Source organism: Tenrec ecaudatus, chromosome 6, assembly GCF_050624435.1.
Source record: "Tenrec ecaudatus isolate mTenEca1 chromosome 6, mTenEca1.hap1, whole genome shotgun sequence".
Classification (NCBI taxonomy): domain Eukaryota; kingdom Metazoa; phylum Chordata; class Mammalia; order Afrosoricida; family Tenrecidae; genus Tenrec; species Tenrec ecaudatus.
Window position 1 is genome coordinate 163,744,956 of NC_134535.1, and position 59,267 is coordinate 163,804,222.

The 59,267-nt window shown below is 42.7% G+C and overlaps 1 protein-coding gene across 1 annotated transcript; it reads right to left on the reverse strand.

The window, feature by feature from the left end:
• Nucleotides 1-32,525: 32,525 nt before the first annotated feature.
• HACD1 (3-hydroxyacyl-CoA dehydratase 1) lies at nucleotides 32,526-58,971 on the reverse strand. The gene is made up of 7 exons (XM_075552455.1): nucleotides 58,620-58,971; nucleotides 44,556-44,673; nucleotides 44,383-44,401; nucleotides 44,216-44,304; nucleotides 40,609-40,730; nucleotides 35,777-35,955; nucleotides 32,526-32,702 (listed from the first exon to the last, which is right to left on the reverse strand). The coding sequence occupies exons 1-7, from the start codon at nucleotides 58,889-58,891 to the stop codon at nucleotides 32,620-32,622; spliced, it is 882 nt and encodes a 293-aa protein (XP_075408570.1). The 5' UTR covers nucleotides 58,892-58,971; the 3' UTR covers nucleotides 32,526-32,619.
• Nucleotides 58,972-59,267: the final 296 nt, after the last annotated feature.

The following is a 59,267-nucleotide window of genomic DNA, read 5'->3' on the forward strand; positions in this document are numbered from 1 at the left end:
TGACTGATTTGGGGAAGTAGATAGCCAGGCCTTTATTCCTAGTCTTTCTTGGTGTGGAAGATCCATGTGTGGCAGTTGCATAATCTCCTGTCAACTTGAGTGAAAAGGTAGATTCTAACCTGTCAATCAAGTCTTAGCCAATGATGCCTCAGTGTGGGCATGGCCTTCTCCTGAGGATTCTGGGAACTCCTGTCTTCCCAGGGGGCAGGACAGACCCTCTCTCTGCTGCACATTCTGTTGACAAGCCAACTAAAGTTATGCTATGGAAGCCAGAGCCCTGGAGCTGGAGAAGCCACATGGAGAGCCTTGCCAGAGCTGAGATGCTTCCACAAGATTTTCACCCACTGGCTTACAATCTTCCTGCTTCCAGCATCACTGCATGTGCTGTGTGAGTCTGTAGAAGAATTTATGCACTAGTATTGGACATATGGGTTAATATTTTTAATATGGGCTAATATTGAACTTATGGATTGAGCTGAACTAGGTTGGGGTGTTTTCTTAATTCACAATTACTCTTGTATGTAAGACACATATGAGTGTTTCTGTATTTGTTTCTCTAGTTCACCTGGTCTAACACACCATGAAATTCATCAACATAGCAACATGTAACTCTCCACTGACAGACAGTAGTAACATGCAAGTCTCCACTGAGAGTTATTGGTATTACCCCAAAGTGCAGTGACCACCAATCAAAACCAAGTTCCATGCAGAGAAGATGAGAATTCTACCACTGAACCAACAGTGCTTACATGTGTCATGACACCGTAACTCCCTTCCCTCCTAGCTGTCCTGCTGACCAACCTATCCTCAGATGTCACTTTCTTAATGGAATTCCTCCTCAGAACTACTGTCAATACCCTAGTCTAAATTCTTTAGCTTGGATCCAAGACTCCAGAATAATAGTGATTAAAAACAAAACCAAAAAGAACCCCTCACTGCTTTCAAGTCGATGCTGGCTAATCGCAACCCTATAGGCAAAGTAGAATTGTCTAGGTGAGTTTAGGAGACAGTAACTCTTTACGGGAGTAGAAAGCCCCATCTTTCTCCCTTGGACTGCTTGGTAGCTGCCAACTGCAAACCATGTGGGTGGCAGCCCATGGCATAAGCACCACATCAACAGGCTCCCATAAATCCCTATACACTGGCAGCAAATGGAGGTCAGTGGATTTTTTTGTTTTGTTTTGTTTTGCGGTTTTCTTTGGTTGGGGTTTGGGTTTGAGTATACTGGGGTGAAGGAACAATTGGGATGCTATCCACAAAACGGGGGGTTCAAACCTGCCAGCCCTCCTAAGGGGAAAGATAAGATTGTTCCCATAATGATTTACGGTCTTTGGAAACCCAAGGAGCAGTTGTATTCTCTCCTAGAAGGTTACCATGAGTCAGAATCGACTTCTTGGCTGTAGTAGTAGGCCACAACTGCTAACCAAAAGGTCAGGAGTTCCAACCTACCTGCCCTGGGGAAAATATTATGGTAGTCTGCTTCTGAAAGATTTTCCACCTTTGAAATAGGACTTTGAGCCAGGGAACCAGTTCCTACTCATTCTACCCTCTGCTGGCGATGTTCATTTCCACCGCAGAGATGCTGTAGATTCTAAATCAGCATATATGGGGTAGAAAGGGAAATGGTCAGAATGGGATCGAACCACAATGAATTTATCCAGCCCCCTGCTTGGAAGCCCTATGAGGCAGTTCTGCTCTGTGTCACTGAGTTACCAGGAGTTAGAATTGACTGGCTGGCAATGGCTTTGGATTGTTGGTTGTTTTTGTTTGCTTGTTTGTTGTGTGTGTTAAAATGTTCTGCCTCTGTTTGAGAGCTAAATCTTTTCCTAACAGACCCTCTATCCCTCCTGCCTTCTTAGCCCCCACTCGTCAACTCACCAGATTTTCCCCACATTCAGACTCTTCTTCACATATGAATAATTTGAATCTGGAAGCTCAGCCCATTGGAATCTTACACTTTTTTTTTTTCAGGGGAAAAAATCCCCAAAACTAGACGAAACATTTCCTTACCCTTTCAGCCTATAATGTATTTGCTGTTCTTTAAATGCCTGTCCATATACTTGCATTAGGACACAGGGTTTTAATTGACTGCAAGGTGCAAATGAATATGCAATATGACAACAGCACAGGCTTTTCGGTGGAGAATGATACTACATTTTACCAAGTGGTTCATGGCATGAGATGCCTGGCCTTCCCGTCAGACATATGGAGGGTCTTTAATAAGGAAAGCTGTAAAATGGTCCTAGGGAGAGAAAACAACTTATTTTGATAGAATGTAGTTATCATCCTCTAGAAGCGAGACCTTGAGCAGAAACGGGAGAGGTAGATCCTCCCGCTGATGGCCCTTCTGCTTCATTCTTCCTGTTCTCCAGCTTACATCTGAGCTGTGGACTTGAACCAGACAGGACTTACGTATTTCTACAACAGTGTAAGCCATTTCTTGCTATAAATATCTTTGTTTATACATACACATACATGTTTCTTGCTTTGTGATGGTCACACCAGGGTGCAGCTGCCTTAGCCAGTTCCCTGCTTTAGCTGGCAAGGCTCACTTCCTGCAAGACATCCCCAAGGAGAAGCCACATGGACCTACCCTGATTCAGCACTGGGTGCTGGAGCAGTCGTGTGGAGACCCCTGTCAGCACTGAGATGCTTACACGTTCACTGACTTGGCTTTCCTCCTGCAGTTGGCGTCATAGTGAGTGTTTTGTGAGATGGAGGAGGACTTTGTGGATTGGTGTCAAACATATGGTGTTAGACTTGTGGGTTTGGACAGCACTGGGTTGGGATGTTTTCTTGATGCGCACTTAACCTTTACATAAAACTCTCTCTTATACATATGAGTTTCTGCGGATTTGTTTCTCTAACGTACCCAGACAAACACACAGCCACTGCATCTATCCATCTCTTTGTGGGGCTTCCTCTGTTTTGCGGACCCTTTATTTCCCAAGAATGATGATCTTTTCAGCAAGCGGTCTTTCCTATTCCTAAAGGATATGATGCCAGGTCTCACCATCATCACTCATTCAGGATGTACTCCTTCCAAGATTTCTTTGTTTTTTTTCTTTCTAATCTTCATCAATGCCACCATTCAAAGGCATCAGGTCTTCTTTGATATTCCTTGTTTACTGTCCAGCTTTCACATAAATATGAGATGATTGAAAACACCATGGTTTGGATTAGTTGAACTTTGTCTTCAAGGTGATACATTTGCCTTTTAATACTATTGCAGCAGAAAGTTCCGATACCATATGTCATAACATGCCAACACCTCCTCCAGCACAAGTAAACAAAGAGTCAATCAAACAAACTCACCGCCATCAAGTTGATGCTAACGCAAGGCAACCCTGTAGGACAGGCTAGAACAGCCCTTGCGGGTTTCCAAGTTACAGGGTTAACTCTTTACATGGGCAGAAAGCCTCATCTTTCTCCCAAGGAGTAGCTGATGGCTTTGAACTGCTGACCTTGCAGACTGCAGCCATTGCATAACCACGACCCTACTAGGCCTCCTTCTACTATAAGGAGCCTTTCTTAAAGGTATAGTCTGAGGCTAAGAGAAATGATGAGATTGGGACTTTCATGCTTGCTGGAAACACCTCTATTTAAGGTCAAAGAATGTGCACCAAAGAAATTAAGACTGATACCACCAGCTGCAAAAATGTGCAACACCCCAAATTCTTCACTGTGGACAGAAATGCAGGCATGCTTCAGGAGAGGTAGCCAATGACTAGGGGACCCAGCAGGGACTTCATCTACCCAAGCTGAATTTATGGGCATTTATTTAGACCAGTGGTTTTTGACTGACAGAAAGGGGACAGAAATCTCACCAAAGTAGGGTTGTTCATATAGGGAAATGACAAAAAAGGGGACACAGAGTTCTCTACTGACAGCCACACTAGAAAAGGCATTTTATTCTTCACTTTCCGCTCTCTGCACTGACAGATTAACAAGCCATTTCCCATCGCCTCCATAATTGCTGGAAGCTGGGTCTACCCCGTGAAAGGAAACTTTAGAAGAGAATACTAGATTGGGGTTTAAAATGGAAAGAATTATACTAACAAATAATTGTTGCCACAACTAAAAAAGACAGAAATTGACAACATCAACGTAAAATGTCATTAGGGGGACTGACCCAGAGCCTCAGCAGCACAGTTGGTAACAATTACTAGAAAGATCAAATCAGCTTATGTTTAGAGCTCAACGAATCAGGAATTTCTAAATCAAACCAGTTTCACACAACTGCTAAAAAGGCAAAAACAAACAAATGACAAGTTAATAAAGCTACAGAGGCCACCGTCCAGAAAGAAGTCTTACCCTATGAGCCACTGATCAGAACATACGTAGGCTAGAGTTTTCCATCAGAATTTAAGATGAAAACAACCACCACCTTAATGCTGTTCAAGGAAGTACAGTGCACAAGTGTCTAAAAATTATATCCTGGAGGATCTTTCAAGAAATTGGTTATCTTTAATCTGAAAGTACCTGTCTTCAATTAATTGATGGGATACAATCTGGGAGCATCAGACTTGCTCTATGAGGTTTCGGAAGACAAACAGGAGTGCATGTAGGGCAGTTATCGGGGTGAAAGCTTTGTCTCAATCGTGGGAGTGGAAGAATGTTCTGTCAACTCAGCACTATCCCCAATGGATGGTGCTTACACTTGACGTGTCCATGTAGAGCCGAGGGGTTAATCACCATGGCGAGAATCCACCAGTCACAGTTTTGCCCTGTCACCAACCCCCAGTGAATGCGTAAATAGTGTCTCGTCATTTAAGAGTTTAATCTGTGAAAGTCAACAATTCAGGTGTGGCAATTTGAAGCTGGCCTGTACTTGTATCATTTGCTTTTCTCAACAGTGTCTTAAATTCTATTCTATTGGTCAAATTAATGACACCATCAGTGGAATTACTTTATGCCCCAGGGAGATGATTGGTATGGTAGTCACCTAATCTGGTGTCAATTTAAGGAGTAAGAGTGTAGGGGTGGAGTCTAGGCTGTCAATCTGGAGATAGCCAATGAGACTTCTGTGTGGGGATGGCATCCTGAGAATTCTGGGAAATCTGGTAATTCCTCCTTGGAGGCAGAAGACACCTCTCTCTGCCACTCCCTAGGAGACATTGCAGAAGACAAGCCACGTGGATGCAGCCAAACCTTTGAAGCCAGAGAAGCCACAGAGAGACCCCTGCCAGCACTGAGATGCTTACAACGCCACTGGACCCAAAGACTTTCTACCCACTGGCTTGTGATCGTCCTGCATATGGCTTCATTGCATGTGTTTCATGATTCTGAAGAGGACTTTATAGATTAGTATCGGACATATGGGCTCATATCAGACTTATGGACTTGATCTGGATGGGGCTGGGATGTTTTCTCAATGTTCAATTGCTCTTGTATGTAAATTTCTTTCTTATACACATATGTGTGTCCATGGATTTGTTTCTCTAGTCTACTCAAACTGACACAATTGGTAATGTTCTCTATAATAAAATGATAGAGATGTAGTCTAAAGTGTACCAGGGACGTATATAAACTCTAGATATATAAATGAATTTGGGGTTCACACGTAATTCTAGCTCCAAATCGAAAACAATTAGTTCTTATGACATGGTCCCACTTGACACTCGCCCGCCTAAGGAGAGTTCTAAAGATATGAGTGCTATAGCTAAGTGTGGTGAAGAAACCCAATGGTGTCTGGCTATCAGAAAGAATAGGTGTGGCTTCTTAAACTCTTGTCTTCAGACAAGTAGTCATCTAAGTGAGGCATCAACCAAGTCCACAAGGAAGAAGCACACCAGCTTCTGTGATCCAAGGACTGTAAAGAATATAATCCAAATCCAAAGGAAGGAATGATATCCGAGCTCAAATTGTGAACACCTGGTTTTCAGAAGGCTATGGATGACAGTGGAAGCCCAAGTTCCATTTGCAGGGTCCCCACATGGATTAACCCTCTGGTGACTCTCCTCTGACCTTGTTCCAAGCATGTGAATAGTCCTTCTGAGAGCATTTTAAGGTCAGCTATTGCAAATACCGTTAAGTTCAAATGTAATACCTTATCATTTCATTTCCCTTTCGACTCATTTTACAGTTGTTTCAGTTATAAATATGTTATGCTATCTTTCTGGTTGTCTTTCTGAGCTGTTGTCTAGTCATTTTTATTGGGTGTTGTTTGCTTACTCTTTCTGCTTTGCATGATTTTCTGTATTGAACTGATCATTGCCGAGGGGAATGGCAGACAAGGATGGAAGATAATGGGACGCTATCCACAACAAAAAAGAGAAGAAAATGCCCTAGGTCCTTTGTAGTGATGATTGCATAAATATTCTTAATATGATTGAATAATTAAATTGTATGACATGTGATGTAGATGCCAAAAGATGAGATCTGCTCATCTCTCCTAATATTTAAACCTTCTTTACAATATTCTACCTTACGATCTCCATTTGACTATTATCATTGATGGTGAAATCATTACCACACAAGGCTTGTTCTACAATATTTGCAGGGAGCTTTAACGACAAGAACGTTCATTATCACCATATCTTCTTTCTATAAATAATGAACCACACCCTAAATTAATGTCTCAATATAACTTAATATCATTATATTTATTTCTATGAATTCGCAAGTCAATTCCTTCACAGGTTTGGTCTGGATTCAATACTGTGGTTGCTTTCAGCTGGAGAATTGCCTGGACTGGCTGGTCTCTGATGGTCTTACTCACATGGCTAGCCGTTGGTGGTGGGTGTGGGCTCAAGAACTGTGGTTTTCTACCACATGACTTCTCATCCTCGTCTATACTGGACGGGCATGACCAAATGATCCAGGACTGCGCTCAAAGGAATGCAGGCAAACGGACAAACTTCTCAAATCCTAGGATCCCAAACTCACATAATATCACTTCTGCTACACTGTTTTGGTTAGAGCAAGCCATAAGCCCAGTCCTGATGTAAGGAGGTCAAGAAATAGACTCCTCTTCTGAAAGGAAGAAAGTCAGACTAAACAGGGACTTGATACTAGATGGATGACATTTGTCGCTGTGAAACAATCTTCCACATTCAAGAAAATGTCCAAGAATGGTTTCTTCTTGTAATTCTTCCTACTGGTCTTTGACCTTTATTCAAGAATCACGTAAAATAAGGCAATCCCATGCCTCCATAACAGCTTTCCAGCTGTTGAAAGAGAAAACTGGGAAATTCCTGAGCAAATTATGGACAGTTGGATCTCCTAGACACGAGAGATAATTATATTTACTATACTTTTATTTGTTGCAATAAACACCATGGGGTGGGGGACATGTCTGAGCCCCTCTGGCTTTCCTGCTGCCAAAGGGCAGGGGCTAGACTTGCTTCCAAGCTCCGTGCATCTTGACCTACTCAGACGCCAAACATTCCTCCCACGCTACTCTACTTCTATGCTGAGTTTACTGGATTGGCCATCTAGAACTCTCAGATGACACCCACAAGTATGAGGACTTATAGGGAGCCTTGGTGGTGTAGTAGTTACTACCTGGACTGCTAACTGCAAGTTTAACTGTTCAAAACCACCAGCCGCTCCTTGGGAGAAAGAGGTGGCTTTCTACTTCTGTTAAGCATGACAGTCTTGGAAACCCACCTGGACAGTTCTACCTTGTCCTGTATGGTCACTATGAGTTGGCATGGACAATGGCAGTGAGGGTTTTTTGTTTGTTTGATTTTTAATTAAAGAAGTTACAGATGACCACAAGGAAAGGTCAGTGAAGAGCAAGGATACAGTCATTGATCCAAAGTATCACCTCCCCTGAGCCAGCAACCAAGTCTCTCTCTGGTCCTCAGCCTCTCCACCATGTAGTCCCTTGACTTCTGCCTCTCAGGGCCAAGAAGCAGGACTGTTGGTTTGTCTTACCCTCCCATAGTCTCCGTGATGCTCCTCTTGCTCTGTCCCATAGCCTCTGTCTGCAGTTTGTGGTGTGCTAGTCTTGGCCTCAGCCAATTCACACAGTGTTCTGGAACGCACTCTTCCAAAGGTCTTGAGCTCTCTCTCTCTCCTATTGTTCCTTATAGCCGGGGAGTGGGATGGGGTGGGGGTAGGTGGGGTGTCATGTAGGTGATAACAAAAGTGACCCATCCCCTCTATTATGGTTACACATGTCATATTTGAATAGTCCTGCTCAATCATTTGGTGGGAGTTTGAGAGAAATTGGGTCGAAGATCCATATTAAGAAATTTTACTCCACCATAATTTTATCCTTGGAGATAAGATGCAGATTGTCACTACAAGAGAGGAGTTTAAAGCAGATGGACATTGGACCTTCATTCAAGTACTTACTCAATGTAAGAACACTTTGTTCTGTTAAATTGGCATTTCATGATGCACACCTTCCCGACACGATTGCTAAAGACAAATGTGTGCATAAGCAAATGTGGAGAAAGCTGATGGTGCCTGGCTATCAAAAGATATAGCTTCTGGGGTATTAAAGGCTTGAAGGTAAACAAGCAGCCATCTAGCTCAGAAGCAACAAAGCCCACATGGAAGAAGCATACCAGCCTGTGTGACCACGAGGTGTTGAAGGGATTAGGTATCAGACATCAAAGAACAAAAAAAATCATATCATTTTAAATGAGGGTGAGTGCAGAGTGGAGACCCAAAGCCCATCTGTAGGCAACTGGACACCCCCTTACAGAAGTGTCGTGGGGAGGAGATATGCCAGTCAGGGTGCAGGGCAGCAATGATGAAACATACAACTTTCCTCTAGTTCCTAAATGCTCCCCCCCTCCCCCACTATCATGATCCCAATTCTACCTTACAAATCTGGCTGTAGCAGAGGATGTACATTGGTACATATAGGAAATGGAAACACAGGGAATCCAGGACAGATGATTCCTTCAGGACCACTGGTGAGAGAGGTGATACCTGGAAGGAAGGTGGAGTAGAAAGGGGGAACTGATTACAAGGATCTACATATAACCTCCTCCCTGTGGAACAGACAACAGAGAAGCGGGTGAAGGGAGACGTTGGATAGTGTAAGATATGGCAAAATAATAATATTTATAAATTATCAAGGGTTCATGAGGAAGGGGGAGCGGGGAGGGAGGGGAAAAATGAGGAGCTGATATCAAGGGCTCAGGTAGAAAGAAAATGTTTTGAGAAGAATGATGGCAACAAATGTACAAATGTGCTTGACACAATGTATGTATGGATTGTGAGAAGAATTGTATGAGCCCCCAATAAAATGATTTTTTTTTTACTTTAAGAGAAACAAAAAAGAGAGAGAGAGCTTAGAATTTTTATGATGTGATTTTTCTCACCAGATTTTTGCTTCATGTCATTTTACCAAAGTCTTTGGAAAGGTAATTCATTCAATACTCACCCCATCATATCTGCCCCTTCTGTTTCAAAGTCACTTACACAGTTGTAAAATAGACTAACCCATCCAGTACCCCTAGTAACCAAATTCTCGGAAACTCAAAAGGGCAGTCCTACTGTGCTATAGGTTGCCACGGGTTGGAATCAACTCCCTATCCGTGAGCTTCTAGGTAGCACCCACTGACAGTGAGTGGGTTTAGAGGGACCTCTACAGGGCATCCAAGGTTGTAAATCTTCACAAGACCAGCTAGCTTTAGGATGAGTGGTTGGAAGATTTGCAAGGCTGCTTCTGGTTAGCAGTTCAACACTTACCTGAAAGTGCCACCGCGCCTCCAAACTAAGGAGGATATTCATCTAAACCCATTTATCAAAATGATGAATGTGGGGGGAACGTGCTTGAAACACATCATTAGCAGTTTTCTGGGAACGTATTGGGCAAGTTCAATTCCTTAGAAGTAATGAACTAAGAATGAACAAAACAAATGTGATACTAATCATCTTCATTTACATAATGCTTCATAAAATGTACTTCCCAAACGCCTGGAGAAATGTTTGTGAAGCAGACAGAAGATGCAGAAGCTGCACCACTGGTTAAATTGGAGGTTAAGGAATATAATTACAATTCTTATTCCGTTAGCCCGTCTGGCTTAACCTGTGTGTGCGTGTGTGTGTGTGTGTGTGTGTGTGTCTTTCACTGTTAAAAAGTAATCATGGTAATGACCTATTACATTTGGCCGCTGTGAAGAAAACTATCTACTGTAATCACAGGATGAATATAAATTATGATCTCATTAATAATGAATGACTTTCAGTCAGGTGCCTCTCCCTCGCTGGACATCTGAGGTTTATCGAATTCTCTTGGAGGAGCTTTAGGTACCTTAAAAAAAAGTAACATAACTCAAAAGTATGATGTTCTAAAGCCTATTTGTTGAAGAGCATGATCCTGATAGAGAAGAACGCAAAATAAATCCTCACTTTTCTTTCTCTGTGACACAGCTCTCTGCTTCGCTTTGACCAGAGCTGTTAATTTAGTCTTTGACTACTTAAATTCCAGCTGAGCACAAGAAACTGCGGTTCATTAAAATCCATTTCTCATTCAAACAACTGCCAGCCATACAAGCTGTCCTTGCAATTAGGAAATGTAAAGTGATCCCCCACAGAGTGGAATGAAGTCAAGTCAGAAGTGAGGCCAGCACATCATTTTCTCCGTACAGCTTCCCAGAAAAGCTTTGGCAGCGGACATGACCAGACCATGAACTATAATAAATAGACGGGGGTTTGTTTGTATCGTGCCTAGATCTATTCACTGCACGGAAGAATTCTTTCTCGCAGACTGTAGTAGAGTCTGGATTCTGTCCAATGCTGCTACTTCAAGCCTATTTTTATATTATCAAAAAATCTGGAGTCTTAAAAGGGATCACAACATTGATGATATCAACTCTGCACTGTTTCCCTCCTGAATCCCCTTCATTTTAAATTCAAATAAGCTCCGGGCAGCTGTAATTCTACTTTCCAACACAGTCTTATAACAGAACTATATATTTCTTGGCACTTGGAATAAGTCTTTTCATCTTTTAGCCTAAGGAAATACAAATTCTGCACACAATGATTGCAGTCTTTATTCAGAAAGTCAATTATCTCATGTTTTCCTGGAAAATAAAATTACTTTATTCAATACCACATTGTTACCCTCCTGAGAGCATTTCAACGTCTTCGATCTTGATGCCTCTCTAGGGTGTTTAAGGAGCCCTGCTGGCATAGTGGCTACTATTGGGTTGCTGACCTAAGGTCTGAAGTTTGAAACCCCCAGCGGACCATCAGGAGAAAGATGAGGCTTTCTACTCCCATAATTACACCTTGGAAATCCACACAGCAGTTCTAACCTGTCCTATAGCATCACTACTAACTGGCATCTACTCTCTGGCAATGAGCGAGTGAGTACGTCCCTTCAGGGCAGGAAGATTTGTTTTTGCATGTCCAAAGCTGGGCTGTTATATAAAGATATATATAGTAAATTAGTAAACCCTGTGGCTTAGAGCTATTTGAAAAAAATTATTCCAAGCACACTTGCTAATGCGTCCCCCACATCTCAAAATTCTCACTTTTGTTAGAATGAAGTAGCAAACTGTCCTAAAAATAACATTAATCAATACTAGAGAATTGCTCCTCTTTACACATTTGATATTTATATGTATCATATACTTAAAGTATTTAGTTAGTTGCTAATGAAATTCATTTGATTATTCTTTCATTGAGTGTGTTAGTCTGGGTATTTTAGAGAAACAAACCCACAGAAACTTATGTATAAGAGAGAGTTTTATGTAAAGGTTAAGTGCACATTAAGAAAATATCCCAACCCAGTGCTGCCCAAGCCCACAAGTCCGACATTAACCCATTAACCCATATGTCCAACACCAATCCACAAAGTCCTCCTCCATCTCACAAAACACACGCAGTGATGTCGACTGCAGGAGGAAAGCCGAGTCAGTGAATGTGTAAGCATCTCAGCGCTGGCAGGGGTCTCTACACAGCTGATCCAGCACCCAGGGCTGCATCGGGGTAGGTCTATGAGGCGTCTCCTTGGAGGTGTCTTTTTGTACTTTAAATGGGCTGAGTTGTCCCAGGTATTGGGAATGCAGCAATGAAAGGTGGAGAGGGGAGATCAATATGCCTGCCCTCATTGAGTGTATGTGCTATATAGAGAAGAAACAAACACTGTAGATAATGGGTTTTTGTTAAATGTCATGGAGAAAAATCAAGTGGAGAAAGGTGGCTATGGAATGTAGTAGTGGGAAGAGAAAAGCCGCTCTGACAAAGTGATACTTTGAGCAGCCATCTAAAGGGAAGAGCCGTCCAAGCAGAGAGGACAGCTAATGCAAAGGCCCTAAGGCGGGGGCATAACTGGCATTTCCAGAAGAGCAGGGCATCCAGCTAACGAAAGGTAGCAAAGGACATCGAGGTAGAAGTTGTAGATTATGTTGAACTGGAGGGGGTACTGTTAGAACCTTGGCCGTTTACTTAGAGCACTGGGGTGGCCCTTTCATACAGTTCTTCATGTGGTGGTGACCCCCAGCCATAAAATTATTTTCATTGCTACTTCATCACTGTCATTTTGCTACTATGATGAATCGGGTGACCCCTGTGAAAGGGTCATTTGACCTCTAAGGGGGTCGTGACCCACAGGTTGAGAACCGCTGACTTAGAGCAGTGGGGACTACTCTAACGTCTTTAGAATAAGAGCGATATCATTTTCATTTCATTCAAGGAATCCCTACGTGTTTCCAACAGGCAAATGCTCAACTACGCACCCGAGGCTTGGATGGTCGAGCTGATCCAGAGCCACCTGAGCAGGAAATCCTAGGGATCTACGAAAGAAATTTGGAAATCCATTAAAAACCCTATGACGGCAGTTCACTTACAAACGTGTCACGGTCATCGGGAGCTCACGCCGACTCTGTAGTAACTGGTAGCCAGCAAGTCTCCTTTTCAAAAGACGGCTTTGAGGGCTGTGGTTTAGAAGGAGGTCAGACGTAAATTGGGGAAACTGGCTAGATAGGAGACAAAGAGGAGCACTGGTTGCACAGTGGCTTAAGCACTCCACTGACAGCCCAAAGTCAGCAGTTCAAGTCCACAAGACCCTTCCGGGGAGAAAGGTGGAGTGGTCTGCTTCCCCAGAGCTTTGCAACCTTGGAACCAAATAGAACAATTCTATTCAGCCCTCAAGTGTTAGAAGTTAGAATGGGCTTTGTGGAGATGGGTTTGGGTTTGGTTTCCAGACGACTATATTAATACAGACCCAAGAAAAATGGTGCCCAGAATGGCATCAGCCACCGAGACCTGCAATGTGTGAATTCTGGGTCCATTTTGAAGGTAAAATAAAAAAGTGTGGGCAGGAGGGAAAATGAGAATCAAGTGATGACTGCAAGGTCAGAGGCATAGGAGATTTTTCAGATACCGAGATGTGGGATTCCAATACTGCATATGTCTTGGGGAAATATAAAAACAATGACTTCTCTATTTTCCTGTTCTCTGAGATGATAAAGTCTTACTTGATATATGTATGCTTAAAAATTCTGTGGATTGTCTTCCTGTGCACCTTTAAAATTCCATTTCTGCCTACTCTGAAGCTTCTTTCTGAACATTATCTCAAATGCTATTGGCGTTTACCTTTCCCTCACGTTCCCTGCCTTTGGGCTCTCAGGATTCTGCTCTTAGAACAAAGCAGCCACTTCCTAATTGGCCTATGGCTCCTCCAGTCTCCGCTATGCTGATGAAAAGCAAAGGTGGATTTGTCACTACTGCTCTCAAAGCCCCTTGATGGCTTTGATCCACTGGTCACATAAAGACCCATGTCTCTCAGGGTGCCAAGGATTCACATCCTGTCATTTGAACCTAATTATCTAGCTTTTCATCTAGTTACATGGTCCACCATGTGCTGCTTGCTTGTCTCTTACATGCTCCTTGCCTCCACTTGAGTTGGTTTGCACCGTGCTTCACACACATGTCCCAAGCCGCAGTCATTTCCTATTGTGCATGTGGAACTGTTACTACCGCTTTGAAGTTCATTGTTCTATGAAGCTTTCTGAACTGCATCCCAGCTGAAGGTCTCTCTTTGGGCCCCACATATGCACCTCTTTTTAGGCCTTCCATTAGCACTCTGCACTGGTTATTTCCACCACCACCCATCTGTCAGCGTGTCACACTGTGATAGCTTGTGTGCTGTTACGATGCTGGAAGTCATGCCGCAGGTCGTCCAAACATTGCTGGGGTCACCCATAGTGGACAGGTTTCAATGGTGCTTCCAGACTAAGGCTAGAAAGAACGGTCTGACAAGCTATGTTAGAAAATTAGCCAATGGAAAACCCATGGATCACAGAATATTGTCTGATACCGTGCTGGAAGATGCGCCCCAAGCACGGACTTGAGCAAACCAATGGTGTAGGGCTGGGAAATGCCTCTTTCAGCTTGGTGTCACCATGAGGCAGAACTGCCTCAACATGAGTGGGTGAGCATTGGCTATGCAGTTTATGTCCTTGTGCACTTCATTTTAAACACTAGCCTACTTGAGAAGATAGAATTTGTTTTATTGCCCACACTTGAACCAATTTCAGCAAACAACTCTCCAATAACTAGCCATCATCGGCTTTAATAAGGAGTCCTGGTGCTACTGTGGGGGAGGTCTGGGCTACAGTTCAAACATACCACTTGCTCCAAGGGAAAATTAGAATCTATCTAAATCTTATTTACACCCTCAGAAACTGTACGTAGGATGGCTTTGAGTCAGAATCAATTCAATGGCACTAGGTGAGTGATTAGCTTTAAATAATAAATTGCTACCACAATGAGAGTGGTCTTACTACTGAGAAAAATATTTGCAGAATTGGGGGTTGGTCCTCACACATAAATAGTCCACAAGCATTATTTTAACTTCATTTTCTCTTATAGAGTATCATCATATAGATACATTCTAAAGAAGAAAACTACCAAACCAGTGCAAGTATTTTTGAAGTCCTATTTAGATGCGGTCCATAAATGCAAGTCTTCTGGAATAATTCTTAGAAAGCATTGCAAAATAAATGAGATGGTTTGCTCCTCTGAGGCCAACTGGGTTTTCATTTTCTTGTGCAAATAAAGAAATTGATTTTTCTTTTCCTTAAGTTATAAAAAACAACCAACCAGACTAGACAAACTGCTTATGTGCTGCAGAAAGTCAGCTGTCCAAGGACACAGCAATAAAAAATCAGTGCTGGCTCCGTAACTCAGGAAGATCTTCAGGGAAAACTGAAGAAGTCTATGATTTGGAAACTTGAGGCTAGCTCAAAATATTCTGCTTCCTTTCAGGAGAGCCACCAGGACTCACTACTTCACTGCTTTTATTAATGTTACTGATGCAAATGTTCTGACTAGATGGCTACCCCAGTGCACTGTACTCTGGTGTATTAAAACTCTTGGAATAAATGTTTCCTCATTCGATTAACAATCCCTTGGGGATGATACTCTGTACAACCATCCGTAAATATAAATGTACTGTTCCTCACAAGATGTTAAGTTACTTGAGAACAGGAACGTTATTTTTCTGTCGCTTTCGCTGTAGACCTTGTGCAAAGCGGTCACTAGACAAATGGTCACATACACCTTTCTCCTTGACGACTACTTGCACTCCCTACCAGAAAACCAAACAAGTCTGTGTCGGAAAGATAGCCAGAATGCTCCTTAGATTAGACGGGCGAATGGCAAGACTTCTCACATACGGTGTGGTGGAGGGGACGGTCGGGGAGAATGAGGAAGACTCTCACAGAGATGAGTGGACACAGGGGCTGCAACAGTGGGCTCAAACAATTGTGAAGATGGCCCCCCGGGTCTCGTTGCATTTGAACCGATTCGATGGTACCTCACAACTGCTTCTTTTGACTTCCTCGACTTTGTCAAAGTATCGCTAAAACTCAAGTCACTATCCCGGCCTTTGAAGCTTGTATTACTTGAAATAGAGATTTGGATGTGGTAACCAACATCCAAAACAACAGTGGTCATTATATGTTCATACAAAGCATCAAGAGAAGGCCCCATGTTATAACAGCTGTACGAGCCCCCAATAAAAATGATTTTTTAAAATAAATAAATAAAATAAAGTATGGAAGAACAAAAAAAAAAAGAGAGAGGGAGAGAGTGAAGTTCCCAAGATAATGTCCTGCCGGCATCTCACTTACTGGAGTGGTTCTAGCCCACTGCATGTGGGTGTGCAAGATGTGCACTGCATGGCGCAGAGGGTGCCATCCACGGGAGTAAGGGGACACTGTCCACCTGCTACTGCAGGACAACTGCACACAGCTGTCTTCCGCAGCCCCGTGGCTACTCCATGGTGCTTAGAGACCAGTCATAATGCTCCTCCATTCCTAGGGAATGTTTCTCCACTTCCAGCACAGGGTACTACTATACCCACATTCCAGTCCAAGCCTCTTACTGGAAATTGCATATGCCACTTCCACTCAACAGTCCCTTGGCCAGGACCTGGCCAGGCAGTCCCATCTAGCTGTCAGAGAGCTTAAAATACACCTTTAGTCTCAGGCCAAGTTAAAACTCAAGGGTTTGGTTACTATAAAAGTGGAGAACAGTTTTAAGGACAGCGAGGAGCCTCCATTCCAAATCATCAGGCCACCTTTCATCTTGTGAAGTCACTTAACTTTGTATTTCTGCGATCTTGTTTTTTTATAAAAACCATTTTAAATGTATAAGGGTGCTTTACTCAATTGATGTATGTATGAATTGTGATAAGTTGTATGAGTCCCAATAAAATGATTTTTAAAAATCATTTTATTATACAACTCTTACCATAATCCATACATCCATTTATTTTGTCAAGCACATTTGTACATTTGTTACCCTCATCATTTTCAAAACATTTCTTTCTACTTGTGTCCTTGGTATCGGCTCATTTTTCCCCTCCATCCCCTACCCTGCCTCCCTGTCAAATGTTGATAAGTTATAAACTATTATTTTTTCATGTCTTACATGGACTGTTGTCTCCCTTCACCCACTTTTCTGTTGTCCCGTCCCCCAGGGAGGGGATTATATATAGATCATTGGGATAGGTTCCCCTTTCTCCCACCTTTCCCTTACCCTCCTGGTATTGCTACTCTCATTATTGATCCTAAGGGGTTCATTTGCCCTGGATTCCCTGTGTTTCCTGTTCCTATCTGTACCAGTGTACATGCTCTGGTCTAGCTGGATTTATAAGGTAGAATTGGGATCATGACAGTTGTAGGCAATTGGACATCCCCTTACAGAAGGGTCTCAGGGAGGACATGAGCCAGCCATGTTGCAGTATAGCACCGATGAAACATACAACTTTCCTCTAGTTCTTTAATGCGTCCTCCCCACCCCTATCATGATCCCAATTATATTTCTGAAATCTTTATGAATGCTATCATGTCTCCTTGATTCCTGACTCCACAAGACTGTCCCGGGCCCACTTCATCTGCTGCCTGAACTCCTGCAACATTCTCACTTTACTTACCACCAGTCTTCCAACTCCAGTCCCTGCCAAACATAAAACACTAACTAATCTTATCTAAATCTGTGCGCCCATCTGTAATGTTTCTAGAGCTCTGTCGCGTATTCTTTGTTTGGGTTCAGCGTAACACCCCACTCCTCCCTGTGCAATGAGAACTTTCACACCGATGGCTTTCCTAAGCACTTTCCTTTTCCAGATAGCCTTTCTGTCTTGCTGACCTGCCATAAACTGTCCTTTGATTCCAGCACAGAAAAACCCCAACCCTCATTAAGTATTACCTGATCCCTAGGCTCTTCTAAGGAGTCCTTGATGGTGTGGTTAACAACTCACTTACTGCATATCCAAGGTTTGGAGGTTCGAATTCAACCAGAGGTGCTTGGAAGAAAGGCCATCTACTTCTGGAAAATCAATCCACGGAGCACTGTTCTCCCCGGCCACACACAAGGCCATCTGCTAAGAGTCAATGAACTCAACTGCAATTGGGTGGTTGGTGGATCAGTTCTATTTCACTTGAATAGGCATATACTAATCTTATTTAGAGAGAAAATACATATAAGGTGTAAAATATCTTACATGAATTTGTTTTACTCTTGATAAGTGGGTGCCTCCATAAAAGGGGCACATTAACAAATACCCCTCCCCAACAAAAGTGTTGCCCCAAGATCATTTAGCTCCAAGACCTATTCTTTCTGTCTTTTAGGCAAGATTAAAATAATGAAGAAGACTTTATGGAATCGATTGTAACCAGATGAGTTTTAGATTTACCAATACAACTCAGATATATATATATATATATGTGTGTGTGTGTGTGTGTGTGTATAATAATAAAGTATATACGAGGCACCTAATTTTATCACCAAAAATTGGGGGCCTTTTTCAGCATTAAAAATGTGCTGAGAAAACTTGGCTTATACTCGAGTGTGTGTATATGTATTTATATATACACATACACATATATACATTACATATTATGTATACATTATACACACACACCCCAAACTCACTGCCATTGAGTCTATGCTGACTCTAGGTGACCATATAGGGCAGGTAAGACTTCCCCTGTGAATTCCTAAGACTGTCACTGTTTATAGGAGTAGAAAGCCTCTTCTTTTTCCTCACAATGACTGGTAGTTTCAAACTGTTGACCTTTAGGTTAACAGCCCAACACATAAAGCTAGTTCAAGATTAAAATGCTGTCTGCCCCACGAACAGATTTCTAGATGAACCTCGAGCAATTTTAGAGAGCAAATGGCTCTTTTCCTTCTAAATTTACAAATAATCACAAATGTCATTTATAACTGAGGCTGGTCCAAATAGGATAATTATTAAGTTCATCACAAATGGATTTTTCTTCATTGAAACAATGTTTAAATTTCAAGGTGAAAAAGAGATTCATGCTTAGGTTTGAAGAGCTTTGGTGACAAAAAAAATAGATGAAAGGATGGGAATTGCAACACACCAATCTTTTATAACAAACACAGAATCTCTTCTTTTGCTTCTTGAAAAGTAATTGTGTATACAAGTAACCTTGAAATGAAAACGCGTCCCTGACACATTCTATAGGCAAGACTTCATTTTGGTAGGAAGAAGAAAGGTCTACTCAAGGAATGCAGTTAGAATAATTTGAGATCCATACAAGTGACACGTAGATCCCAAACATATGTCATCAAAGCCCAACCCACTACGGTTGACTCCATTCCAACTCGTATCACACTTTAGGGCATAGAAGGGCCCCCAAAGATTCTCCCTCTGAAGACATAAATTTGGACAGAAGCAAACAGCCACATAAATCTTTCTTTTACAGAGTGGTTCATGGGTTCGGATCTTGGGTCCGCAGTCGAGTTGTTCAATTAGTGCAACACCAGGGCTCCATCACATGCACCATGTTGCTTGTGTTAGGTGCCATCAAGTCCCGTCAGACCCACGGCGACCCTCTGCACAACAGAACAAGACACTGTAGCTCCGGCACCATCCTCACGATTGTTCCTATGCCTGAGCCCATTGCTACAGCCATGGTGACAGTCCACCTCATTGGAGGCCTTCCTCCTTTTCGCTGTCCCTCCACTTGCCCAAATATGATGGCCTTCCACAAGGACTGTTCTGTCCTGACACGTCCAGAGTATGTGAGATGAAGCCTTGCCATCCTAGCCTCCAGGGAGCACTCTGGCCATACTTCTTCCAAGACAGATCAGTTTAATCATCAGGTAAATACAAATTGGCGGGAAATGAGATGCAGCCTATTTAGTGTCAGAGCCCTAGTTACATGTTGGGCTGCTAACCATAGGTCAGCATTTCAAAACTGCCACCTGCTCCACAGAAGACGGGGCTTTCTACTCCCATAGATTTAGTCTCAGAACCGACCCTGTCCTACAGGGTTGCTAGTTAGCATCAGCACAATGGCATATTTGGGGCGGTTTAATAAAAAAACTTTCAAGTGTCAGAAAATGATCCTCATATACTGTTAGGATTAAACTACAAAATTTGGGGGGAGCACAACCTAGAAATATTTGCCAGACTTTAAGATGTGCATTTACCTTAACAATTTACATACAGGGGGTTCTAGGAACACGTGTGTACAGAGGTGTCCCTCACTTAACTTCTCTGACACAGATTTCTCATTAGTGAAATGTCGGTAATGGTGTGCTCCCACCTGGTAATTATTTTAAAATGGTAAATTAGCACATAATAATTTTCAATGAACTTTGTCGAGTGTGTATCAGGCCTGGTTGGAAATAGTCAGTCAGTCTGTCTGTCTGTCTCTCCTCTCTCTGTGTGGACCTAGCTCCTGAAGTCGTGGCAGTCCAAAGAAAAGCAAAACACTCCTCCTTTCAATGAACAATGAAAACCTGGATGGTAACTACGCTTTTGTCCAATGGCATCTAAAAAGATACACCTTTTTAGGTTCATAAACGATGTATAAGAAGCAGGATAGGTCTTAAGAGCACTTGTCTAGTGATACAGGGTTTTCTGTGGTGAATTTTCTGGAAGTCAAACATCAGGCCTTTTCCCAAGGAACCTCAAGATGGACTCTAGCCTCCAACCTTTCAGCCAGATGCCCAGTAGGTTAATGTTTGATCTTACAACACTGTTGAGCCTTAGGACCTGGACCTTCCCTCCATTGGTTTGATTTCAAAAGCAAAGAGTTTGCTGCCATGTTGTGAGCAGTCATCTGGAGAGACTCACACAGCCCTGTGAATGAGCCACCTAGAAAGAGGACCCTCCCCTAGTCGAGCCCACAGAGGACTTCAGCCCTCCCAAACATCTTGACTGCCACTTCACAGGCATTAAGCAAGCACCACCCAGCTAAGCCAAGACAATTTCCTGACCTCAGAATTGTGTGAGAGAATAAATGGTTATTGCTTAAAAACACTACGTATGGAATCATTTGCTACACAGCAACATATAATAAAGCATCTCTTTCAGAATAAACAAACTTTGTCAACTGGTGTAACTTTTATTATCACCATCATTGTATGACTCATGATTTTTGCGTAATTATTATCATAAATTGAAATAAAATATCCATCAATAGGGAAAATATATATTATGTAATAATATGCAGAAACACATACACATATGGATATCTAAGACCTTGAGAGGAATGTATAAATTCTTTCAATTTATTTAACAACTCTGTGTAAGAGAGAAAGTGACTGTTTTACCATGGCTTGAAAAGAAACTAAACTGATCCCTTTGACACCTTGTGATCACATAGGCTGGTGTGCTTCTTCCATGTGGGTTTTGTTGCTTCTGAGCTAGATGGCCGCTTGTTTACCTTCAAGCCTTTAAGACCCCAGACGCTATCTCTTTTGATAGCCAGGCACCATCAGCTTTCTTCACCACATTTGCTTATGCACCCATTTGTCTTTAGCAATCATATCGGGGTGGTGAGCACACAATGATTTTTTGTTCTTTGATGCCTGATAACTGATCCCCTCAGCACCTCCCAATGACGCAGGCTGGTGCGCTTCTTCCACGTGGGTTCTGCTGCTTCTGAGCTAGATGGCTGCTCATTTACCCTCAAGCCCCCAACACCCCAGACACTCTATCTTTTGATAGCTGGGCACCATCAGCTATCTTCACCACATTTGCTTATGCACCCACTTCATCTTCAACAATTATGTCAGGAAGGTGAGCATCATGGAATGCCAGTTTAATAGAATAAGGTATTCTTGCATCGAGGGAATACCCAAGTGGAGGCCCAATGTCCATCTGCTGCCCTAATACTGAACCCATACATATATGCACATAGATCCACTTCCATATCCTCATATGTATTTACATATGTACATTCCTTTAGACCTCTACATTTGCCCTTTGCCTTAGCTTCTCAATTTTCTTTTACCTTCCTCCTGTCCCACTATCATGTTCAGCCTTCATTTGGGTTTCAGTAATTCCTCTCGATTACATTACCCTCGGCCATGCCCTACCAGGCCTCCTCAGGCATCACCAGAAAATATCATATCATTGTGAATGAGGAGGAGTGAGGAGTGGAGACCCAGGGCCCAGGGCCTATCTGTGAGGAGTTAAATGTCCCCTTACAGAAGGGTTGCGGGGAGGAGAGGAGCCAATCAGGGTGCAGTGTAGCAATGATGAAACATACAGCTTTCCTCTGGTTCCTGAATGCCTCTCCCCACCCCCTACTAACATGAGCCCAGTTCTGCCTTGCAGATTTGGCTAGACCAGAGGATGTACACTAGTACAGATAGGAACTGGAAACACAGGGAATCCAGGGCGAATGATCCCTTCAGAACCAGTGGTGAGGGTAGTGATGCTGGGAGGGTGGGGTTGAGAGTGGGAACTGATTACAAGGATCTACATATAACCTCCTCCCTGGGGAATGGACAACAGAAAAGTGGGTGAAGGGAGACGTCGGACAGGGAAAGGTATGACAAAATAATAATTTATAAATTATCAAGAGCTCATGAGGGAGGGGGGAGCGGGGAGGGGAAAAAATGAGGAGCTGATGCCAGGGGCTTAAGTGGAGAGAAAATGTTTTGAGAATGATGAGGGCATTGAATGTACAAATGTGCTTTGCACATTTGATGTATGAATAGATTGTGATGAGTTGTATGTGTCCCTAATAACATAATTTTTTTTTAAAAAGAAAAGAAACCAAACTGTTAACAATGCCTTATGTTTTCCTGGGCCATGTTCATTGCTAAAATTGAGTCTTCTCTAAACAGCCAACAGAAGCTGCCACCTTCCCACTAAAAATGGGGAATTAGTCTCAATAGTTGGATTATTTTCTCTAGTCAGGACTAATCAATTTGGTCATATGAGTTTGGGGCCACAGACACACACTGGAAATAATGAAATCATGTATAATCTATGTTCTGTATGCCCTTTGGGTGAAAAGGACTTGCATCTTTTTTTCATGTGACATTAATATAAGTGTAAATTTCTTGGAAAATAGAAGATTAATGATGCATTTCTGAACAAAATTATTTCACCATATTCTGATTAAGGAACTCATCGTTTGGGAAAGCATTAAGGTGTTTATAGTCTTCAGGATTAACATTATACAATCAACTAATAACATGCTAAAAAACAAAAGTGGTCGTATCACCCTCCTCCCTGTGACTCTCCATGGCTGAAACCCCATGACCACTCCGTCCTGGTAAGTTTTGCGGGGGTAGGAGCAGGTTAGATGGAAATTATCTCACCACAGTTTTTGCTTCATTTGCAATACTATTGAAAATTATAATCATCAGGATACTTCAGCTATCCTTAAAAGTCTAAATCCAAATTAGGCCCTTCTCACTAGTCTACTACTAAGTGCAACTGCAGTCTTCTACTTCTAATTGAATATGAGAAAAAAATTTTCCAACTAAATAGACATAGAAGTTTTCTACTCCTACAGAGTTAGTCTCAAAGAGGACACCAGAAAGGGGACTCATAAGTTGCCGTGGGCAACCGAGCAGGCAGCCCTCAGCACAAACCCCTTAGTCTCCATAAATGCCCGAGTTCCCCAGAACCAGCTTCCTTTTCCAGATTACTCTCCTGAGGAAGTGGGACAGGCTAAAATGCAGGAGTCCTGCCTTTGACCTGGTAGACTGTGGGAGAAAAAGAACAAATTCCTATTGCCACAAAGGTTACAGTGGAAAGCTAAGCTGTGGAAACTGTCCACAACGGCACCCATCTGAGCTCTGAACCCTCCTTCATTGACCCCGCTCGCTCAACAATTCTGTGGGGCCAACTGAACCTCAACAATCAAGTCAGGAACCTCTCACTGTCCCACCTGCCAGGCCAGCAGTCCCCAAGGGAGGCTTAGAAATCACCTTGCTCAGCCTGCTCAGCACAAGGGATCTTACCGTGGGGAAGACTGGCACATAGATTTTACTCAAGTTCCGACCGACTTCAGCTGGGTCTTGGACTCCAGGCACCAATGTGTCAAGTTGCTTCCCTTGGTGTTCAGTGGGAGACCTCAAAATCCGTTTGAAATCTTCCGATCAGCCTTCATGTCATTCTTTCTCTTGCTTTAACTATTCTACATTCAAGGGCAAGTTTCAGAGTCTCTTCTGACATCAAGCTTTGCCTTTTCTTTTTTTAATATAATTTTTTGCCTTTGTTTGCTATCACCCCCTAAGTCCCTTTAATCAGTCTTTAGTCTGTAGTCAATAGTGTTCATTGTGCCCAATCTATTCTCATACGGTCTCTACATTCCACGGGAGTATACTCAAGGTTGTACTCTTGTTCTCCTGGACGTGTATTCATTTTCTTCAGCTTCAACTTGAACTTGCATATGGATAACTTAGTCCTCTGCAAGTCCCTTGGCCCTGTTCTTGAGAGGGGGAGAAAGAGCCTGTTGTCACTTCAAAAGACTACAAATAAAACAATTTAAGATTTAGTGTGTTGGAACGCCAACGGGAAATTTTCAGTATCAGAATGAATCAGTCCCTTCAATTGCAGTAAGGTTCCTTTTAAGCTTAATCAGTATAGTCTTCTTACTTTGGGATGAAGTAAGCAAGGCCATTAAAGACAGGCAGCTGGGCTTGAAGCAACCCCCAAGATGAGCAGTGGAGCATGGTGCCTGGGGGATGGTGGTCTGGTAGAGGTGAAACTCATGATCAATGGAAGGTTGGCGAAAAACGCTCACATGCAGGTAATTATTCCCAGTGATCATTGCAAACTTGCTTTTTGTCTCATGGTTTGGGGTATAAAACTTGCTTGGTTTTCACTGAACTTTCTAAGTAGTTTGAAGGTAGCAAACTCTGGTTTCCTTCTGACTGGAATTTGAAGAACACAGAACACTGGACCTCAATGTTAATCTGTTCAGAGTGTTGAAATGCGATGCAGCCGAGTTCTGAATCAATTTTTCCCATAAGAAATAACTGAAAACCAAGTTTTATCCTGGCCTTGCCCTTTGATGCAAAATATTATACAGAAATTTCAAAGGAAGTTCAGCCTTAAATAATACAAATAAGAAACATAACATTTTTAAGTGTTTAACGACTGCAGTATGGCCCACACCTTGAGACTGACGCAGATCTGGATCTGTGGGCACGGATGTGGAAGGAGGGATGGAGAGAGAGTTATTGTTTGGAAGAATCCCCTTCCATAAAATCAACTGGTAGCTGCTTTCCAGTTTTTTCCCTTCTTTGCCTTTTTTCCCACTAGGACCTGGCTGGCTTTCTCTAAAAAAATAAAATAAAATGCCCCCCCCCCCAAAATCTAATGTAAGGTGACCAGATGTCCCGATTTTTCACAATTTGTCCCGCAGCATTTTTTAAAAGTCCTGATTTTTGGAAAGAATGCACGACAAGCTAGGGTATATGGTTTTCGGCTGCCATGTGGCTATTTTGCCAGGATATGAGTTTTATCAATGGTGTCCCGTTTTACCAATGTTACGATCTGGTCACCTTAGTCTAATGTGGTCTGCTGTTGGCATTTCCTTAAGTGTTTTCTAAAGGGTTTACTAAATTCTCATCCACAACATCGTTAACACGGTTAACCAGTTCCTTATCACGATGATTCTTTTCAGAAAATTCTTGTCTTCGGACCCATGGTTTTTTTTTTAATCTAAACACAGTACAAAAAGCCACAAAAACTAAGAAAATCATAGCAAAATGCGTGAAACACAGCCACAAAAAGTTTAAACGTGTACTAATGACACCAACTAACACCAAGTGACCGAAACGTAAACTGCTTTTGCTGAAAAGAATCACGCACATCAGGTCAGATTCGGATGTTTTGTTCAAGCTGTAATGCAAAATTTTCTCAACATTTTGTGTCAAAATCTGATTATGTTAAGTACCGATGTGGTCGAGTACTGGGGTTCTACTGTAAACTATGAGTTTCCCCAATTAACCTGGTCTGTCTTTGGCTAAAACGGTGAGAGATAAATCCTAGATGCTTAACCCAGGAACATTCTGATAATATTGATCTCCTCCATCATCTTTCCACAGACGTAGTCGACCGCCCTGTGTGTGCCACCTGATGAGGTCCACATACATAGTAATCATGTTTTTGGAAAAAATGGTATGTCATTGGTCTTATTAAACTTCATCATGTGATATCAAGGTTGTTTTCCCAGTTACTAATCATACTGTTTTCAACTTTAACATTACAATCACCACTCAGGATCAATGCCCCTTGATTGCACAGTTGATCAATTTCAGACTACAGAAGTTGGTAAAAATCGCCCACTTCTTCATATACTGCATTAGCGCTTGCTAGGTAAACTTGTGTAATAGTCATGTGAATCTTATAGCTGCACGAATATTGTCACTGTCAGCACTGTGCTTGAGGAAGAGGTGAACATTCTGTGACAAAGAATGTGAAGTCATTTCTCCTCAAACTGCCGTTCCCAGCATGGTAGACTCTAAGTCTGTCCCTTTCCAAAGGGTCAATATCAATCCATTTGGCTTTCCTGACACCTGGGATATCACTCTACAAACATTCCGTTTCACTGGGCAACTTGCCTGCATCTACTCGGTCTATTCCACAATGCAGTCATTAATGGATGTTTGCAGGTGGTTCTCCTCACTTTAAGTTAAGCCACATCCGCAAAAGGAGGTCCTGAAAGCTTTACTCTCTTCACCTCATTAAGATCAACTCTACTTGGAGGAGGCAGCTCTTCCTGTCTTATTTTGAAAGCTTTCCAACCTTACAAAGCATACTAGTGGCATTGCTCTGTACATGCTGGACTGCTACCCACGAGGTTGGCAATTCAAATCCACCAGGCGTTCTGGGGCAGAAAGGTAAGGCTATTTGCTCCCACAAAGATTTATAGGCTCAGACCCCCTATAGTCGCTGACGCAGAAAGGACTCAATGGCAGCGAGTTTGGCTTCCCAACTTGAGGGGCACATCTTGCCCCACTGCATTGGACAGTCCCACTCCTTTTGTTTTCCCTGGCCATTTGTCTGTCCTAAACTGGACACGGACTTGAAAGTTGTCCACCATGGGTGACCCCGCCGGTGTTTGAAATACTGGTGGTATGGCTTCCAGGCTCGCAGCACCTGGGGAACCATGACGGTGAGACAAACTTGACAGCCGTGTGGCAGTCTACTCCATAGGCACACTCCTGATTTTGGCAGTCTATTACATTAGTAAGGAGTCTTGGTGTTGTAGGGGGTTAAGCAATAGACTGCTAAGTGCAAGGTTCATGGTACAAACCCAGCTTCCCTCCAAGGGAGTAAAGAAAGGTGAGGCCGTCTACTTGCGTAACGATCTAGTCTCAGAACCCGTGGGGGCAGTTTTACCAGGGTCACTATGAGTTGTCATTGGCTTGACAGCAGTGGGTTTTAAAAAAATTTAATCACATTGTTGGTATATACTACGTACTTCTGACACTATTAACTCTTCTCCAAAAAAAACTCCTAAAACTTTTACTTTGTCATTAAAAAATGTATTCCTAATGCTACAAATTTATTTTGTATGCACATATAATGCATTCACGATCATTTTGAAGTTATATGAAATAGCAACATGATCTTAATTTTAGGACAAATGCATATACATGCAAGTAACAAAATAAATGGTAGCTTGGGAGAGGGCGGGAAATGACGCTCAAAAATCTATGCCATCTTCCAGCTAAAAACTATATACAAGTACTTTTCTTCCCTTGAGTACACTTAATATAAATTCACCTTTCCATTCCCTCAGTTCTTAAATTAATTTCTGTTACACTGGATTTAATAAAGTTCCGTTAGAGTTTAATTCAATAAAGGCACCTTCTGAACACACTGAGCCACAAACCTATTTTAGTCAACTTATGATTAAATTAAAATCATCCAGGCAAATTCTAATTACTTTCTGCCATCCATATTTCTTAGAGTAATATTGCATAACTTTTCCGTGATCTTGAATATTTTCATTTACAAAAGGGAAGGGGAATAAAACAATGCCTCTACAAGAATTCTTTAAGACAGTCTCTGTCCATTTATTTTAAGCTATTAAGACACATATAACAACAACAATGTCTGCTTCAGATTTTATTCTTGTTCTAAAGAGTCCTAGTGGCCCAGTGGACCAAGTATTGGGCTGCTAATTGTAAGGTCAGAGGTTCAAACCTATTAGCCTCTCCACAGGAGAAAGACGAGGCTGTGTACTCCTGAAGAAATAAATTCTCAGAAACTCTTCCGCACAGTTCTGCTCTGTCCTAAGAGGAAACTAAGTTGAAATTGACTCCACAGGGCAGTAGGATTCTGGTTTTTGTTATGTGCTCGACATTAATATGCTGAATAGACATAAAATCCACTTTCATGCAGTCAATTCCAACTCGTTGCAATTCTGAACACATCGTTTCTGTGGCTATAAATCTTTATAAATCTCTTGCTTGCAAATGAACGGTGAGTTTGAACCACCAATCTTTCCATTAGCAACCCAGTGCACACCCGAGTGCCAGGACACATACAAAAGGCCCAAACACTTCAGAATACGTAGGCATCAAGTTTTCCATTTCATAAACTTGACACTGTGTGCTCATTTTTATAAGAATGATACGGATTAGTGTTAACACGTTTTTTCTTTGTCAATTCTACTAAGTACACTGATAGTGGCATTTAGGACACGTTGTGTTCTGACCATGCCCTACCTACTACAATGTGTTTCAAATTGGGGTGAAACAATTCAATTGTATCAGAATTGTGTAATAGCCTGTTAAAAATTCTCCTTTATCTGCCACACAGCAAGTCGTGGGAAAATGTGGACGATAACGAGCCCTTGGCTGAGTTAGAAACTGCCCTCTGAAATCCTGCATTTTCACTCGCCGTCCTCCAAGCTACACCACAAAGTGGTAATGAGGTTTAGGAATCATTTTTAATTTGAAAATTGTCCAACTGCCTTTGAAATAGTTGCAGTCAACTGCTTTTATAATTCAAGCAATCAAATGTATTTTACAGCAACCGTCATAATGTATTATTTAGAACACTAAGACAGAATGGCATGGAAAGACCATTAAAGAAAGTGTGTGATTGAATGCTACAGTTAACATATTTAAAAATTAAGTCACCCTGGCTTTAAGTGAACATCATGCGGGAGCATAAAAGTCAGAATAAAGACTGAGTTGACTATATACCCCAAAATTACATGTAATGTACAGAAAACTTAGTACTTTTCAAGCACTTAAAAGGACACCCATCTTCACACATCAGAAGAAAGACATAATGGGGGGGGGAGATGAAAGTCTTTGAAATGCATGAATTTATTTCTGATTTTGTTTATTGCACTGTGGCTATGTCCTTGCTCTTAAGATATACACATTTCCATAATTAGAAATGAATGGCCTGACTTTCTTGCAAATGATTCCCACAATTTTATGTATAGAGTAAACGCGACAAAAATTCTAGCATATGGAGATTAAAGTGAAGGCTGTATGTTCTAATCTCCTGTAAGTTTAAAATTATGTCAAAATAGTGACAGAAATATATAGTAGATATATCAAAATATCTTAAAAGTTTTAGAATGGATTTTTAAGTTTTATAGAGAGAGCAATAATATGCCTATTTTAAGCATATGGTACATTTAGACGAAATGTAGACAAATGGGATGTTAAATCCTATTCCAAACTTTCATATTAGAAATGAAACTAATTTCTACTCAATTATATACACACTGTTGAAAGAAAAATACCTCTGCATTTTGCTTAACTTGAAAAATATTTTTAAAGTTCTATTGGCATATAATTCACCTACCATACAAAGGTTCAATCAGACATAAAACTCTTTTTAATAAGATTGAACTATTGAATTATAGGTGAATTATACCAAAGCTGTCCTAAGTATTTAAAATATTTTTACAATGTGTTTTTCCACCAACATTCCCTGCATATCTGATCAGAGCTTCAAAATCTAGCACTGAGTTCATTTTAGTTTTCAATCGGAACACTAGTTAATGATTTGGTGATGCCCCCACGCAGTGACAAAAACGACATCAGATTAGAACTCCAAACCCCACAGTCACAGAGTTGAATCCTACTGACAGTGACCCTGCAGGACAGCGAGCAATCAATCCCTGTGGGGACTGTGATCTCTAAGGGAGCAGAAAGCCTCGCCTCTCTCCCCGGAAGCGGCTGATGCTTTCAGAGAGCCGACCTTCTAGTCAGCAGTCCAATGTCGAACCCACTATGCCACCCCACCGGGGCGCCACATCACACTGCCAGGACACGCTACTTTATGAGCGCACAGAGGATTATCTGGCAATCGCTTACCAACCAGCCTACCTGGCGCCGAAGGTGTACTGTCAAGGGTGGAGACACACAGAAGAACACAGGGATCTGAGCAAGACCCCCTTTCCATTGCAATACAGTATTAGAAAGTTAAAGCATAAATGTAGATCATTTAAAAGACATCTGTGAAAATGATGCTTCTGAGAACTGACAAGCATTAAAGAGCACACACAATTTTGGTGACAAAGCGTTCTTGTGTTTCTTTTCAAGTGTTTAACTGTGGCTGTATCGTCCAGGGCATTGAGAGAGCTCTGATAGTGCAGTGGATCACACAGAAAGAGTTACAGTCTTGGAAACCCAAAGGGGAAGCCCTACCCTGTTCTGTAGGCAGATATGAATGAGTCCGAACTGACTCGATGGCCTTATGTGGCTATTGTTGGTTTTTGGTTGGTTTTGGCAGGGCATTGTTACACTACTATCAATTCAGCCTGTTTACAGAGGGGAAAAAAAAGATTTGTACATTATATATCAAGTTTTAAATCTATGAAAATTTTAAAAGGAGGACCAAAATTTTAAGGAATGCTACTCCAAACAATTTAAAGTTGTGGCGTGGTGATCACATGTTGGGCTACAAATGGCAAGGTCCATAGTTCAAAACCACCAGGCACTTTTCAAGGGAAAGACGGAGCTTTCTACTCTGTAGGGTTGCTATCATTTGGAGTTGATTTGATCGCCGTGAGTTCAGTTTCCTGGTTTTGAATACCCAAAAGGCTTCACATGTTTTTTTTCAGTGACTAATTCAGTAGACTGAACTCAAGCGCTGGGGGCACAAGCCCTGACTTTCCAACTGAATGACAACTTAGGGGAAAATCCAAAAGAAGATGAGCCACGTTACATAAATGAAACAAAGGTGAATCAGTTTCAAATAACTTTTCTTATGAAAACAAAACTACCGTTTAGCACTGTTTTCTACAGAAATTAGTTCTGGGCCGTCTGGATGTAAAAGATACAGAAAAAGATAAAAGTAAATCTAAGTTTCGGATGTACCTTTTCAGTACATGAATATGGGTCACTGCCACTGCATAGGTTGATGCTCTTTTTGTTTTTACTAAAGTTAAGCACAATTCCTGCTTCAAAAGCTTCCACAACTGAAAGAATTTTTTGTAAAGAGGATCACAGCTTCTTGAACAGAGTACAAGTTAAATTACTTCCAACTATCAGAATAAGACTTGAAATATTTTTCACAAGATAGCCACTTTGTAAACTTCTTGTAAACCAAACTAGCAAAAAAAAAAACCCAAACGAATTCCCTGAGCATTTTTCCATATAAAAATTAAGAATTAAAAGCAGATCAGTGTTTGGGTAGAGTAAAACAGTAGCATTTTGAGAATTAGTAGTCACCTAATACATCTTACTCATTAAGACATTTCGCTACAGAGGAAATATTAAAATGAAAAATAATAGGAAACAGCACCTTTAAGAAATAACGTTATTAAAATGGTTTTGCAACAGCATTCTAAACTACAAATCTCTACATGAAAAAAATTGAAAAGGAGGTGGTATCATACACAAAGAATGGTTTAGAAAACTGTAATATGACACACTGGCTGTCGATGCAAACAATACAGAACATTTAAATCCCAAATTATGCCCACATTGTCTCTAATTGGCAGGAAGTTGATTCTTTTAAAGTCGTTTGGTTAATATTCTTTCTACATGGAGTCCATCAGCATACCTTTAATAGCGAGGCCAAGTGTTTAATGTATAAGACTTTTGCTATATCACAGAATTCAGAATAAAAGATGCCTGTTTCAGGTCACACCGAAAAACTATTAGTTGCCTGCGTACCACACAGGGGTTGTACAACATGACTCTTTAGAGACCGATTCCACACTATCAGACAGCCATTTGCAACCAGGGTCCTGAATATGGAATTTCTGTTTTACATATGGGGACAAGTATATAATGATACTTTTTTTCTAGCTCTTCAAAGTACTTAAAATTTAAAAGATTACCCTTGAGTGGTTACTTCAAATAAAAATAAGCGCAACAATAAGTTAAAAATGCTAGACATATTTTCAAAAGCCATCTTCCCCTTACCATCTATTTAAACATTTTCATGTTGCTATTTCACACACAAAAAACTTACCATTGAAAAGTATGCCCTGCTTCCAAGACCTCATTAATCATAAGGGCTGCCATATTTTTTAAGTCAATCCTGGGCTCAAGAAATATCAATATCATTTAATAAGCTACTAAAATATTGTATTTAATTTCACTTATAAATACCACTTGGAAGGCAACAAAATGTTAAATCATTAAACTAATTCCTAAATATTGATTTTTAAAGTTTTGAGCGCACTTTGCAAAAAATTAACAAGTTCGGTGGGTTTGTTTTATTTTGTTTGTTAAGGTAACACATCCAATAATGCTTAAAATGCTTGACACCCACTCAGGTTGAAAACCTTTGCATAGTTCTTGAAGAAAATGAATCAATGTGAAGACAATGGTGAGCAAATACCATGTGTTTCAAGTTACGTTTTAAGAAATAATACAATCCATGACATTTCATGAAGTTGTTTATTCTTGTTATTAAAGCTTGGACTCAAGTAATCCTGGTTATTCTGGAAAAAGCACCTTGTTTGTAGGGATCATTCAATCATCTTTTTCTACCATCACTTCTCCATGAAGCACCTTTCTTCTTTGACGTAACATGTGAAAATAGAGTTGTGGAAACACTTGAGTGAAAAATGAAAACACAGAAAATGGAGTTACTGCTTTGCATACACTCAAAGCGGACACCTGTTAAATGTGGCAGAGTCTGAGAATACATACATCAGATACTTACCCTCCCCATCCCTAAGTTACTGTCACTACTAACATTACAAAGTCCAGGGTATGAGAACAAATTGAGGCCCGTGGACCACACGACGAAATTTTGTAAAGCCATACATTGCTGTTTTAAGCAAACTTCAATATCCTGGTAAATATACCTTTATCATGACCTGGAAGGACATGTGTCAGCTGAGAAATCCCCAAGTCTTTAGAACACACCATATCGGAACATTCTCCCTGCTCGATCGGCTGGCTCCTGCACAGAGAGCGGTTTCCTATCCCAGTACACACATGCCAGTGTCACCGTCCGCGTCTCTCACAACAGCTGTCCTTCGGTTCGTGCAGCGGTCTCAGAGGTGCGAGCCCTGCGGACCTGGTTAGCCCTCTGGGTGCCTGCTCAGTGTTATGTAAGCACTGTATTCCGTAGTCCCAGCCACCCAGAACGCAGATGACAAAAGAAGGGGAGCCTGCACAGAACGATGGCTGATGGAGAGCCAGACAGGACCCTCTGAAATAGGATACAAAGCAGACCAGAAGTTTGTCTCTGCTGGGATTAAGGGCGCCGTGCTAGATGCCAACGCACCGATGTATATGCATGAAGTCAGTGGGACAGTCGTAAGCTCAAGTTCGGAGACTATTTTGAGCCAATGTTTTACATGACAACATGAGCCTAACAGTAAAAGGAGCCTGAATAACATGAGCTCTAAATAACACAGATATAAAAATCTCCCTGAGAACGATAGAATAGCCAACACATGACCCTAACTACAACATAAGCTTGTGAGCATCTTGCTTATGCAACTGTGGGCAGCAATTTGTTCTTAGGACTTAACAGCAAAACTGTACAACGGAGTTTCTTTTTTAATTTGGACGCTCTCCGTTTTAAAATGCAATCGTCACATTACCCCTATGAGCCGACATGTTCTCAAGCTATCTGAAAAATACAAACACTTCCATAAAACTCCGAGTTCAGAGAAGGCTTTGGTTCAAACCGTGGCCTTGTCACTTATAGCTGAGTGACTTTTATGCAATTTACTTAATCATTCTAACTTCTAATTTTGTTATGTCCTCATTGGTACATGGGAAATCATAATAATAGCATTTCTTTTTAGTACTAAGTGAAAAAAAAGTGAATTTGTTTAGTAAGCAAAGGATAGTTAGTTGTACGCATATTTCGAATAGACGAGGCCCACTGGTACTCTGCAACTGGGTCTCTCCAGTAGCCGTTAACACAATGAAACTACCATTGCCACATGCCAGGGAGTGCAAGTGGTTGGCGTACTGAACTGAAAGCCAAATTGTTGGGGAATCGAGGCTACTGAGACGTGCCACAGAGGAAAGGCTTCTTAACCTGTGTCTGAAAAATCCTATGCAGTCACAGCCCTACTCTGACACACATGGGTTACCATGTTGTGTCTCCCAAGAGACCTGGGGGTGGGGACGGAGTACTTGCTTCGAGGTCCTGGACTATGACCAGCGCTCATGGAGACTGGAGAGACCCCTCCCTGGGTTTGAGCAAGAGGAGAGAGCTCCGTCTTGAAGCTGCAATGATGAAATGACAGACGGCAGTCGGGCTGTGTTCAAGGCATACGAACAGGCTACTAACCGAATGTGTTCGGAATCGAGTTGGAAAGCAGGTAGGGTCGAACAATATTGTCTGTATGTTACTCCTTAGCCCTACTGAATCTCCAACTGGCGTGGGTAGATAGATCAGGCTGTCATGGTAGACGATGAAAGAGAAAAACACTTTCTGACTCAGTCATTTTGAATTTTGGAAGATCTTAAAGGCTGGAGGCGTCCAGGGGCTGGCCAACTTTTATGCTTAACCGCTTCAGGGTGGTAAAAAATTCTATCTTTACGCCAAAACAGATCTCAGGTTCTATAGGCTTTTGTCGTTTCCATTTCTCCACACTGACATCAAACGCTCTAAGGTTACGGAGAGGGGGTTTGCCACATCTGCTAATGCTGGTGCGCTGAGTCTGCACCAGAGCAACCCTGCGTGTTTGTGATTCGGGGGACAACTGCCACCCAAGGCTCCCCAGGTTACGAAAGCTGGACCGCCAGGTCTTTCTCCCACAGAACCATACAACGGCCGGCTCTCTGCCACCAGGGATCAATTTCTTGGTAAGATGCAAGTTCACCTCATCCAGAGTACTGCAGACTGAATGGTGTGGAGAACTGCTCCCATTTACGATGACCACCAAGATAAACTCCCCCCTGTTCCCCCACCGCGCAGTTCTACACCACCATGACGGGAATCAACTGGACAGTAACTAGCAGCATCAAGTATTTAAACGAACCTCACCTGGTTCATTACAACTGCTGAAAGGGGGTGAGACATTAACAAGAAGACGGAAGATTTATCCAAAAGGTTTTAAGGAAAGCTGCCTTATTATTTTCAAGTTCATAGAGAAGTCTCAGGAAACCAGTAGCCTAACTTTTTTAGTAAGTCTGCCTTGAGCACTGAGCTCAAGAACAATCTATGTGGGATCCAACTGGCAAGAGCAACTCAAAGATCAGACAGACATGCTAGGGAGCAGTGAACCTGTACTAATGGAGGAGAACCACCACAGAAAAGAAGAGCGAGTGAGTATGGTTATTCAGATAGAAGAATGTAATCACTGCCACTACACCGTACAAGCAGAAACTGCTGAATTGCTGTATGTTTTTCTGTGTGCACGCTCAACAACACAGATACAATTATAAATTTAATGTTATTTTAACCATTTTAAAAGTTATTTTTAAGTGATTTCAAGGAAGCCCTGTTTTTAATTAATTTACTTGTTCGTTTTTCGTAGTGAGCATCTTGACCCACACTCTCTCAATTTTTCAAACTATGAATGAAGGTGGGGCGGTGTGAAAGGTTTTCATGTGAGTTCTAATTATTTCTCTTGGTTCATTAAATTAACTTATCACAATATCCCCCCCCAAAATAAAACTTTGTATATTAGTTCAAAGTACTAATAAATATGCTTACGTGGTATATATGAGGCCATGATTATTAGAAGACAATAGTAGTAGTCAAAGGAGACGTTGTATTTGTTTGGAAGTCTTAGTGAAAACAGTCCTGATTTCTTCACATACGGTAATGCAGCATATATGGTAAGAAGTTCGCCAGCCACTCCAACAGGATATAAGATGATAAAAAAATTATACCTGGGGAAATAAAAATCTCACAGAATTATTTTTATAGAATAACCACTGGCTTTTACATCATGGTTGTTTCGCTGCTACTATGTATTAACTTCAAAATGTCCTCTACACAGACTGACAACCCTCACATGAAGTTCACTGTTCCTACTTGAATCATCTCTTCATGAAGATGGTTACCCTTCTTCTTAGATACCAGTGTCAATGTTGATGCTCATATCATAATAAAATAAGAAGTCAACATACTTTACAGTAGTGAAATAATTTTACACATTTCAAAATATGGAGGTTTTTTTTAAGGATCCTAGAGGTTAACTTCTTTAAAAATTTTGATTTTTTTTCTCTTTTAGTCGTTTATTGGCAAACGCTGTGCTTAAAGACAACTATTCTAACGGTGCCTCTAGACCTTCAGATTACCAAAGTCGTTCTTGAAGGCATCTGAACAAGTCTCTGTAGTCACTAATTAGAGGCCTCTATTGCAGCGCACCCAGAACAGTTCCTAACTCATCAGTCCATCCTGAGTACACAGTCTGCAGTGCTTTCACAAAAGCAGGGAAAGCTGCTTGTCGGGCTTCCATAGAAGAGAAAAAGCCAAGACATTTCTATTCAAAAGCATAACTTTTACTTTTGCTGGCAATGTGCCATTTCACCAGCATGCTAGTCACCAGTTAGCGTACAGTGTAGGGGACACCTCACGCCTCTTTTTACCCCCCCCATGAAGAAAACCCTGAAGGACCTATACCTATGACATTTCTCCACCTCCATTCTCAGCAAGCCAGTCACTATGCGGCAGTTACCACAGGAAAGTAACATCAGTACATAAAATTCATTCATATTTTATTTCATCATGTTGTCGGCATTGAGAAACATCCGTGGTTGTAAGGGAAAGTCAAATTAGTGGGGCAGGAGCTGGGAAACACCTTCATTAATTGCCTTATTTCTATATGCCAAGTCCATACTACGCTAAACCAGGGGCTGGCGTCAGTGCTATATCACAATAGATTAACGGATCACAAAGGATATTCCCTGTACATCCTCCCTGTCTACCCCACCGACCTACCTCCGCCCCCTCCACAACCACTCTCTCCTTGGACATGACCCTGGTTTCTTTCCTGGATTTTGTAGGTAACTTTTGAATAATTGAAATCAATCATTTCTTCTCCATTTTTAAAATAAAATAACCGAGTATTTAGAGTTCTTTCTCAATGGTAACACTCAAGTTGTTTACATTTTCTCAGTCTTGTTTGGACTTACATGACTCTCAAATGACTTTTTTTTTTTTTGGAGGGGAAGTATTGTTTAATTGGTGGGGAGAGGGAACACAGACAATTAGCCATTTTTATAAAAAATTAGTCTAAAGCCTTAATAGTGAAAATGTTTAATGAAGTGGGTGAAATCATCTAATTCATTGGAATTTACAAGCACTTTGAAAAAACACTGCCTTCCACTGGCTCTCAGCTGTTCTTAGGGCAGAATGGGAGGTTTCGCAGTCTGCAGGCCCTATTTAGGTAAAGATGTACTGCTTCCTTGTAGATTCCTCATTATCATTCAAAATCTTTCACAGGCAACACATTCTTGAAATTGAAAATCAGTATGAAAGCATAACTCATCATACAACTGCCTGATTTGTGGACATATTTTCCAGGAACACATCTATTATGTATATAGAGCCAAGTCTATTCAAACCACTACAGGGGACCAAATAATTTATAAATAAGAAGCCAATCCTAAAGTGAATTTTTTATTTGAGAATAAGCTTCCACATTTGAACACAGAGATTATTTTAGGTTATTAATGGAGTTGGCATATCTCTTTAGACAATTGGGAACTTCAAGACTTTTGACACGAAAGGTAATAATTCATGATTATGATTGACAATGTATTACGCTAACACATGCATTTCAAAGTTGGAAGGTTTTATGCCTTGTTTAGAGCATGAAGGCAATCGACAAACGTTCTAAACAGTGCATTCAAACATGCAGTAGCAAATGTCCTGAACTTTCCCACTTATTCAAGGCATGCTAACGCATTCCAAAAGGCCTATAGGCTAGGCACAATGCGCATGGCCTAAAAGAATGTACACTCCATTATTTTAAACAAACCAATTTGCGAATATCGCCAACAAACAGAGACTAATATCATGGTCAGTGTTTTCAGGGGTTCTAGAAGTCCAGAAGACTATGGTTATGTAAAGTGGCATTGACACACACACACACACACACACACACACACACACAGAGAGAGAGATTAGTGCAGCTATATCTGTCAACCTTTCAAAAGGCCCAATCACTGAGGATGAATACGTTTTGTACAATAAAAACCAACCAAACATATATAAATGACAGTGCATTTATATGTGAATTTTAATATAATAAATTCCAACATTAAAATTTTAAAGTATTTTACATACTGAATTAGAAGCCTCAAATCTCTAAAATGGGGCTATTTTTTAAAGTTTGAAAGAATTTAAATTTATGTATAGTGAACAGTGATTAGCCTTCTATAGTGGAATGTTAAATAGCTTGAGCTCTCTTTCTTGTTTGGATTTATTTGTATACTCTGATATACAAAGTTTTCCATCTGTATAACACATTTCACTGCCATCGCGTTAACTCTGCCTTACAGTGACCGTGTGAGACAGAGTAGAATGCCCAGGGGGTAGTGTCCTAGACTGCAAATCTTCACCAGAGTAAACAGCCTCATCTTTCTCCAGAGGAGCAGCTGGTGGTTTCAATGACAACACAGCTAAGGGCTATCACCAAACAAGTAAAGAATGTATTCACATAGATATCTGAGTTGGAAAAGTAACAGAAATCTGCATATAACACTATTTGTAATACCTCGAACATGATTATATTAGAGATTAGAGCCATCTGAATTCTAACGACAGAACACTATGGGAGATGTGCCAGTTTGAAGGGAAAGAATTAGATTTGAATATACCTGTACTAACAACAACAACAAAAATAAAGCCCCAAGATGTAAACATAAAGAAGTAGAAAAGCATCCTGCAAGGGTTTGGGTTTTAATTTCACAGCAGGATGTTGACATTTTTGGTACCAGGAAAATACCTGGATAGATCACCCCCACACTGGTTCTCTGGAGTGTGCAAGGGGCAGAGCAGAAATGTCTATGCGTCGTATTTCAGCAGTGCTTGAACTCTGTACAACGGAGATGCACTGCAGCTGCAGTTGCAACACAAATATCAAGAATGGAGATCTTGTCAAGCCTTTTATCGTACATGCGAGGGAATACAGATTGGTTTGGGGGACCCTGCTGGCCTCCGTTCACTCACAACTATCTGACCTATCTATCATCCCCCTATCAGGTAATTTCCCCTCCACTTTTGTTTTCTCTCTCTCTCTTGAATTTCTAGCAGTCAGAGACAGTTTAGTTCTTACTGGAGCCTGAGTACAAAATAGGAATGCTACCCTTGTTGTGGTAGGCACTTCTTGTTACTATAATACAGCAAATGCAGTGGGGGTGCGGTGGGGGGAACCGTACTGGTTGTTTTGTTCTCAAGAGGACAGTCTTGTTTTGTAACTCTGTAAAGTATCAGCTGCTCAAAAAATGTGAACGTCTTTTTAAAAAGCATCTTTACCTTTAGAAATAAAGTGTTACTGTAGAACGGATATATTCAGAATCAGTAACATAAAATTCATTTTCCCACATTCCAAATGCAATTTTAAGTAAGTGAATTTAAAAACCTGTCTCCATCGGACAGTGTAAGACATAACAAAATAATTTATAAATTTTAAAGGGTTCATGAGGGAGGGGGGCAGGGAGGGAAGGGAAATGAGCAGATACCAAGGGCTCAAGTAGAAAACAAATGTTTTGAGAATGATGAGGGCAACAAATGTACAAATGTGCTTGACACATTGGAAAGATGGATGGATTGTGATAAGAGTTGTATGAGCCCCCAATAAAATGATTTTTTTTAAAAAGCTGTGTCGTTGCTACTTAAAGCAAAAAAAAAAAAACTTGGCTCTACGTGTGTGTGTGTCCATATATATATAGCTTTATAATATATAAAATATACATAATTTAATGAATTCTTCTCTTTAAGCACAGATGGCTCAGTAGCATGTTGAGCAAAAGGCTGCTGAGAGGACAGCGGTCTGTATTTACCAGCTGCCCCAAGGGAGAAGGGCGGGTACGGCACAGTCTGCTTCAATAAAGGAATGCTAACTTCAAAAACCCTGGAGAGCAGTTCTACCATTCCCTACTGGGTCGCTAGGAGTCAGAATCCGCCTGACAGCAGTGGATGATTTGTGTGAGACACTAAATACTTTGGGCGCTGGATTTAATACTAAAAGCAGTTAAATCAATCCGAGAGAAAGGCCATATATTTGGCAGTTATATTATACAGCATGTTATGATTTTAAAGAAAAATATATGACCAATACCGAAGTAATTTCAGGGCATGTAACGTAATGGACTTTGTCCTGCACTGATTTCACTCAGGGGACGTGGGAGCATGACTCCTCTCTCGTTCATTAAATTAGCTTTAGAGCGCAAGCAATACCATGTTAATAGCCAAAATAAAAGCATTCTGGCTGTGTGGGGGCTAAAAGACACACATTGCAACTCTCTGAGGTTAGCACACCTGAAACAAGCATGCACAGGGCTGTGAGAAAGGAAACGGCAAGACAACACCACCTGGCCCATTTAATGAAGTATGGCAAGTGGTTGAGAAGACTGAATGTGTAGAAGCAGTAACGAGTGATCTCTGTCACCGTCCACGCGACCAGAAAAAGCACCACACTCTCCTCGTTCTGGATCTGCGGGGTTACAAAGAGATCCACAGTGCTGTTCAACCTGGAACGTACTGTTGAGTCGAGACACTTCATTTGTTATGCCAGTTATCGTCGTGGACTATGTCAGGTTAGACAGACGCAAGGCACGGTAGAAACCTGAGGCAGGTGTGATGTTATTCATGATTACAAACATGCATTGTAAACGTGTGCTGTGCATAGGAGTGGTCAAATCATGACTGATTCCCTTCCCGTACCCGTTCCTCCTGCAAGCAAGGACACCCATCCCGGGATCGTGTCTACCCTTCAAAAACAGCACGGAGACAATGTGCAGAACTGACAGCTTTCTACAAGCCGTTAAACAATAGGCATTTGACTCCTGAGTGAACTTCTTGAATCGGGCCATTCCTCTTTGGCCCCACTACTACTGTACAACATTTTAATCCAGGGCCATATCATTTCCCATCTAGATTACTCTTAATAGACTCTTAAGTATGGCTCCATTCTTAATTTTCTCCATGGGTGGCAGCATTCTCTTCATAACAAAATATTGGAGTCAGTTATTCCTATGAATCAAACACTTCGGGGCTTCCCCATTGCCACGAGACTAGCTCACTGTCACTGAGTCGATCGTGACTCATACTGAGGCGGTTAATCAAGACGGGTGCAGATTCAACCAGAAAACTGTGTCCCGTGGGAAACTTTCCCCAAACATGTCTTCTCACCTTGAACAGAGTTACTGACTCACTTTCTTTAGGGATACTTTCTGGGTGACTACAAAACTTCCCCATTTGTATTAAAATTTGTCTAATTCTTACAGACACCCCCCCCACATACACATACAAGTGTATGTGTACATATATACATATGCATATATAAAAAATCATTCAACTTACATATCCTTCCCCACGCAGAGCAACTGCAAAGCCTATAATAATGCATTGCATACTGGGCTCTGGTTTCAACACATGCAACACTACATAATTAAATAATTCTTTGGATAACTATTGGTTAAACATCTCTCTCCAACTATAAGCTCTTATACATAAAACCATCAGCGCCCAACTTATCTAATCAATCTCCAGGGGTATTGTATTATAGTGTACACTGGGCTTTGGGTTCAACGTACTTAACATGAATATAATTAAACAATTATGTGCATAACGACTTGCTTCAAGCTTCTCACCAACCATAGGCTCCACGAGGTGGGGATTAATAGCCTGAGCAGCGTGCTCCGCACAGACCAAGGGCACAACTCCTAACTGTTAAATAGTAAAAATTTGCATATAACCATGCCCCTCCCTCTCTGTCAGTACATTGGATGTATAGAATACATTAAAAATATCAGCTGAGTTAGTTACAGAGTGGTAGATGGGAACCAACTGGAGGCTATCATTAAAGAAAAATAGTCAAAATAATTAAAAATATAAACAGATGTCCACCTTTTGGGACAAGCCACTCTCATGTGTTTACTGTTGTCAGTTGTCAATGGTTTGGCTCTGACTCATGGAAACCCTTCTGCACCCCAGAATAAAACACTGCCAGCTCTGTGCCATGTTCATGACGCACTCACTAGCTGCTCGTTCCCTTCTTGGTCTGCAGACTCACTGTGGTCTTAGGTCAGCCAGAACATGCACTCCCTACCTGAAGAGGTTTTCCTGGGAGCGATAAAGAAGCGGTGTCAGGGAGCTCAACAAGGAAGGCAATGCTTTGAAACTGATGGTGGTGGCAACTGTGCAGTACTGTGACTGAACTAAGCAATGACATGAAATCTGTCTTAGCTCCTAATAAAATGGTTTTTGGGGGAGGGGAAGTTTTCCCTTTACTCTGTTAAATATAGGATTATTCCTGAATCTAAACTACTGGGCAACTTAACCCTATCACGCCGAGTGCGACGTTTCGTAACATTTAACTCATGTATTTTGGTTGTGATATATATTGATCACTATGAAAGTAAAGAATATAAACAACAACAAAATGGTTTTCCTGAAATGGACAATTCAGGCCTTATAGGGTTAATAAAAAGCACTTTCTGTGTGGTGTATTCTTGTTACTCCCTGCAGCGAGAATGGCAGTCACTGGTTAGGGATCAGAAAGTTGAAGGAAAGACTCCAGTCGAACGGGCTAATGTGAAGAGCAGCAGAGGGCAGAAGGTCAGCAGTGTGTCCCCACCCAGACGGAGCCCAGTGAGCGTAGCAGGAAAGGCAAGCGGGGTTAAATATAAGTCCCCAGGCAGAGGAGCAAGCAGAAAGGCATGTGCAGAATGGAAAAGCAGCCAGACACCTGTCCTCAAGTGGAACGGAGTCCACCACAGCTGTCAAGAAGGTCAGAAAAGTTCGTCTGGGAAATGTGTCTGTCACGATTTAATGGGACCAAGACCTGGACATGAGGTTTGGCTTCCCCAAAAGGTGTAAGCCATTAATGAGGTTCAGGTCTGTCTCCAGTTGAGCCTCAATAAATAACTGCATCTATTACTCCAGTTACTGTCTCTACAGATTTACCTGTCCTGATTTCATAGACAGAAAAGCACTCGAGATAAAAACAAAGAACCAACAGCCATGGCAAAACAACCCAGAGAAAAACTTCAATCGAAAACCAAGCAGAAAATATTAAAAACCGGGCCAATTTAAAATGGGTCACAATGGCATGAGGAAGGGAGGGAGGAAAAAAATTGAGGAGCTGATACCAAGGGCTCAAGTAGAAAGAAAATGGTTTGAAAATGATGATGATCAACATCCGTACAGATGTGTTATACACAATAGATATGGATTGTGATAAGAGCTGTAAGAGCCTTCAATAAAATGATTTATTACAAAATAAATCAATAAAATAGGCTTATTTGGCCCTAATCCCCTTACCTTTCTTTTTTTTCTTAAACATTTTATTGAGGGCTCATACAATTCTTATCCCAATCCATACATACATCAATTGTATTAAGCACATTTGTACATTCATTGCCCTCATCATTCTCAAAACATTTGTTCTCCATGTAACCCCTGGAATCAGCTCCTCATTTCCCCCCTCCCTCCCCGCTCCCCCCTCCCTCATGAACCCTTGATAATTTACAAATTATTATTTTGTCTCTCCTTAACTTTTCTAACTTTTAGTCTTCCTCCTTTCTGTTCATCTCCACAGAAGTATATTCATTTTTTAAGTCTGTTGCTAAAATACTCACTAGCAAACGATGAAAATAAACCGCTTACACTGACAATGTCAATTACAGAACCCAAAAGAATACCCATAACTTCCAAGACAGATGAGATTTTCCATTAAGTCCTTGGCAGAATATGAACGCACAGCGCCACTACATGGCCTTGCTTGTGTTGCTAAGTCATCGCATTTTAAAAGCGCTACGACGTCGATGCGCAATAATCCCACATAAATTCCAACCCACCCGTGTTGTTGCCGTTCAGTGGTCCTGCTTCCTGGATCACACAAATGCGAGCATTCTAGAGTCTTAGGAAGGAAAGCTCCCCGCAGGCTCACAGAGAGAAGACAGCCCCGGCACTTACTGGTTTTATACTGTGAGTGATGAGCCACACCATAAAGATTCTTGAGCTCACTTGGACCCCAGTCACAAGCACAGAAGTTGGCACAATTCCTTAAAGAGATAAAAATGTGTCAAGCGTTGCCCTAAAGGCAATTTAGAACAAACGTACAAATGAAAGCAAAAACTCACCAATTAAACAGTGGACTATCTGTAAGCAAATAAAAAATAGCGTAAGTCAATAGCATAAAACATGAAATAAATCTCTGGGGACACTGGTATTTAACAAATATGTTGGTGACTACTCAACAAATAAAATTTCAAGTAGATATTAGAATAGAAATTTGCATGATGGGAAAACTTACCTCAAACAAGGCAAAGGTCTGGAAAAATCTAAGCGTCTTCTGAATACTTTTATATAAGCCTCTGTGTGTTCCTTTCTCCATATAAAAGCGTGTCATGGCAATGGCAAGGACCAACCACCTGGGGAACATAAAAGGATGCGGGGAAGAGCCATCAGGATAACCTCTCTGAACTCCCAGAAAAGAAATGCCATCGTTTCCATAGAAACAGCACCCATGTTGTGGTGCCTTTAGCTCGGTATTCTAATGAACGTAAAAATAAAAACAGAAACACGGGAAGACATGACATTCCCCCCACACACACCCTGACCCTTCAAGGGAATATGTAGACTATATTTCAGAGCTACATATAAGTTTACAGCAAGGTCCATTGTATTTGGGGTTTCAGCAAATAGGCCAACAGGCTAAAGAAACTAGGTTTAGGTACCAAATATGAGATTATCACGCTGAAGACCTGTATGAGTCCTTTGAACTACACAGTTGTAAAACCCTATAGAGGATTCATTGGAGTGTAAATTGACTCGATGGAAGTAGTACCCCTGTGGGAGAGAGCAGACTGAGCGAGCTAGCAAGCTTTGATGGGTGAAGCCCATACCACACCACATGAGATCTCAAGGAACCAAGAAAAGAGAGCCAAAGGGCACACAGAGCCTCCCTAAGATCCAACATGAGGAGGAAACCTTCCCTTAGAGCAGAAGAACTCCCTAAATTCAGACTTCTACCCTCTCCACCTGTGAGCAGATAAACTTCTGTGAATGAGACCCATCCACTGGTGGTATTTCTGTGTCAGCAGTGGTGGGCAACTAGGACAACCACCCATTAATACTTGCACAGTTCTCAATAAACGGTGAGAATTGATGAGCCACAAAAGGGATTAAAAAGGAAGATCAACCCTGGGCCTCCTTCCTTTCAGGGATATTGTTTTACCAAAGAAATAATACCTATTTTCTCAATTTTCAACTTAACATTTGTATATTAAATGCAAATTCTATTCTATAAATCAAAGTACTAAGCCAGAGATGTGGAAACCAGCTTCCTCACTCTACTCAATGGCCTGTAGCCCCTGGGAAGAAGTCATTTTTTTTGTTTCCCTTTATAATTATAAAAGTCCTTAAAAGCATATTAAAAACTGCCTCATCGAAAGTGGATGCATAAGCAAATATGGTGAAGAAAGCTGATGGCTATCAAAAGATACAGCGTCTGGGGTCTTAAAGGCTTGAGGATAAACAAGCGGCCATCTAGCTCAGAAGCAACAAAGCTCACTTGGAAGAAGCACACCAGCCTGTGTGACCACGAGGTGTCGATGGGATCAGATATCACGCAGCAGAGACCCAGAACAAAAAATTGTATCATTGCGAATGAGGGGGAGTCCAGATTGGGGACCCAAAGCCCATCTGTAGACAACTGGACATCCCCTTACAGAAGAGTCACAGGGAGGAGACGAGCCAGTCAGGGTGCAGTATAGCAACGATGAAACATACAACTTTCCTCTAGTTCTTTAATGCTTCTCCCCCCGCCCCCCCACTATCACGATCCCAATTCTGGCTAGACGACAGGATGTAAACTGGCACAGATAAGAGCTGGAAACACAGGGAATCCAGGACAGATAAACCCCTCAGGACCAATGAGAGTAGAGTTAACAGGAAGGGAAGGGGAAACTGAGGGAGAAAGGGGGAAACGATCGCATGGATCTACATGTGACCCCTCCCTGGGGGATGGACAACAGAAAAGTGGGTGAAGGGAGACATTGGACAGGACAAGATATGACAAAATAATAATTCATAAATTATCAAGTGTTCATGAGGGAGGGGGCAACGGGGAGGGAGGCAGGGGAAAAATGAGGACCTGAAGCCATGGGCTTAAGTGGAGAGCAAATGTCTTGAGAATAATGAGCCCAATAAATGTACAAAAGTGCTTTACACAATTGATGTATGTATGGATTGTTATAAGAGTTGTATGAGCCCCTAATAAAACGATTAAAATAATAATAATAAAGTGGGAAAAAAACTGCATCATCAGCAACTTCGTCTTCATCTCTGACAATAAGAAGCCATTGTTGTTGAGACAATCTCCACTCACAGGGCCCCATAGGGTTTCCAAAGCAGTAACCCTTACGGAAGCAGGCTGTCTCATCATTCTCCACAAAGCAGCTGCTGGCTTCCACGGGCCAGCACACACCCATGGAAATGCACGCCCATCCATTCTTACAAATAAAAAGTAGGGTGCTTTGGTGGCATAGTGGTTACGTGTTGGACTGCTAACCTCAGGGTCAGTAGTCTGAACCCACAAGCTGCTCCAGGGGAGAAAAATGAGGCAGTGAGTGTGAAAATCTCTAATGCAAAATATATGTAATTATTAAATGGTTGCAGAGTTTTAACTTGTTAATCAAACACTCCTAACATGGCCCACTGGCTTCAAAAGACTCTTCCAAAGAAACCACTCATGAACTATGAGTAAGAAGGAACATTTGGAAAATGGCACCTCCATTCCTAGAACTCCTCCTCCTCCTCAGCACTTACTTTGAGTAAAACAAAGTGACTTTCTTATACAACATGAGAAACCAGGTGAATGTCTGACACTGACATGCTCCCCTGGTGTTTTGCATGCTCAAGACACTACTCTAAGTGAACTACATGTTAACACTAACTCGTCACAATAACCCTGTCATCATGACTATTGTCCTATTTTCCACATGAAAAAGCCATCGGAGCGAGCCACACAGCCAGTCAGGGGGACCTAAACCTACACGGAGCTCAGAGTCCTTGTGCCTGTACCTCTGTGCCCCACTGCCAGACTAAATGCACACTGCAGTCAGAGACATTAGCTAATGACAGCAACGGAGGTATTCAACCATACATAATGTTCTGAACATTGGATGGAGACTTATGCTGGATTACTTTTACTGATAGTAGTGTGCTAGCAGCAAAGTGTGAAGGCGGCCTTTTCAGATCAGAAAATCATCACTCTGAGTCAGGACTCGCCTTGCCTTCAGCCTTGGAGGAAGTTCATGGCAACAACAGCGGCGCTGGCCTCTCCCAGTCCCCAGTTCTCTTCCCACTGGTCCTCGGGTAGCTCGATGGGGCGCTCTCTGATCCACCTCATTTGAGGGTCAACCCAGAGGGCTAACGTGAGAATGCTGATGCGGATGAGGTCTAGGGCATCTCTGGATTTAAAACGCAGTTTCCGTATCCTCAATGCCCAAGCCTTAACACTTCTACTAAAAGAGGAAAGGTCTCAATAAACCCCAAACCCACTGCCATCAAGTTGATTCTGACTCATAACGATGCTGTAGGGCAGAGTAGACACTGCCCCACAGGGGTCCACGGGGGTAGCTCTTTATGGACACAGAACGCCACATCTTCCCCCCAGGGGGTGGCCCAGGGGCTCACAGGTAGCCGCTGCTTCACAAGAGTGGACCGAAACGTAACCGCCATGCCACTCACTCCCTGCCATCTAGTCGATGCCTGCTCACAGTGACCCGACAGAGCAGGGTAGCACTGTCCCTGCGAGTTTCTGAGACTGTCAACCATTACGGGAGTAGAAAGCCCCGTCGCCCTTCCTCAGAAAGGCTGGGTTGCAAACCGCGGACCTTGTCTATCGCAGCCCAACTCGTAATCATGACACTGTCGGGGCTCCTTAAGAAGATGTTTACATTCGCATTTTCCACAGGCAATTGTGTTTTCCTAGCAAGGCCTAATCAGATTGTTACAAAATACAAATGTGAGATGTAATTATTAACATACCAGAGAATTCATCCCTGGATTTATGTAAATGGGGCATTTTCTACATTTGTAAGTAGCGTTCTGCACAAATGCAATGCATCCATGATACGAGTATAAGAAGTAATACTGTTGTCCCATAGGTGGCAGTATTGCCCCAACTTATCCAGCTGCCACCACAATGTTACAGGTTTAAAAGAATTAAGACTGATGAGGTGTGGATGGGATCAGGTACCAGGCATCAAAGACCCAGAACAAAAAATCATATCGATGGGAATGAGGGGGAGAGTGGAGTGGGGATCCAAAGCCCATCTGTACACAACTGGACATCCCCTTACAGAAGGGTCACAAGGAAGAGACGAGCCAGTCAGGGTGCACTACAGCACCGATGAAACATACAACTTTCCTCTAGTTTTTAATGCTTCCTCCTCCTACACGCACGTTATCATGTCCCCAATTGGACCTTACAAATTCAGCTATACCAAATAATATACATTGGTACAGATAAGAACTCACAACACAGAGAATCCAGGACAGATAAACCCCTCAGGACCAATAATGAGAGTAGCCACAGTCGGGGGACGGAAAACAAAAAAGTGGGTGAAGGGAAACAGTGTAAGACATGAAAAGAAATAGTAATTTATAAATTATCAAGGCTTCATGAGGGAGGGAAGGTAGGGGAAGGGAAAAATGAGCTGATACCAAGGACTCAAGTAGAAAGAAAAAAAATTTAAATGACGATGGCTACATAGGTATAAATGTTCTGGACACGATGAATGGATGGATGGATGGTGATAAGAGCTGTAAGAGACCCCAATAACAATGATTGGAAAAAAAAAAAACAAGACTGGAGTCAGAAAGCACCATTGAACCATCCAGTCTAATCTCTAATGTGTTCTTCAGCAAATCTATCCTGGAGCTACTCTAACTTAATGAGGAATCATTTCCCAAACCTGTCATCACAAGGGGCAATCAACTTCTCTCTAAAGTACCTGCACTGTGGGAACTTTCGCATTCCTACATCCATCAACAGAAGCCCTGCTGTTGGAGTGGGTTAGGGTTGGGCTGCCATGGTCAGCAGTTCAAAACCAGGAGCTGCTCTCAGGGAGAAAAACGAAGGTGTTTACTCCCATGAAGATTTACAGACTCAGAAACCCACAGGGGCAAGTCTTCCCTGTTCTATGGGGTTGGTGAGAGTTAGAATCAACCCCGGGACACAAAGTTTTGAGTCATTCATCAGCCTTAAAAATGTAGGAAAACATAACAAAAGCAATAAACATTTCTACAATAAAGAATTATTTCCTGGAAAGTTCTGTTTCCTTAAAACGTACCAGGGCTAGTTAATAAGGCTGGAGGTGGTGTTCCACAAAAGACTTCTCTATGAAGGAAAAACAGAAAGTGCTAGGTAGAATACTGCATAGCAGCTGTTCTCAGAGTCCCCATTGCCTGCTAAGCCAGACACTGGGCTAGACGTGGGGAGGCCAAGACTAAGAAGGTAAGAGTTCTTGCCTCCGGGAACTTTTAATTAGTAAGTGGAGACAATGGCACAGCACTAGAAAGCTAGAGAGCTAGCCCAGAATCCACTAACTGGTGATGATGCTTTCCCTCAGGCTGCTCTTGCTACAGTGCGAACAAGAACAACGCTTGTAAAAGGAGAATCCCCTTTGTCCTGTCCTTTCAAAAGGAAAGAAAAAGAAGCAACAGCAGCTACCACCCTGTCAATTCAGATGTGTGACGGTCCAGTGAGACCTGCACACTTCAGGGGTGTTCCAAGGCCTCCGCCTTTCCGAAGCAGACCTCCAGGCCTTTCTTTGGAGGCACCTGTGACTGGGTTCAAAGTGCTCACCTTTCCGTCCCTAGCCCAGGATTTAACTGTTTGCCTCACCCTTTAGTTTTATCTCCTGAGTCCCTGGAGGCCAGTGATGCTTATAACTTGGTTATCTATACCGCCTTCAAAGACGAAAACATGAACACGGCTTTTAAAATTCTAATTTAAACAATTTGCAACCTATAAAAAGGGATACCAAAACCCCAAACTCACTGCCATCGAGTAGATTCCTACGCATCGTGACCTTATAAGACAATGTAGAATTGCCCCACGTGGGTTTCGGAGACAACTCTTTACAGGAGTAGAAAGCCTCATCGTTCTCCAAAGAAGCAGCTGGTGGTTCTGAGATTAGCAGCCCAATAGGTACCCACTCCACCACCACCAGGGCCCTTATCAGAAATGGTATATGAACCCCGCATGTCCCATCGCCCAGCACTAACAATTACCATCTTAGGTACAGTCTTGTTTCATCCGTCCTTCTATATATTTCTCTCATGCCTCAGACTTCTCCCCAGATTACTTTGAATCAAGTCACAGACATCCTGTAACAGCGGGTCTCAATCTGGGAGTTGAACGACCTTTCACAGGCGTCGCCCGATTCATCACAGTAGCAAAATGACAGTGAAGTAGCAATGAAAATAATGTTATGGTTGGGGGGGTCACCACCACCTGAGGAACTGTATGAAAGGTTCGCAGCATTAGGAAGGTTGAGAACCACTGTCCTATATTATGATTCATAAGTGTTTTACTATATATCCAGAGGGTTATCTTTCATAGGCAAAACTTAATTACCAATATTTCCTATTTTTTAAGAAACCCAGAGCATTATTTCTTAGTATTACATCTAATCAAGGTACTAATTTGTTCCATGTTGCAGTAATTCTTTAAAACCAGGATTGAAATATGATACATACGTTGTAATACATGAAAAAGAGTGAATATGACTCTATCGCACAAAGGAAGGAGAATATAATCAATGCCATGTGGGTTCCTAATCAGGAAAATCCAAACTGTGGGCAAAAAGAGCCTAATACGGTGAGCTATTAAACTGCAGAGAAAACGGGAGGAGGAAGCAGAGAAATCTATAGATGAAGAGTCATAGTCACTCCCTCGTGGTTGAATCACCCACTTTGGAAAACACTGATCGAGACCTGGACTTAGTACCAACAGGTGGATTTCTTAAACTACTCCATAAAGGCACTCATGCTCAAGAAGGATTCTACCGAATGTTCCGAAGAAGAGAAGAGGAAGACCCTGATAGTCTTATTGCATCAAAATTAATCCTTTTTCTTTCAGAGATCTTGTAAGGAGAAAGAAAACACAAGCCACAGACCAGGAGGAAATACTTGCAAAGGACATACTTGATAAATTACTTGTGCCCAGACTGTATAAAAAGTTGGCAAAACCTTCGGATAGTGGTGTAATGCTTAACCCATGGTGCTACCAGGGCACCTTAATTAACCAGTAAGGAGAGGACAAAACATTTTTAAACAGTCATACTATGTGACAGGCACCCTGCGGAACACATCATGTCCGTTATCCCATGTATTCTTTGTAATAATCTAGCTATGAGTCGAAGCCTACTCGGTGGCAGTGAGTTTGGTTTGGAATAGTCTCGCAAAGTAGCTGCTATGATCTTCCAAATGAGAACACTAAGGGTCAGAAAGTGAAAGTCTACCTTACCCGAGTTTACTCAGCGAACAAAGAAGGAAACAGAGCCTCAGTCAATATGTCCCTGACTGGTTACAGAATGAATGATTGGCAGTTCACTGGGGGCCCTGTGCTATGCCCACGTTACCTTCACTTCCAACCACAGCTGTACTCCAGGTCCCCAACTACATGCTTCGAAATTTCGCATCCCCATCCAAGGCATTTCCTCACCCATGCCGATTCAATTCTAGCCAGCTGTCAGTAGGTTCTGCGTAAATGCCATGGTCTCTCCTACAAAGCTTTCTCTGAGTCTGTCCTCTGGATGCCTATGGTGGGCGCTTTCTTCACCTTGTCTTTTGTCACAGCTGCTGTTTATATATAAATGTCCCAGGTTACACCTCTCCAAGGACCCGGGCCTATATGATACCCCCCACTTGACCTCCTAGAACCAGGAACTTAACACCTAGTCACTCAAGTGTTTGTTGAAAAGCTAAGGGAATTGTTCTATGCTATCTTGTTTTTTGTTCATATTATTATCTCTGCAGGTCTATCTAGATAAGATAGGCCGGATAAACAATCCAGGAGACATGGGAGAGGGGGAGTGGGGGGGAAGCAAATGGGTGTTAATAAACCAAGGGACAAGGGAACAACATGTGGTCTAAAATCGATGCCGAGGAGGGTGTGGGAGGCCTGGGAGGGATTGATCAAGGGCAATGTAACTGAGGGGAATTACTGAAACACAAATGACTGAGCATGATAGTGGGACAAGAGGAAAGTAAAAGGAAACAGGAGGCAAAGGACATTTACAGAGGTCTAAATAAAGGCATGTACATATGTAAATATATTTGCATATGTACATATATTATATATGCCGATGGGGCACTGGATCTATTAAGGTAGCAGGTGGACATTGGGCCTTTACTCAAGGACTCCCTCAACATGAGAACACTTTGTTGGATTACCCTGGTATTCCATGATGCTCACCCTCCCGACATGATCACGGAAGACAAAACGGGTGCATAGCAAATGTGGTGAAGAAAGCTGATGGTGCCTGGTTATCAAAAGATATAGTGTCTGGAGTATAAAGGCTTGAAGATAAACAAGCGGCCATCTAGCTAAGAAGCAACAACGCCCACATGGAAGAAGCACACCAGCCTGTGTGACCACAAGGTATCGAAAGGATCAGATATCAGGAATCAAAGACCCAGAGCAAAAAATCTTATCATTGTGAAAGAGGGGGAGTGCGGAGTGGAGACCCAAAGCCCATCTGTAGGCAACTAGACATCTCCTTACTGAAGGGTCACAGGGAGGAGATGAGCCAGTCAGGGTGCTGCATAGCATCGATGAAACATACAACTTTCCTCCAGTTCTTTAGTGCTTCTTCCCCCCACTCTCATGATCCAATTCTACTTTACAAATCTGGTTACACGAGAGGATGTACACTGGTACAGATAAGAGCTGGAAACGCAGGGAATCCAGGACAGATAAACCCATCGAGACCAATAATGAGAGTAACGATACCGGGAGGGGAAGGGTAATGTGGGAGAGGAAGGGGGAACTGATCACAATTATCTACAAATAAACCCCCTCCCTGGGAGACTAACAAAAAGTGGGTGAAGGGAGAGGTCAGGCATGAAAAAATAATAATTTACAAATTATCAAGGGTTTGTGAGAAAGGGCGGGTGGGGGATGGAGGGGAAAATGAGGAGCTGATACCGTAAGTAGAAAGAAAATGTTTTGAAAATGACGATGGCAACAAATGTGCAAATATGCTTGACACAATGGATATATATATACGAATTGTGATGAGTTGAATGAGCTCCGAACAAAATGATTTAAAAAATAAAAAGAAAAGTAAGCAAAAAATAGAGATGATTATTCTCCTAGTCAAGAATATACTATGAGCAAGTATCTTAAAAATACTCACATATATAAAGGCACAATTTTACCACTGGAAATTTAGCAAGAGGAACTAATTCAACAAAATAAAAAGCAAAATATCATTATAGGTTTCATCAGTTATTTATATATTAACTCAATAGAATGCATACAAATGCTTGAGAATTTTAAGTAAAGATAGATTACACAATAGAGCAGATGCTATAACTACATGTTCTAAAATATGAATTTTCATCCATTCAATAAACATTGTTTTAAGGCACATACCCTAATGTGGACAACAGACAATAAACAAGTTAGTTAAATATTATACATACACTTAGGTAGCAGGAATGGCAGGACGTGGAAGTAAATCAAGCCAGAGATATAAGGAGTCCCTTTGCTGGAGTGGCAAGGGAATAAGATCACATGGAGGTTTGAGTTAAGGCTGGGCTAACTTGAGAAACAAGTCCAGAGACACTCATGTGTGTGAGAAAGAGCTTTATATAAAAGAGCAACTGTACATTGAGAAAACATCCCCGCCCAGTCCTTAAGTCCGCTATTACCCCTTATGTCCGATACCATCTATAAATTCCTCTTCAGACTCATGCAATGACACTGAATGCAGGAATATCACAGGCTAGTGGGTGGAAAGTCTTGTGGATGCAGTGGTGGTGGAAGCATCTCAGCACTGGCGTGGGTCTCCAAGTGGCTCCTCCAGCTTCAGGGCTCTGGCCCCATCAATGTGGCTCTATGCGTCTTGTCAGCAGGTAGACCAAGCAGAGAGAGGGTGTTTGGCCTCCAGTGAGCTATTTATCTCCTTCCGTCTCCAAATGAAGTCATCAGGCTGCTTCCTGCTTACAGGCTAGACTTTACCCCTTTCTCTAGTTGAGAGTAGAATATGTAACTGTCACAGGTTCAAAAAACCGAATCCACAGCCTTCAAAGTCGACTCTAATTCTTAAGAGACCCTATAGAGCAACAGTTCTCATCCTGTGGGTTGCGACCCCTTTGGGGGTTGAACGACCCATTTTCCAGGGGTCGCCCGATTCATAACAGTAGCAAATATATTGTGAAATATTTATTTATAATTACAAATAAATGAAACACATATTTCTGATAGTCTTAGGAACTGAGACACCACTCCTCCATCCGTCTCCAGGCTGGTCCACCCACATGCAGATACGCCCACATACGAGTACTCAGCGTGAAGACTGTTACCCATGCTACACCATGCTTCAAGACAAAATTTCATTGATTTGTCATTAGAAATAAATATTTCACAATATAGAATTACATATTGTTTTGGGGGTGAATCACTATGCTTTAATTATGCTCCATTTGTTACAATGAAAATCCATCCTGCATATCAGATATTTACATGATGATAACAGTAGCAACAAAATAATGTTATGGTTGGGGGGTCACCACAACATGAGGAACTGCATGAAAGGGCCGCGGCATTAGGAAGGTGGAGACCCACTGCTATTGAGGGTTTCTGAGTCTATAAATCTTTATAGGAGCAGGCAGCCTCAACTTTCTCTTGAGAAGCTGCGGTGTTTCAACTGCCGACCTTGAAGAGAGCGGCCCAATGCCTAACCCAGACCACCAGCAGGGCTTCTTACACTGCAAACAGAAGTGAGCACAAACATGAAGGCCACATTCCCATGGGGAAGATAACAAGGGACAAGTAGACAGTGTTCCAATAAGCAAGTGCTTACCCACTGTGCCACAGGGGTCCTTGAAAAGTGGTGTGATGAGCCAGTCAGGGGGCAGGGTATCAATGCTAGAACATACAACTTTCCCATAGTTCTTAAATGCTTTCTCCCCACCATCATGATCCCAATTCTACCTTACAAATCTGGCTAGACCAGAGCATGTACACTGGTACAGATAGGAAGTGGAAACACAGGGAATCCAGGAAGGATGATTCCCTTCAGGAACAGTGCTGAGAGTGGCGATATCTGGAGGGTGGAGGGAGGGTGGTGTGGAAAGGGGGAACCAATTACAAGGCTCTACATGTAACCTCCTCCCTGGGGGACGGACAACTGTAAAGTGGGTGAAGGGAGACGTCGGACAGTGTAAGATATGACAAAATAATAATAATTTATAAATTATCAAGGGTTCATGAGGGAGAGGGAAGTGGGGAGGAGGGGGCAAAAGGAGGAGCTGATGCCAGGGGCTTCAGTGGAGAGCAAATGCTTTGAGAATGATGAGGGCAATGAATGTACAAATGCGCTTTACACAATTGATGTATGTATGGATTGCGATAAAAGTTGTATGAGCCCCGAATAAAATGATTTTCAAAAGAATAACCCAAAAGGACTGCAGCCAACTTTTCTACCCACTTCTGATACATATGCTTTCGTCCCAGTTTGCACGCCACCATCTTGCCAAATTTATTTTCCACTCTTCCACAACAGCAGCCAAACAACGAGGAAAACACCAGGCTTACATGCATCCCATGCTGTTTCCCAAAATTTATCTCACTTAAAATCCAATCCTCTCTGTGTCTCAACTGCTCCAGATTTGGTTCCTTGGATTTTTTCCCCCTTTTTTTAGAATCTTGCCTGGGAATAGAAATGAAAAAGCCAGGGTCTCCTCTCAAGAAAGTCAAGTGTATTCCATGGGGGGGGGGGGAGAAGCTTAAGACAAGTTTAGGTGAAATCATAATTTTAGAAATATTAGGAATATAAAGTGTACAAACAAACCCACTGCCATGGAATGGGTCCTGACTCACAGTGTGACCTCATGGAACAGAGACTAACTGCCCAGTGGGTTTTATGGCAGCTGAACGCCTCAACTTCTCCTGAGGAGCAACTGGTGGATATGAACCTTGCCATCAGTCCAAGAGGTAACAACACACTGTGCTGTCACGGGAGAGAGTTTTCTGTTTTGTCCTAGACAGGGCAGGCACCTAGCACCCTTCCAAGCAAAGGATGGGTTAGAAGTCAGGGAAGGAATGAGCAGATTAGATGAAGAAGCACTAATTGCCTGAGCTCTGCTCTGAGGGAAGACAGGCTCCATAGAGTCAATCCCTACTCATAGCAACGCTATGCCGGGCTCCAAGTCTGTCCATCATCATGGGAGCCGACAGCGTCATCTTTCCCTCTCCAAGCAGCTAGCGGGTTTCAATCACCGACCTTGTAGTCAGCGGCAGTCCAACACTTAACCCACAGCACCACCAGGGCAGAATCAGGAAGATTCCAAAGACAGTAAGGCTAGAGAGGTCACTCAGGGAACATTCACAGGTGATGAGAAGAGTGCTTTAGAATGAAGCTAGACACTGATTTTTTTTCTTAATCATTTTATTGGGGGCTTGTACAACTCTATCACAATCCACCCATCCATTGTCAAGTACATGTGTACATATGTTGCCATCATCGTTTTCAAAGCATTTTCTTTCTACTTGAGCCCTGGGTATTAGCTAATTTATTTCCCCTCCCTCCCTCATGAACCGATGAATTGGAGAACTGGCTGCAAAGCCATGGGATGACAGACCCATGGCCACAGGGCCGGGTTTCAAAGAACTTTATAAACTGGATGATTATCACAGAGCAGTAGGAGCCCTGGTGGCATAGTCCAATCAGTGGTATTACCAACACAAGGTCGCTGGTTCAAACCCACCAGCAGGCTCCTTGGGAGGATGATGAGGCTATCAGCTCCCACAAAGACTTACAAAGCTAAGGAAACCCTGTGCAGGCTTGCTGAGAGTGGGAATCTGCTCAGTGGCAGTGGGTTTGGGTTTAGTTATCACAGAGCAGAGGGAATCCTTTAGGCCCTGCTGCGTCCGGAACAGCCCCGCATGGTGCGGCACTTAACTCCTCGCCAGCTCCTTTGAGTAGATTCATTTTCTTTCAAGGTTATAAAACCCAAGGAAACAGGAAGGCAAAGCACTGGCTCTGGAGTAAGACTAAACTGCAATCCACGTGGTAACACCTGTTGGCTGTGTGATCATGAATAAATTGCTTAACCTCATTGTGCCTCAGGTTCTTAATCTGTGAGATGTCATACCATGTACCCGCATAAGAGTAATGGACTAAAACCGAGAAAATAGAGACCAAGCAGCATGGCACACACTTCATCCTCAATACACATTACCATTCCCCAGGCGCCCCCCCCCCCGTAAATTCTAGTTGGTATCATACTCAAAGCACCTAATAGATCCGCAATACTGTGTCGAATCAATTGTTAAATACTTGTAAATCATGTTGTCCTATTATAAGTTCTGGAGAAAGTTTAAAATGTTAACTACAAATGCTCCGCCGTTTCTAAACCAGGCTGCCTTTTGAAAAGTTCTTTTCCCAGCGGTGCGTGAAATGTTATTCAGCTGAATTTCATGCACCAATGAGAAAATTAACTTCAAAAAAAAAAGGCTGTGCCAATTCGAAACGGAGCGTTTCCCCAACTCGTTTCAAAAAGCAGTTGCTACAGAAGTCAGTCGCTGTGAGGGCGCATTGTGTAACCTTAACTTGTAAGTCAAACGCAGAGGCACAAATAAAAGTGCCCGCTATCAGCAAGGCTGCCGGAGACCCGGCAGGCGAGGCCAACAGTGGGCGCCCGCCCGCGGCCTGCCAGCCGGGAAAGGGGCGCGCAGGGCGCCCGGGCATCGGGCTGCAGGCGGCGGGCGCGCGGCTCTGACCCCGGTGCTTCTCCCGCGGCCGCGGGGCGCTCCCCCCTACCCCCCCGCGGATCGGTCCCGCATTCCAGCCCGGGTCTATACTTAACCTCCGGCCCGCGCCCCGCCGGGCACCGTATTAGGCAATGCCCGGCGCGCAGGGCCGGCCCCCCCGCCGCGCTCCATTCAGCCCGCGCGCACCCCTCCCCCCGGGCGCCCCCCCGAGCCCCCCGCACGCGACCGCTGGACCCACGTGCGCTCCGCCGGTCGTCCCCGGAGCCCTGCGCCCGCAGAGCCCGAAGTGACGGGGGACCATCAGCTGGGAGGGGAGGGGGTCCCCCAGAGTGGTGAGGGGCTTTGAGGGGGTGCACGTACCCCGCAGTCATGGCGATGTTGTAAAAGGTGAGCCAGGTGGTGGCCAGGAAGCCGAGGCGCCTCCTCTTGCCGGCCGCCTCCCTCTCCTCGCCGGCCTCCGCGGCGCCGCCGTTGGGGCCGGCCTCCTCGCTGGACGCCATGGCGGACGCGCAGCCCGGGGAGGTGGGAGCCAGGGCCAGGGGAGTGGGAGGGGGCCCCGCCGCCGAGCGCGCCGCCGAAGCGCCGCCGCCGCCGCCGGCCGCCGCCGCCGCCGCCTCCGTCAGAAGCCCCATGTGCCGCGCGCAGGGGGCTCGGCGCCGTCAGCCCGGCCGCTGCGCGGGGGTAGTGGGGGGGGGCGCCCCCGGCGGCAGCCCGCCCCGCCCTCGCCCCTCGGGAGCGTGCGCGCTGCGGGGAGCGGGGGCGGGGGCGGGTGGCAGGGGCAGCTGCGCGGGAGGCAGGTGTGCGGCTGCACACGTTCCTGAACTGGGGAACTTGTCGTGTCGGCCTCGCCAGCTGCAGGACCACGTCCCGGAGCGGTGCCCACACGCCTTGCGCCCTTGCTAGCTCCCTGGGTAGGGACGGGCGCATCTGGGTGGGCATCTGCCGGAGACGCCTCGCCCTTTTCGGCTCTTTTCCGGACGCTGTAGCCAGCTAGTGGGAATCTTTCCG

Bases quoted from the DNA above. Each gene is read 5' to 3' on its own strand.
- HACD1 (XM_075552455.1), bottom strand. From the start codon at position 58,891: ATGGGGCTTCTGACGGAGGCGGCGGCGGCGGCGGCCGGCGGCGGCGGC. The intron at 44,674-58,619 runs GTACGTGCACCC...TATGTTCCCCAG, and splicing joins AACATCGCCATGACTGCGGG to GTGGTTGGTCCTTGCCATTG. The intron at 35,956-40,608 runs GTGGTGTTGTCT...TTATTTCCCCAG, and splicing joins TACTTCATTAAATGGGCCAG to GTATAATTTTTTTATCATCT.